Source organism: Panthera pardus, unplaced genomic scaffold (assembly GCF_024362965.1).
Source record: "Panthera pardus isolate Hobbes unplaced genomic scaffold, ASM2436296v1 HiC_scaffold_13, whole genome shotgun sequence".
Classification (NCBI taxonomy): Eukaryota; Metazoa; Chordata; class Mammalia; order Carnivora; family Felidae; genus Panthera; species Panthera pardus.
The window spans coordinates 132,612,176-132,684,264 of NW_026526688.1; the positions used below are offsets into that span (position 1 = coordinate 132,612,176).

The 72,089-nt window shown below is 37.1% G+C and overlaps 2 protein-coding genes across 2 annotated transcripts; both read right to left on the minus strand.

Annotated features, from left to right (window-relative positions):
• Positions 1-23,202: 23,202 nt before the first annotated feature.
• Positions 23,203-35,715, minus strand: MEPE (matrix extracellular phosphoglycoprotein). The gene is made up of 4 exons (XM_019463429.2): positions 35,651-35,715; positions 31,140-31,193; positions 30,080-30,172; positions 23,203-24,928 (listed from the first exon to the last, which is right to left on the minus strand). Exons 1-4 carry the CDS (start codon positions 35,702-35,704, stop codon positions 23,468-23,470), a joined length of 1,662 nt encoding a protein of 553 aa, XP_019318974.2. The 5' UTR covers positions 35,705-35,715; the 3' UTR covers positions 23,203-23,467.
• Positions 35,716-53,310: 17,595 nt separating this feature from the next.
• Positions 53,311-67,251, minus strand: IBSP (integrin binding sialoprotein). The gene is made up of 7 exons (XM_019464921.2): positions 67,170-67,251; positions 64,520-64,587; positions 64,388-64,438; positions 64,215-64,292; positions 60,241-60,306; positions 54,961-55,131; positions 53,311-54,363 (listed from the first exon to the last, which is right to left on the minus strand). Exons 2-7 carry the CDS (start codon positions 64,571-64,573, stop codon positions 53,827-53,829), a joined length of 957 nt encoding a protein of 318 aa, XP_019320466.1. The 5' UTR covers positions 64,574-64,587; positions 67,170-67,251; the 3' UTR covers positions 53,311-53,826.
• Between the last annotated feature and the right edge of the window lie 4,838 nt (positions 67,252-72,089).

Genomic DNA, 72,089 nt, shown 5'->3' on the forward strand with positions numbered 1-72,089 from the left:
AGATTAAAAATACATGAAGTTTTATATCTAAAGGAGGAGGTAAAGACAAAGTCTGTAACTTTTACTTGCATCAGTGGAAGCTGATAGTATCCGAAGAGCAGTGATCTACAGGGCTGGCTGCATGGACTGGTGGGCTCCCTGGGTGAGTGACCTGTGCTGCCACATAGACTCAGAAGGGACCTCACTTGGTTTCATAGTCTGTTGATGCCATCTTTAAATTCATGATTGTCTTTGAACTGGTGTTTTCCAGGAAAGCATGTGCTTGAGCAGCTTTATAATTTAATACCTTTAACAGCATCTTCCCCCTGCTTTCTGGGCAAGAGGCCCTGCATTTTCATTTGTACAAATTATGTAACTGCTTTTGTCTCTTTGGGGTATTCTATGGTCTTTTTATTCTACTAATAACAGCACGCCTTTAGAGAATTTTCTCCTATAAGTAGTTAGGTTCATCTATTAAACTTATAACGTTTTGTTGCAAACCTTCTTGAGACCACACTATAGAGTCAGTTTATGAGAATCATTGATCTAGTCTGTTTGGGCCGCTATAACAAAAGTACCATAGACTGGTGGCTAAACAGCAAATGTTTATTTACCACAGTTCTGGAGGACAGGAAGTCCAACGTCAAGGCACCAACAGATTCAGTGTCTGCTGACAGCCTGCTTCTTGGTTCATAGAGAGCTGTCTTCCTATAACTTCACATGGGGGGAGGGACAAGGTAGTTCTCTAGGCTTTCATTTATAAAGGCACTAAATCTTGATCATGAGGGCTCTGTCTTTATGATCAAATCACCTCTTAAAGGCCCCACCTCCAAAAACCATCTTATTGAGGGTTAGGTTTTAACATATGAATCTGGGGGGTACACATTCAGTTTATGGAAATCATGAAAAGGTGTTAACTGTTATTAGTATCAGTATTAGTAATTCTAAAATCAAGACTACTTAAAAAAATGAAGATGTGCTAGTCAAATGTAGTTGTCATGGATACTGAAGGTATTTCTAAAGATTTTCACAAATGTGGCATGACTTCCTTAGAGAACTACAAGGAAATTTTACTTGGATATGTAAATTCTGATAATTTTTTAAAAATCGGTCTTGTTAATATAATTATTAGTTATAATTGTAAAACAATTATCTGTAGAACTAGAATAAGCTGAAATCTTGCTATCTGATGTTACATCTTAATACAAAGAAAATTTTCTATAGACTTGTTTTGGGTAAATGATCTAGTTTAAGAATGTGAAACCCCTGGCAACTAACATTATCAACTCAGGATAACCTCAACTACAGAGAAAAAGGTCCATATTTAGCTAATTCAAAATTGCACATATATATTACCTCTGATTACAAGGACACAATATGCTTAAGTAGCAGGATGAGCTTTCGAGAAGTCAATTATAAATGCTCACCTATAATGTTGTGAACTTACTGAGAGAGAGTAAAAGCTTATCTGTGCCATGCTACCTACACCACAAACCTTCTTCCCACCCCCACTCCCCAAAAAAGAGAAAGTAGGAGTTTCTAAGACTCGAATTTCTTGAGCTTTATTATGCGTAAGGAATATCTGATAAGCCTTCAAAAATGCAAACTTCCTGTGTGGACCAACAGAGATCCCGGTTCTTTTGATCTGCAGTGAGACCCAGGAATTAGTAATATTAATTCCTAGAAATATTTTCTTTATTTGCCTAAGTTTCTTCTGACTTCCCTGGCTGCTTCTTGTTGGCATTTTTTGCTGGTTCCTCCTCAGTTCTCCTACATCTAAAGTTTAGTGTGACCAAAAGTTCCAACCTGTTCTTACACTGCTTTTCTTTCTATTTTACTCACTCTCTTAATGATCTTATCCAGTCTTATGACTTCCAAACTGTCCATATGCTGATGACTCCCAAATTTATATCCCTAGACTGATATTTCATAAATCTCAGAGATTGAGTGTCCATCTACTGCCATGACATTGCCTTTTGGGTGTCTAATAGGTATTGTCCTTATTTCAGCTGTACCAGAAGGGATTTGAATACTAACAGATTTTTTGGTGTTGCATTTTTGTTGTTATGTTTTATTTTAGAGAGGTGAGATAAAGGTAAAGAAATGGGGAAGTGAGACAAAGAAATGAAGAAATCTAATAAAGGATTCATTATCAAACCAACTACCCTCTGGGCAAGTGGAGTGCTGGGAGAATTCTGGGGACCAGTATAAAACACAAACATCATTTATTCCAGCCAAGGGGTGAGGGAGCTCAGGTATTTATATCCCGAATCCTGTCAGTTACTGGTTGACACCTGCTCTGGAGAATATTAATTTCCTAGCATGTCCAGCCACTTTTTGTGGTAATTTCTTCCCTAAGGAAAGAAAGAAAAAACCAAAAAACCTCAAGGCAACCTGGCTATATGTGTACGTGACAATATCCCTCACGACCTTGTAACATGAGACCACTTAATCAGACTACATGTTTGTGTGTGACCATATATGGAAGATAAAAAAAATAAAAATTGCAGAAAAAACTAGCCATGTGGCATTCAGGGCTCAGTTCTTCAGGTACGAACCCAACTGAGCAGTAGTACCAGCTCAAATAAAGTTGCTTCCTGGAAAGAAAAGCCTCAGTGTCATGACTCTCTGTGCAAGACTTCTGCTACAGTAAAGCAGATTCCTGTGGCAAAGGAATGTTGTGTTCAGGAAAAGATGTAAAGTTCTGGAATTGAAAGTTGGGCAGGCATGCAGTGGAGTGGACAAGAGGACATAAACTACTTCTGCCACAGATACTTCAAACTCAATTCATCATCTGATATTCACTATTCCAAACCTGCTCTTCCAACAGAATTCCCCATCTCAGAAGTGCAGCTCCATTTTTCGGTTGCTTGGGCTAAAGACCTTAGAGTCATTGTTGAGTCTTTTCTGTCTTTCATCTTCCAGATCCCATCAACTAGCAAATTCTGTCCTCTCTACTTTCAGAATACACACTGAATCCAAATACTTCACTCACTACTGCTCCAAGCCATTATCACCTCTTGTCTAGATTGTCCCAATAGCCTCCTAACCTGTCTCACTGCTTCTGCCTTTTCACCAGTCTCTACCCAACAGCCAAGCAATCGTTTTAAAACGTAGGTCCCAGTGATGGTGCTTTGCTGCTCACTCTGATGGCTTTCCATTCCACTCAGAGTGGAAGCCAAAGTACTTTCTATGAGCTATACAATGTTATATTTTGGCACTTTCCTGCTCCAACTTCATTATCTCTCTGACCTCATCTCTTACTCTGACTACTGTCTTTTCACCAGCCGTATAAGTCATATTTGATGTTCCTCAAACATGCTAGGCAAGCACAATCCTGCTTTGTAGGATTTGTAGCACAAATCCTTTGTATTTGCTGTTCCCTCTGCCAGCAGTGTTCATCTCAGCTTACTTCCTGACTTCCTTCATTTTTTTAGTCAAAAGTTACTTTTTCATCAAGAATTTTCCTTACTACTCTAATGTAAAATGTTACTTTTCCCACATATTCCTAACCTTCCTTCCTGATTTAGTTTTTCTCTTAGTATTTATCACTATAGAGCATACTATACATTTTTATCTATTTAACTTATTTATGTCCTGTATCTACCCTAGATCTTAGGCTCCTAAAGGCAGGATTTTTCGCTTACCATCAATGTCTGGTATCTTTTTGGCTCTCGATAAATATTTGTTGAATAAATGAATGAAATTCATACTGCTATACTTTTTTACATTAAAAAATTGTTAATTGAAATATAACTAACATACAGTTCTTTGTTAGTTTCAAGTGTACAAGCAAGGATTCTTTCAACATTTCTGTACATGATTCAGTGCTCAACACAGTAAGTGTAGTCTTAATCCTCTTTATGTATTTTACCTATCCCCGCACCCACTTCCCCTCTGGTAACCACTAGTTTGTTCTCTGTATATAAAAGTCCTTTCTAATTTGTTTACCTTCTTTTTCTTTGTTCATTTGTTTCATTTCTAAAATTCCACGTAAGAGTGATATTATATGGTATTTGTCTTTCTTTGTCTGAGTTATTTAACTAAGCATAATACCCTTTATGCCCATTATGTTGTCACATGATGAGTAATATTCCATTGTATGTACATATCACATCCTCTTTATCCATTCATCTATCAGTGAATGCTTAGGTTGCTTCCATATCTTGGCTATTATATATAATGCCACAGCAAACACAGGGGTATATATATCCTTTCAAATTAGTGTTTCCATTTCTTTGGGTAAATATCCAGTAGTGGAATTACTGGATCATGTGGTAATTCTATTTTTAATTTTGTGAGAAAATTCTATACTGCTTTCCACGCTGGTTGTACCAATTGCATTCCCACCAACAGTGCTTGAGAGTTCTTTTTTCTCCACATCCTCATCAACACTTGTTATTTCTTGTCTTTTGATTTAGCCATTTTCTTGTCTGTTTGATTTTAGTAAAGTGATTTGATTTGCATTTCTCTGATGGTTAGTGATGTTGAGCATCTTTTCATTTGTCTGTTGGCCATCTGTATGTCTTTCTTGAAAAACTGTCTACTCAATTCCTCTACCCAGTTTTAATTGGATTATCTGGGTGGAATTTTGTTTTTGTTTTTGTTTTTTGGTTTTGTTTTTGGTGTTGAGTTATATGAGTTCTTTATATATTTTGGATATTAACCCAGATATATTAATCAGATACATCACTTGCAAATATCTTCTCCCATTCAGTAGGTTATCTTTTTGTCTTGTTGATGGTTTCCTTTGCTATGCAAAAGCTTTTTATTTTGGTGTCATCCCAACAGTTTATTTTTGCTTTTGTTTCCCCTGCCTTAGAAAACATATCTAGAAAAATGTCACAAAGCTTGATGTCAAAGAGATTACTGCCTGTATTCTCTTCTAGGAGTTTTATGGTTTCAGGTCTCACATTTAAGAATTTAATCCATTTTGAGTTTATTTTTGTGTATGGTGTAAGGAAATGGACCAGGTTCATTCTTTTATATGTAGTTGTCCAGTTTTCCCAGAACCATTTGTTGAAGACATTGTCTTTTCCTCATTGTATATTCTTGCCTCTTTTGTCATAAATTAATTGACCATGTAAGTGTGGATTTATTTCTGGACTCTATTCAGTCCCATTGATCTGTGTGTGTATTTTTGTGCTGGTACCATACTGTTTTGATTACTATAGCTTTGTAGTGTGTCTTGAAATCTGAGATGGTGATACCTCCGACTTTGTTCTTTCTCAAGATTGCTTTGTGGTTCCATACAAATTTTAGTATTCCTTGTTTTAGTTCTGTGAAAAATGCTATTGGTATTTTAATAAAGATGCATTAAATCTGTAGATATCTTTGGGTAGAATGGACATTTTAACAATTTGGTTCTTCAAATCCATGAGCATGGAATATCTTTCCATTGGTTTGTGTCATCTTCAATTTCTCTCATCAATGTTTTATAGTTTTCAGAGTACAGTTCTTTCACCTCCTTGGTTAGGTTTATTCCTAAGGATTTTGTTCTTTTTGGTACAAGTGCAAGTGAGATTGTTTTCTTCATTTCTTTTTCTGCTATTTCATTATTAGTGCATGGAAATGCAACAGGTTTCTGTATATCAATTTTGTATCCTGTAACCTGATTTCATTAGTCAGTTCTAGTAGTCTTTTGGTGGCATCTTTAGGGTTTTCTATATATGGTATCATGTCATCTGCAGATAGTAAAAGTTTTACTTGTTTCTTACCAATTTTGATGCCCTTTATTTCTTTTACTTATCTGATTGCTGTGGCTAGAACTTCCAGTACAATGCTGAATAAAAGTAGTGAGAGTAGACATCCTTGTCTTATTCCTGATCTTAGAAGAATTCTCGGTTTTCACCTTTTAATATGACATTAGCTGTGGGTTTTTCACATATGGCGTGTATTATGTTGAGGTATATTCTCTCTAGTCCTACTTTGTTTAGAGTTTTTTAATTGTGAGTAGATTTTGTACTTTGCCAAATGCTTTTTCTGTATCCAGTGAGATTATCATATGGTTTTTGTCCTTTTATTCAAGTCTGAATCATAAAGCCTTTCAAAATTAATTTATACATAGTATTGGACTATAGGAAGAGAAAGCCATTTCTCCATGGCAAAAAAATTATTTACTAAGACAGTAGACAGAGGTTGGCATAGCTTGGTATAATATTCATGGTGGCACAAGTTGGCACACTCTTTTCGAGGCTGATGAAAAATGGCTACAATATTTCCCCCTTTTTAACCACAACATCAGTTAGTTCGGTAGTTGTTACTTGAGAAGTTGTGTGTCTCAGGGCTTGACTTTGTGATTTGCTTTTGCCAATGAGTCATTAGCAACCATGAGGCAAGCAGGGCATTGGAAAGGGCTTACATGTAAGATTATCAGGAGAATGAGGCAGAGGTAGCCTGCTGGAGGATATAGGGCCATGAGAAAGAGAACTGAGCAATATTGCCTGCCAAATACCAGACACATGAATGAGTCTGTGCTAGATTATCCAACCCTAAGCCACAAGCCAGCTTACCACAGTGACATGAGAGAACCCAGAAGAAAGCAGTTGAGCAGTCCAGTCTAAAAGAGGCACCTAGCCAAACCAAAGGTCTATGAGCTAAATAAAATGGTTGTTGTTTTGAGCCCATAAGTTTTAAGGTGGTTGATGATATCTATTGATATATTTTCTTGATGAATCAAATCTACATGTTTTTTCACAGTTTTCAGTTTTCATTTGGTTCCTATCATTTATTTATTTCACATTCCTAGAGGGGTCTCTACTCAAGAGTATATGTTCCTAATTCCTTTCCAAATATTTAAGAATTAAGCCCTACTCTTAGTATTTGATGTATACATCCTATCCCTTCCCCATCTAAATCACATGATATGACTTATTTAAGCATTTGCTGACAGCAATAAATTGTAATTAAATAAAGAAGATTAGCTTAATATATTCCATGTATATAACCTATAAAAATAGTCAAGTTATTTAGGCTGCTTCCTATAATAAGTATGCTTGGTACCATATAGTGAATGACCTACGTCAATTCAGTTAGTTATAATTTTCAAGTTTTTCTAAGTACTGATAGTCTCCAATAGCTAGGAGTGGCTGGGAGTTACAGGACTCCTTCTCCAGAAACTTGTTACCATAGTACTATATTACAGGGAAAACAATCTAAGATAGAATTCGCCACATATTTAAGCATTTATTAGCAACCAGACAAAAACAACCAAGGTATAAGAACACCTCATTGTATGTCCTTTTAGGCTTTCCAAAAAGTACCTCACATGAAAATTGACTCCTAGGCAAATGCAATGACATTTTCATGACAGGTTCAGCCTACTTTCTAGTTAGATCAGGAAAAAAAATCCTCCATTAACTGGGAAGTTTACTCTAGACCTTAAGAAGAATAAGGCTATTTGGGTGTATCACATTCTTTCACTCTGTTCACTTGGAAAAGAGGTACTTGTATGATCTTTCTAGCTTGCTTTATGTTTTTGTGGTTTATCCTGTTGGGAGTTCACTCAGCTTTACGAATCTGTAGGTTTGTCTTTTGCTAAATTTGAAAAGTTTTTAACCATTATTTCTTCATGTACTTTTCCAGCCCTGCCCTCTTTTTCCTCTCCTTCTTGGACTTCCATGACACAAATGTCAGATCTTTTAATATAGTCCCACTGGTCCCTGAGACTCTGTTTTTGTCTTGTTTTGTTTTGCTTTTTTAGCCTATTTTCTCTTTGTATTGAGATTGGGTAATTTCTATTTAATTCACTGGTTCTTAATTCAGTGAATTAAGTAATTAATTCACTGGTTCACTGATTCTTTTCTTTGTCCCTTCCAAACTTGTATTGAACTCATCCACTGAGTTTTTTTCAGTTATTATATTTTTCAGTTCTAAAATTTCCATTTGTTTCTTTATATTTCTGTTTCTTTTCTGAGACTTTCTTTCATTTGTTTGGAAAATGTTTATAAATTGCTCATTGAAGAATTTTATGATGGTTGCTATTTAAGATTATTTGTTAGGTAATGATAACATCTTTGTCATCTGTATGTTGGCATCTACTGATTGTCTTCTTTCATTCAATTCGAGATCTTCCTGTTTCTTTGTATGATGAGTGATTTTCAGTTGAGTCCTGGATAGTAAATTTTATAATAAATTATGAGACTCTGGATCTCATTTAACTTCTGTTTTAGGTGACTTTCAATGACTCCACTCCAACAGAGGAGGGGTATGCTCTGACTCATCAGGGCCAGGTGAAGGTAGAAGCCCGGGTTTCCTACATGGGTTCTGTTAACATCTAGTGTGTGTGTGTGTGTGTGTGTGTGTGTGTGCGCGCCCGCGCACTGCGCGTGCGCGCTCACGCATGTGTGTGTCTCCACATTACTCCAGGCAATGAGATTTATGGTTTCCTATGTGTTCCCCACTGGCACCATAGGTAGGTGGCATCATTACCACTAGGTAGTGGAGAAAGTCCTAACTCTCCACTAGATGTTCTCAGACAACACTTCATTAGAGAGATGCTGGATCCATTCTTCCCACATGGTCTCCAGTGATACCAAAGGGGAAGCTCCTCACAGGCTGGCTGAAGTGAAAGTCTCAGTTTCCTTCTTAGCTTTCTCTGACACCATGCCAGTAGTGAGGGTGGGGGGCATGGGGCACCTTGTTATAGACTCTCCAGGGGGGACTTGGCTCCCCACTCAGCCTTGGCTTGCATCGGTGGGAATGGGGCCACAGGTTTTTCTGTGGTGTTTGGCGAAGTAGAGTAATTATTATATAAAATGTTTAGTCTCACTAGATTGCCCCATTCCTGTTTCTTTGACTAGAGAGTGCAGGCTTTTGTTAGGGTTTATTTTTTATTTTTTGTCTACTATGGTTGGCATTTTTGGGTTGCCAATATCTCCAGCTCCAAGTCTGAGATACAGGAGGCAAAAAATATATAACCCAAGGAACTTAAAACCTGTCATTCCTTGGATTCCATGGTTCCTGGCCAGTCTACCTAATTCTCTCCACTCTTCAGAGTTTTGTTTGGTTTGTTTTACATATATATCCAGGGATTTTAAGTTGTACTAAATGGGAGGAATAGGGGAAAGTACCTGTACTCCATCTTCTCAGAAGTGAAAATCATCTATTATTACTTTTAATAGTTTTAGTAGTTTTACTAAACTACTAGTTTAGTAGTTTACTAAAACTTTTAGTAGTTTTAGGCTCACAGCACAATTGAGAGGAAGGTGCATTGCCTCCTCCATTATCTCCCAGTATCAAAATGGCACATTTGTTACCAAGAATGAATTTACATTGACACATCATAATCACTCAAAGTCCATAGTTTACCTTTGGGTTCACCCTTGGTGTTGTACATTTCAGTGGGTGTTGACAAATGCATGATGACATATATCCATAATTATAACATCATATAGAGTATTTTCACTGCCCTAAAAATCCTGTTTGTTCTGCATATCCATCCCTCTCCTCCGTTGATCTTTTTATTGTTTCCATAGTTTTGCCTTTTCTACAATGTCATATAACTGGGATCATATAATATGTAGCCATTTCAGATTGGCTTCTTTCACTTAGTAATATGAACTTAAGTTTCCTGCATATCTTTTCATGGCTTGATAGCTCATTTCTTTTTAGTGATAAATAATATTATATTGTCTGGGTGTAATACCACTTATTTATTCATTCACCTACTGAAGGACATTTTGGTTGTTTCCGAGTTTTGGCAATTATGAATAAAGCTGCTATCAACATCCCTGGCTTTTGTGTTTGGGCAAACACCAAAGAGAGTGATTGCTGGCTGATATAATGAGTACATTTAATTTCATAAGATACTGCCAAATTGTCTTCCAAAGTGGCTGTACCATTTTGCATTTCTGTCAGCAGTATATATGAGAATTCCTGTAGCTCCACATCCTGGCCAGCATTTGGTATTGTCAGTGTTCCAAATGTTGGCCATTTGGCCATTCTATTTGGTGTGTGGTGGTATTTCATTGTTTTAATTCTCATTTCTTAATGCCTTATGGTATGGAACATCTTTTCATATGCTTATTTTCCACTTTTATATCTTCCTTGGTGAAGACTCTATTAAGATCTTTGTCACTATTCTGATTTTGCTATTCTATTTTTTTTTTTTTTTTTTTTTTTTTTTTTTGCCAATCTAATCTTAATAGCATTACTGGTTTTATGGATTTAGAAAATGCTGAAGAGCTCACGGGAGCCAATATTAACATGCAACAAGGGCACTATCCTAGCCTCTGCCTTGTTCAAAATTCCTACAAATAGCTGAGATGAATGTTAAAAGGTAATAATATATTTGTGTAAAGACCAAGGGCAAGTGGCCCCATAGATGGGCCATGAAGATTATTTTTAGTTAAAATATAATCAAGACCCAGCAGAATCAGGAAAAAGTCTTTACTTCCCCCTCAACTGCCTAAAAAGAATTTAGATAGAGGACCTGTTTCAGGAAGAGAGCTATCACCATAGATAACTACAATATGTTATGAACTAGGTATGGTAGATAGGGAGTAACCTAGGTATGCCTGTTTGATCAAAGTCCTTCTTGTCCCATTGTTTCTCAATGATCCAGCAAACATTTGTTTACCAAACATTTACTCTTTTTCATCTTCATGTGAATTGCATTCCTTCCCTTTGAAGTCCCAGATCCCTACCCCCATACCTCAGGTTGCCTGACTGTCTTTGGAATTTCCATGTCTGTGTGGATTCCTCATGCATATGAAATTAAATTTGACTTTCTGCTGTCAATGTGATCTTAGTCCAGCTAGAAGGACCTTTGAAGGGGACAGGAAATTCTTGCTCCTGAACATTTGCATCTAAAAGAACTGTCAGTCATAGTTAATCATAAAAATAAGATTCAAAAAATGTTGATAAAATAGTTATCATAAATACTACACAATGCATTTTGATTCAGAAAATAAATTACATAATATAGTATAAAGGGCAATACTGGTCTAATATTGGTTCTTATGGAAAAAGCAAACAACAAACAGGAGGGTAGTACATGATTAGAAATTAAATAAGAAGCAAAAGAAACCAGTATGAAATCAGCTTGTATTCTGGGACAAGCACTGACATAGGCATCTTGTATATGCTACAGAATCTATATTAACAGGAGTGGCCAGAATAAAGGAGGTCATTGTCACATTGTATGCTGAGATGTGTGGATGCCATGTGGGCATTGTGCCCAACTAATTGGAGATGACAAACATGGTGACAGGTCACATGAAAGGTAATTGAAAAAATGTTTAAGTAATTGAGGAAAAAGGGTAGAGAACATGAAAGATGCCTTGTAGAAAAAAGAATGAATCATGTTGCCTAAAACTAGAAGTGCAAGGTGGTGAGTTCTTTGTTAGTTTAATTATTTAAACAATGGCAAAATGACCAACTATCAGAGATAAAAGAAAGTAATCCTGCTTTTGGTAAGCACTAGGATAGATGACCTCTCAGGTCATTCCTTCCAGGGAATTCTAGGCCCAGTTGGAAAGAGAATGGCAAAGTGTTAGGAACTTGAGCCTCACAAAACAGAGCACAGCTGGTCTTTGACTTTAATGAGATCCAGACATTAGTAAGAAACAAAAGAGATATTTTTGTTAAGATAAATTCCAGCTATTATCTTAGGAAGCAAGAATTTCAGGGTTTTATAGGAGAGATGTGTGCAAATGAAAGCTAGATTAAAAGTTTCCAGGGGGATTATTATTCATACAAAAGAGCCCTTGTTTTTTGATTATGATATTCAAAGGCAATGGGATATGAGCATTATTAAAGAGAGGCACCTCCTTGTGTATTTTAAAAAATAACTTACTGTGGGGAGATGTCTGCAAATTTAAACATGAATGAGAAGATAAAAGACTCTTTCTCTCAAGGGTTCTGCTTAATTTTATAATCAAAGTGCTTAAAAAAAGGTGAATGAGGTTGCCATCTAGTGACTGCTTTCTGGTTTTCAAATTTAGAGGCTCTTGATTCTCAAACCTGGCTGTCTGTTAATTAGTATCACCTAGGAGTTTTCTTCAACTATGGATTGATTCCTGACATCCACCTGAGACTGGAATCAGACTCTTTGGAGATGGGCCTCCAGAGATTCTGCTTTATCTTAAAGATCTTCAGATGATTACTTTGGACCTAGTCTACCACCAGGGTTTGGCATTAACTGACCTGGGGGCATATTGTGTATGGAATGAAGTGTTGCACAGGCAAATTTATGTGAAGTGAAGTATTTACCTACCTGCTCTAAACACCTGGTTTTAGGCATATGCAACTTGATATTGCATCTTTGTATCTGTGCTACTAAAATAGGTTTGCCACTGCTAGAATTTACCTTCCTGTTAATGCCCCAAGATATATATTCAAAGATGTTTACTCTAATACTGGTTTTAATAATGATTAAACTAAGAACTATGTACATGTTCATCAATAGGGTTTGGTTAAAAAAATGACAGTAAATACAAGCACTGAAATTATATGCAACTACATAAAAAGAATAAGGTAGTTCTATATATGCTGAAACCCCAAATGTAGTATGTGAAAAAAAGCAGCTGTAGTTTCAGCAAAGAGGTGATTCTGAGTCAATAGTCTGGAGTCAATCTTAGAAACACTGCATTAGTGACTAGTATTTGTGATATAAGGCCATGGATGGGACCTGAGGATTTTCAATTCAAATTTTTTTTAATGTTTATTTATTTTTGAGAGAGAGAGAACATGAGCAAGGGAGGGACAGAGAGAGAGAGAGAGAGAGAAAGAGAGAGATTGAGAAAGAGGGAGACACAGAATCTGAAACAGATTTCAGGCTCTGAGCTGTCAACACAGCTCAACACAGAGCCCTATGTGAGGCTCAAACTCAGGAACAGTGAGATCATGACATGAGCTGAAGTCAGAGGATTAACCGATTGAGCTGCCCAGGTGCCCCAGAATTTTCATTTTTAAAAACATATTCCTCAAGTGATCCTAATACAACCAAAGTTTGGAATCACCACCATGAGCATCTTACCAGTGACCCTCAAATCAGCTTCCTGGGTCTCCTCCAGGTCTGTGGCCAGTCCAGATCTTCCTCTATATATATATATATTTTTTAAATGTTTTTATTTTTATAAAATAAAACAAATGTTTTTATTTTTATATATTTTAAATATATTTTATTTATTTTTGAGACACAGAGAGACAGAGCATGAGCAGGGGAGTGGCAGAGAGAGAGGGAGACACAGAATCCAAAGCAGGCTCCAGGCTCTGAGCTGTCAGCACAGAGCCCGATGCAGGGCTCAAACTCATGAAGTGTGAGATCATGACCTGAGCTGAAGTCGGACGCTTAACCGACTGAGCCACCCAGGTGCCCCAATCTTCCTCTATATTAATATGGCATTGTGGGAATGGTTTCAGTCTATACTGATGAGATAGCATGTCTTGTGGATTATCTCTATCAACAAATAATGAAAATAAGATTTAAAGTCAACTTACAGGGGCACCTAGGTGGCTCAGTAGGTTGAGCATCCAACTTCAGCTCAGGTCACAGTCTTGCAGTTCATGGCTTCAAGCCCCACATCGGGCTGGCTGCTCTCAGCGCAGAGCCCACTTTAGATCCTCTGCCCCTTTCTCTCTACCCCTCCCTGGCTTGTGCTCTCTCAAAAATAAATAAAAATATTAAAAAAAATTGTTTTCTTTAAGTCGACTGACAAAACACTCTTCAAACATGGATCCTTAAACAAGCTCTTGTGAAACAGAACTTGTTCCCAGTGTGTAGCTGTGGCTTCCTTAGTTAACCACCATGTGGAAAGTAATATGGTGGCTGTAGAACTATGGAAAGTCATCAGGTCACATAGAAATCAGTCTCTGTAAAAGGCAGAACAGAAAGTGTAACAAGGAAATGAAGAAGGAACCAAAGAAGCAAAAGATGAAAGTGCAAAAGGAGCAGAAGGTCACAATGGGCTGATTTGAGATGTGTTTGCTGCCTTATGTTTCCCAAAGGTTTGGGTTCCAGGAGATTATCCCCCTGTTAATAGGATTTTCAGTTAGCAGACTTTGTAAACAATAATCCATGAGTCTGTAGTGTTCTACAGAGTTGGCTTTTGGGACCCGTTTAGTGTTGAGTTCTCTCTTTACAGAGACCCAGACTGTTGAAAAAAATGAGCCTCTTCCAGAGAAAGCCCCTCAGTTGAACAAACGTTTTATAACAAGAGGTGCGAGAGTGAGAGATCATTGAAGATGGAGAATACAGGTGCAAAAGTCCCCCTCTGAACTCCCCAGCCTCCCTGTGGCCAATGGAAATGAGTCTCCACTCTGACTCTCCAATGTATGGTCCTACAGGGATGATGTAGTTTTGAGTAGATGATGAGAATTTAGTATTTCAGTTTACTCTATCTTGTTCAACTATCCCTTACTAAAAACACGTGAGAGTAAGTCTTAAATCAGTTTGCATGTATTTCTTTGTCAAAATAATGTTTATAGTTTTTCTGATCATAAAAGAAAAATTTAATATATAAACTTATGAAGAATGTAGAAAAACATAAAGGAAAAATCACACAGGCATCAACATAGTTTCCCTTCTAGTCCTTTTTGCATGTATACATTTACATACATTTCAAGAAAACTGGTATCATAGTTAATATTCTGTTTGGTATCCTATTCTGTTAACTCATTGTGTCCTTTCACCACAGGACGAAATATTTTTTTTTAATTTTTTTTTTTAACGTTTATTTATTTTTGAGACAGAGAGAGACAGAGCATGAACGGGGGAGGGGCAGAGAGAGAGGGAGACACAGAATCTGAAACAGGCTCCAGGCTCTGAGCTGTCAGCACAGAGCCCGACGCGGGGCTCGAACCCACAGACCGCGAGATCGTGACCTGAGCCGAAGTCAGCCGCTTAACCGACTGAGCCACCCAGGCGCCCCCGAAATATTTTAAAACCATTAAAAAAATTTCATTGTGTATCCCTACCACAATTTTTTCAATTTACTAATGAAGGATATTTAATATTTTCTGGATTTTCTCCATTATAAACTCTTTTTGGTTTTTCTTTTTTTTTTAAGTGTATTTATTTTGAGAGACAGAGAGAGCGAATGGGGGAGGGACAGAGAGAGAGGGAGAGAGAGAGAATCCCAAGCAGGCTCCATGCTGCAAGCCTGGAGCTCAACATGGGGCTCAAACTCATGAACTGTGAGATCATGACCTGACCCCAAACCAACTGAGCCACCCAGGTGCTCCAATAAACTCTTTTTTGGTTTTTAAAATTAAATTTGAATGCCACTGGTATTTCACCATTATTCATAAAATTAGTTGTTTTTAAGATATACATTCTTTATCCTATTTAGGAGTATATTACTTTCTGGTATTCCTTGTTTACTAATAATTTGAAAATCAGAAATTGGTGTTGAGTATTTTAGAGTGGCATTTTGCATTTTACCAGTTTCTCAGTCCAAAAATTTAAAGTCACTTGTGCCCTTTTTCTTTCTTTTAAAACCTCATATCCAGTAATCAGTAAATTTTGTCTATTTCAGCACACACATAGAATCTGACCACTTCTCACCACCTCCTTCATCTGGATTATTAGAACAGCCTTCAGACCTTACCCTGCTTCTACCTTTACCAGACTACATTCTGTTCTCTAACACAGTAACCAGAGTCATCCTTTTAAGATAGTCTGGCCATCCACTTTTTGCTTACAATCTTTAGATGGATTTCCATTTTATTCCTTAGTCTACAAGGCTCTGTCTTTTATCCTTCCATTGCTTTGACTTGATCTTCTGCCACTGCCCATTTGCACATCCACCCAAATCATGTTTGTTTTTCTTAGTACATCAAATGAGATGCTGGCTCAGGGCCTTTCTACTTGCTATTAATTCTACCTGGAATGCTTCTTTCCTTCATATCTACATAGCGAGCTTCTTCCTCTTCCTCTGGATTCTGTTTAAATGTCACCTCCGTGCAGCCTTCTCAGACCACCCAATTTAAAATTATAATTCCTATCATCCTTTCCTGCTTTACTTTTTCTATGTTTATCACAATCTAACATATTTTATCTCTTCTTTTTATCTGTATACTGCTTGTCTTTCTTCCATTGGAATGTAAGTTCTGTGAGGGCATCCTATGACGCCTGTGACAGTATATGGCACATAGTAGACAGTCAACAGATATGAACTGAGCTCAACCCAACTCAAATATTTGTTGAATAAATGACAATGTCATTGTTTTTTTATGGGAGTGGAGTTACTGATGTGATGTATAATTAAATTTTATTGTATTAATTATTAATATTTTAATATTAAATATTTATTCGGGCACCTAGGTGGCTCATTCTGTTAAGCAACCAATTCTTGGTTTCAGTTCAGGTCATGATCTCTCATTTCCTGAGTTCAAGCCCCATGTCGGGCTCCACACTGACAACATGGAGCCTGCTTGGGATTCTCTCTTTCTCCCTCTTTCTCCCCTTCCCCCACTCACTCTTTCTGTCTCTCAAAATAAATAAATAAGTTAAAAAATTAAAAGAAAATGAAAATACACCTCTATGTTTATTGAAGTATTATAATAATAGCCACGGCATAGAAGCAACCTAAGTGTTCATCAATAGACACACGGATAAGGAAAATGTGGTATATCTATCTGTATATATATATATAGGTACACACACAGAGTTAAATATTACACAGCCTTAAAAAAGGATGAGATCATACCAGTTGAGACAACAAGACTGGACCTAGAGGGTATTACACTAAGTTAAGTAAGTTAGACTGAAAAAGACAAATACCATATAATTCCACCTCCAAGTGGAATGTAAAAAGAAAAAAATACAAATGAATAAACAAACAAAAAGCAGAATCAGACCTATGAATACCGAAACAAACTGATGGTTGCCAGAGGCAAGGAGGGTGAGGGGTTGGTCAAAATAAGTGAGGGAGAGTGGGAGATAACAGGCTTCCAGTTGTGGAATGAATAAGTCATGGGAATAAAAGGCACAGCATATAAGGAATACAGTCAAGGATATTGTAATAGCAATGTAACAGGACAGATGGTAACTGCTCTTGTGGTGAACAAAACATAACATATAAACTTCTCAAATCACTGAGTTGTATACCTCAGACTAATGTAACATTGTGTGTTAACTATACTCAAACTAAAAAAGGTGAAACAAATTTTTAAAGTACTTTTGCTGTGTTCGTAAGTCACGTTTGCCTTACAGTTTTCTTATTTTGTTCATTTTTTTAAAGAGTTTGATGTCAAAGTCATTTTGGCTTTATAAAATGAAGTGGACGGTTTACCATCTTTTCCAATACTTCCCAAACAGTGCGTGTGCATGCATCATGACAATCATCTATTCGTTGAAAATATGAGAGGATATACTAGCAAAACCATTTGGCAATGAGGATTTTTTGAGAGCTAATTCTTTGATAACATTTTCCAATTTCTTTCACGGTTAGTAATAGTTTCAGGTTTTAAGATTTTTCAGGATTTATATGTTTCCAGAAGGAACTACTTCAGAGAAATGTTCTAATTTATATTTATATAATTGTTTTTGTTATCATCTTACATTTTAAATATCTCTCTACCCAGTGCTATATTCTTATTTTCATTAGCAGTTTTCTTTACTTATTTCATCTTTTCTTTGTCTCTCTAAGATCTTTCAGAGGCTTCTCTATCTTATTGTTTTAAATAAAAATTGTAAAACAAAAATTGTTTAAATTCTATTACTGATCTATTAATCTAACAAAAGTAAAAATCTACTTAAAATTCAATATAAGTAGGGACTGTACATGCTATTCTAAACTGTCCCCATAAATTAATAAAGTATTGTCCATTTAATACAATAGTCCATTTGACTATTATCTAAAGTCAAAACCACATAATTTCATGTAGATTTTCTTACAGATATTGTGTTAACTCACTCATCATTTTTAGTTTTTCCTCATCTGGGTTTCTAGCCTTGAGATTACAAGGAGTTCTCCTTCCTTTCCAGATTTCCTCAGTAAGTTTTTTCTGAACGTTTATTCCCTATTTCCCGTTCTGTTTTCAATTCCCCTTTCCATGACTTTTATCCAGACCCATCTGTTTCTTCTCCTTTTCCTTTGGACTGTCTAATAACACCCATGATTCCAAGTGTTAATATCTTGACTAGCAGAGTTTACCTTATCGGAAGTTGTTTTTGAAACATGGGCTTCTGTGAAAGCATCGTAGTGTCTTTGAAACTGTTGCCATCTTGAGTACCTACTTAGCTCAAAGCAGGTACTAAACACTGAGTGAGGAGACGATGTTATGTTTCTTCTGAATTATAGCAATAACCCTTGGGTATTCTTTTTTTTTAATTTTTTAATGTTTATTTTTGACAGAGAGAGTGAGTAAGCAGGGGAGGGGCAGAGAGAGGGAAGCAGAGAATCCCAAGCAGGCTCCACAGTGTCAGCATAGAGCCTGACACAGGGCTTGAACTCACAAACCATGAGATCATGGCCTGAGCTGAAATCAAGAGTCAGACACTCTCAACCAACTGAGCCACCCAGGTGCCCCTAACCCTTGAATATTCTTACTGCTAGTCTTCTACCTTCCAATTCTCCCTATGCCTCTCACCCCCCTGCCACTCCCCATCCTCTAGCTGCAGTGATCTTTCTTAAGCTCTAAAATACATGTAGTACATTTAGGTCACTGACTGTCAGGCCCTCATTTGCCGGTTGGAACTATCTGCAGCTCCTCTGAATGTGTAATACCTTAAGGAAAATGGATTTTACTATGTTTTTGCTCTACCTTCAGCTCGAGTTCATCTTTTCCCTCAGAACTCCTATAATCTCGGTATTTATATTTTTATTACTGAATGTACCACAGTCACCTTGTATCTTTTGAATGCCTTTCTCCTTGACTAAATGATAGCCTTACTAAGGGCCAGGAGCATCTCATCTCTTCTTCCTTTTGATTCCCATGGAATTTTGTGAAATGTAGTCATTCAGCAAGTGTTTTATCACGGAGCTGAATGTTTTGCCAAACAATCAGACATATTGCTCTGACTAGACAGATTGCCAAGAACAGATTAACTCTGGCTGTGAAATCAAGGTAGATATTGATAAGCAGAGAGATCTAGGAGGGTGAGGTTGGAAAGAGGAGCCAGCGTTGACATAAATGCCAGAGCCTGGAGCGATGTTTTCCTTTTGGGCACAAGGTGGCAGAATATACCCATTTGAATCATTGCATAAAAGGCAGCTTTGTGAGGCTGAAATTTTCTGCCCTATTTTGGAAATCTATGTTTGTTTAAAAAAAAAAAAAAGCGAAGCAGTGCAGCTTGTTGGCTGAAACCTGTATTTGGATATAGCGCAAACCACAGTCTGACTGCAGGCTGTGGTCCTGGATCTCTGGTCCTTTAGTTTTGGGCTAAGCCCTCTATGTCAGGATCCCATAGCACTGCATCGAGGATGTTGAAACATTCTGAGTTTCCCTTAAATGGATGAAGAAAATCTGAACATTGTCAGTGTTTGAAATGAATATGCATATATACTGAAGCTTGGTGAGAGAAAGCAAAATTCATCCAGAGAATTGAAACATACAATTTCTCCACTAGATAGCAGACTGACGAACTTTGGAAACTCCTGCCTCTAATAACCCACCCAAAGAAAACCTTTATTTTCTCTATCAGTTCATTTTTTTTCTTTACAATGCCAACTGTTTTTCATGTGATCAGACCATTTGCATGTAAAAGTCTGATATAATTTGGGATATAATTAAAAAGTTGATTTTGGGGCACCTGGGTGGCTCAATAGGTTAAGTGTATGATTTTGGCTCAGGTCATGATCTCACCGTTTGTGGGTTTGAGCCCCATGTCAGGCTCTGTGCTGACAGCTCAGAGCCTGGAGCCTGCTTCAAATTCTGTGTGTGTCTCTCTCTCCCTCTCCCCCTCCTCCCTCTCTGCCCTTCCCCCTCTCAAAAATAAATAAACATTAAAAAAGTATATTTCAATTCATTTATCTGCAAATTAAATTCTGATATAGTTTTCTTCATTCATTAATTGCTTCCAGTTTGTGTGTGTGTGTGTGTGTGTGTGTGTGTGTGTGCATGCACCAAAATTGTCTTTTATGTAAAAAAAAAAAAAAAGCAAAGTGCTAGATATAGTTTATTCTGGAATTCTGATGTGACTAATTTATTAGATGGTATATTAACTCTTTCCATTGATATTGATTTATGTTATACCTAGAATTCTGATGGAGAATAAATGACAGAAAATATATAATCATTGTTTTCAGGTTCTACTTTCAGGTTCTCTTGCTGTGTGTGTGTGTGTGTGTGTGTGTGTGTGTGTGTGTGTGTGTTGTGTGTGCATGCATGTGTATATATATGGGTGTGTATATATCCACACACATACACATATTTGTATATGTGCATGAATATATACACATACTCTCTCCATTTGTGTCTATATATGCATACATTCATATATTATATGTATCTATTGTTGTGATATATGGCAGTACAGTGAATATTTAAGAATAAAGAGTCTAGAGCCTGGCTGTCAGTATACAAATCCTAGTTTACTAGTTGGAACACCTACTAACAGTTCTATGCCCCCAGTTTCCTCATCTGTAAAATGGGGATAGTAATGGTACCCATTACAATAGAATGATTGTGCAGATTAAAAGATTTAACAGAGCATGGCACATGCTATTATTATTTGTATGTGGAGAATCTGATTTATTCCATAGCTTATATTGCAACTTTTATTTAGTAAGAAACTGCCTTCTATCAACCGAATATGCAGTTTAGATTTTCTGAAGGCACCATAATGATCTATTGACATTGATGTTTTTCATTTGTGTTATATAGAGAATGTATAGTCATGGTTTCTGCTGTGGGGGAACTTACATCTTCAAGAGACAAGAGAAGTAATAGGCACCTTTTTCTTTCTTCTACCTCTTCTCACTGAGAAGAATGTCAGAATGCAGGGGTATATCAACTAGGAATTCTGTCACAGACTCTGAGTCTGGAGTTCTCTTTTGACCAGCAAGAGAACAGATGCAGAATTGAATATAAAATCTGTCCAGAGAATTGAAACATACAATTTCTCCACTAGATAGCAGACTAGGACTGATGAACTTTGGAATGTCTGAGAGGAGACAAGAGCCCCCAAACACGAGTTTCATCTCCATATTTATTGAGCTCACAAGATATTACCCATGTGGTGAACGTGGAAGAAAAAAAGATTTTACACATGTGGACGTGAGAAAAACAATCAGACAGTAATCATTAACTTGTGTGTGTAAGAAGGAAAGGGTCTGGGAGGCTAGTGGAGTTTGTGATCAAAGTACAATAGTATATTGGCATCAGATGGACCGTAATTTCCTGCAGGTGATATAACAAGTTACTCATGATCTCCTTACAATCTCCCGCTAGCTAACCTTGGTTGCTTTTGCCCCGTGGTGGCGGCTTTCCGCCCTAAGCTTTTTTCTAACCTATTTATGTAAGTAGAACCTATTTCCCCACAGAATTCAATTCAGCTATCAATAACCAAAGAAGAAGGAGGAGAAGAGGAAGAAGAGTTGCTTAAGAAGAGAATTGTTTTATTCACAGAACAAGCACTCTGGAGGTAGGAAGCTGATGGAGCTGGTATCTCTGTGATTATTTTGTCCTTTTGTGTTAGAAAACCTACACTTCTGTATGTCTGTTTTACTGTCACATTTCTACCACACTCACGATTCTTTTCGCATGAAATATGTGGGTTTCCCCCCACAATAAGTACTTCTGTGACACCAGCTATGTGTCCTACAATTGATCTCAATTCTGACACTATCTACTCAGAGATCCATCAGATCCCACAGGTTCCATAACACTCTCCCCCTCCCCAATTCAGATGCTGATTTTCAAGTCCATGTTATTACCCATGCTTCTCACCTATTGATTATAAATCAGAGTTTTTCCTACAAACCCCTCACTGGGTTTGGTTAATTTGCTAGTTCAGCTCACAGCATTCAAGAAAACAGTTTACTTGCTGTTGACCAGTTTATTATAAAAGAACATGATAAAGGACATCGATGAACATCCAGATAGAAGAGAGGTGAAGAACTAAGTTTGTGGGGATGGACACAGACCTTCCATGTCTTCTCCAGGTAGGCTGTCTCCTGTCATCTCCATGTGTTCACCAACCTGAGAGCTCTGTGAACACCATACTTTTGAGGTGTTTATAGATAGAGGCTTCATCATATAGGCATAACTATTAACTCCATTTCCTGCCTCTTTTCCTTCTCTGGAGAATGAGTAGGGGGTAGTGGGGGGAGGACTGAAAATTTCAAGCTTTTAGTCTAGTCTTTCTGGTGACCAGCTCCTATCCAGGAGCCCACCGAGAGTCACTTCATTAAAACAAAGGCTGAGGAAATTGCAAGGAATTTAGAACTCTGTGTCAGGAACCAGGGTCAAAGACCAAATATTAGAACAAAACTATCTCCTAGTGCTTTTAGGAAATTTCAAGGGTTTTAGGAATTCCATGCCAGGAACTGGGGGCAGAGACCAATATGTATATTTTCTGCTATCTCATGCCTTTTCTTCAAGGTCACAAAATGGCCTTTGCACCTCCAAACATCATGTTAATGTCAAGCAAAGGAAACTAGGGTAAGAAAGGAGGAAGCATGGTACTAGCTGTATAAGCTTTTCTTATCAGGAAGAGCAAAAGCCTTCCAGAATTCCACATCCCTCCCTTACCAGGTGGCTTGGGGCTAATTTCCAGAACAATGTCATAAGGCCATTAGCTGGGAAAGCATCTATATGAAAGATTGGGAAAGCAAAACAGGCTGGAAATGATTTATGCATCTGCCAAAGTAAGTTTTTGTCTAGGCTTTGCATTTGTCCTCTCCTCAGATTCTCCCTGTTCCTCTCTGCACCCCATCCCCTTCTTTGTTTGGAAGGAGGTAGAACTAATAAAAGTGATAACATGGAAATTTGTTTCAGGAACTAAAATTTGCCTTATAAGAAGTTATAAATGTACGACAGAGGAAGGGAGTGTAGAGAGACGTGAAGCAGGGTATCTTCGCTGGAGCAGAGGGGGGTCAGAAGAAGAAGGAAATGCTGGCATAAACACAGTGGGATTCGGGGAAAATGGTTGAGATTTACTCAAGGGATTAACTTCATAACACTGCCTTTGCCAGAAACAGAACTAATCTTGTTGCCTCTGAAATGAAGCACCACAGACAGCAGACTTTCTTATAGATTATTTAATTACAGATTATCATAGGAGAGAGATTGTTGATTTTCATATCTACAGAGCAAACAACAAAGGAAGGCTTTTGTGGCATTCACAAACTATTTTTAAATGACTCCTATTCCACAAATCCTTAATTTTTCTTCTTTAAAAAAAGCGTCATAACTTTGAATTTCTTACTGTGACCATTATGATCACAATAAATCTTGTGAGGAGGCCAGGTTTCTTGGCTTACTCAATTGTCCGCTCTGCCCTTCCTCATCTGGTCTGCTCTCAGGTGACTCTCCTTTTTCGTCCCATCATAGACGACTAGGTATTTGAACTTTCATCCTGCTGGAAACTTCTAGTGGGCTAGTCACCATCACTCTCACTGGAACTGCCACTATCAGATGAGTCACTACTGTCATTCTTTCTAGGAGGGCTAAACCTTCTACTGGAATGGGGTTTTCTATAACCCCAGGAGCCTTTTCTTTGTGGCACACCCTTATTCCGTGTAGAATTTTGCCTGTGGGGAACATAATGATTTCTTCTGCTGTGTGTTATTATAGTCCCCTCATTATTGAGGCCATTATGGGAACCTATTTCATTTTCAATTTCATTATCTAGATCTTGAGAAGGAACAAGCCGGCCCTGACTTTTGCCCTTACTGGGAAATCTTTGTTTTTCATTGGGGATTGCTTGATTCCTATTAGAATGCTCTGTGCCTTTTCTACTAGTACCTTTGCCATTTTTTGGAATTTCATTATAATCAGTACTTTCAGCTATATCACTACTGCCTTCCTTTTTTTTCTCTTTTGAGGGTGGATGAGGGTAATGAAACTCTACTTTTCCTTGGTGAGCATTTTGGCTGCTGGCATCTACTCTGTTTCCTTCTTTTCCAGGGAGTTCCTTAAAGTTGGTGCTACCTATGATGTCATTGCTGCCCTCCACTACTAGGCTTACATCAGCTGTGTTTGCTTCTTTCCTTGTTTCATCCCTGGTTCCAATGGTATTTCTGCCATTTTCTTCTTTTTCTGGGATCTCATTGTAACCTGGTCCTCTTGCATCGGCTTCACTTGGGCCAGAAAACTCTGTTTGAATATCTGCACCTTTTAGGTCGGGACCAATAGGTTCCTCTTTACCAGAAATGTCCTTAAAAGGTTGACCATCTCCACTGAAAGGAGAGATATCATTGTCCCCCCTCCCTTGAAGATCTGGGTAACCACTGCCTTCAAAATCACTGGGGATTTTTTTGAGTTTTGGGAGCTGTTTTGAATGGTCAGTATTGTATTGAGTAAGGCGTGTGCTTTTGTTTTTAACTGGAATGTTCTGAGCTTGGGGATCTCTTTGATAATTCTTCCTATCTTTTGAGGGGACTTTAACATAGTTCACACTTGCTGGGATTTTGCTTAGAACATTTCTGTGTTGGTTCTCTTTGTTTTCTTCTGCCAAGAGTTCAGTCACAGTCCCTGGCTCCATTATATGTTGCATACTATTTCTAAAAAGAGCTGTACCATATTCTTCTTGGTCACGTAGTTTGCTGATAGCATTGTCTCCATCATCAACCCCATTATTCCCAGTGGATTCAGGATAAATGTATCTCTTTTGGTCACTGTGGGCATTTTCTTTGTTATCAATAGTATCGTCTTCATTTGTTGCCTGTCTGTTTTCAAAAGGAGTTTGGGTTTTGCTACTTTGATTATTTTCATTGGCTCCAACAATGGACAAGCTTTTCTCTCTTTCCTGGACAATGTTTTCTTTAGGTGCTGGTTCTTGATTTCTTCTTTTACCAGAATTTTGATGAGCAATACTGTCTTTCTTCTTTTCTTCCTGCTAAAGTGTAATTTTCAACATAAAGTATTATTTTATGTTAAATTTTAAAAATTTAATAATTCTTAGGCAATTTAAAAAGAATTACCCACCAGATACTTAAAAGAAAAACTATTAACTCAATAGAGGTTTGTTGGTAGAGATAATTCTGGAATGGCCAAAGTAAGTTTCATGGACAAAGAATGAGCAAGGCTGGAAGGCTGGGTAGGATCCAGATATATGGTAGGAAAGCAGGGAGAATATTTTAAGAATAAGTGGCACATTTAAATGTTTGGAAATAGGAAACATCTGAAAGAAAATACGAATAAAACTGTGGTTTGAATGTAGAAATTCTAAAGAAACGAATAAGAAATAAATTTGGAAATGTAGATTAGGTCCTGATTTTGAAGGAGGACCTGAATTTAAGGAGCATATGCTTCAAGAGTGGTCCTCCTCAAACATAGAGACATAATTGATAAAATAAAAGAAATTGAAGCCATAGTTAAAATTTCAGTGACAACATTGTTGTTGAGACAAAGACAGATATTTAGACTAAAAGTGAAAAGTTCACTATTAAAATTTTTATGAGTACTGCACCAAATAGTAAGATGTTTAAATGCAAATTGGTTATAGTAATATTTTTAGCCAAAAAAAAAAAGTCCCCATCTTGTGACTAGTAAGTCATTGCAAGTGAAATGTAGTTCATATTTTAAAAAGTAATTATTCTTTCTCTCTGCTCTTGCCCTGGTCTTCAGAGGTATTCATCTGCCTAAAGGAAGATTTTCTTTTCATTTCTTTTTTTTTTCTTCTTGTATTCAGAAAATAGACAAATAGATGAATCTAGGTGATACTAAGTTTTTGACATTCAAAGAATTTTCAGTGTTCCAAACCCAGTCATTGTCAGAAAAAAGGATTCATTAATTTTCTTTTCTTCCCTGCTTGTCATGCAATAAGCCAAATTGGATAGTCTAGATCAATAGTTCTCAAATTTAACATTTATCAGAACCATTTGGAAGTCTTACTAAAACAAATATTGTTGAAACCAATGGCCAGAGTTTCCTAGAGTGGGGCTCTAGAATTTGCATTTAATAACATTGTCCAGCTGATGTTGATAGCTGCTGGTCTGTAGGCCACATTTGAGAACTACAGTTCTAGATCATAAAGTTTAAGTAATGGAGATCTGGACAAGGAATGTCCCTGAATGATAACAGAATGAAAGGAGAAAGTGGAGAAGGAAAATAAAGTGTTTATCCATATATCTCAGTTTATCCTTCTTTTGGGCAAGTCTGCAAAGATGCTGCTTCACAGGCTGTATTTTACCAACCTGGGGTACAGCCCAGTTGCAATAAGCTTGACAGAACAATGTGGTCAAAAAGAGGGGCTGAGATCAACTTTGCCCATGCCACTCAACAGTTTCCCTGTGGCACAGGCTAGATATGGAAGTATCTGCAAGTCTGTTCAGGAGCTTTCCAGAAGGTGTCACTGTGGAGGGAATGAGGTGACTCTAAAAGGAGCAATGTAGATGGAGCATACACGTTATGGACTAAAGTGAGTCATACTCAGACATAGAGGGGTCTAAGCCAAGAGAGGCTGAAACACTACTGGGCCCCAAATAAGACTGTACTATACTGATCCTAAGCGATGGTAGCCAGAGACTTCATCTTAGGATACAAGCAGGGTAGGAAGCACACAAGTGGTCAAGCAGCATTGCCCACGCATATCTGAGGATTCCACGTCTTTCCCTCCACTATGGTGTTACCCATGTATGTTCATATGGTATATGGTATGTAGGGGGTATGTATGTAAGCCATATCCTACTGTCTCATATGCCTGTATGCCACCTTAGAAAAGGAGGGAGAGTGAGGATCTGAATGTTTTTATCCAAAAGAAACTAAAATACTTAAAGAACTATTACAGTGATTTAATAACCTTAAGTTTAAGCAGGTTGAATTGAAATTAATTTCTGCATGCTCCCTCCTCCCTTCCATTAACCCATGGGTAGGAGCTCTTGAACAACAGAGCAGTGATAGATAAAACAAATAACATACTTTCTCTTCACCTCAAAATCGTAGCGTAAGATAAAATTGACAACACCATGACATAGGCCTTTGAACTGGTAAGTAATACAAAATGAAGAGTAAGAGATATTTATTGAGGGGCTGGAACATGTAAGAAATTGGCTGAGTGCCACATGTTCTAAGCAATACCTGATGACTTATGGAATGGCAGAGACAATAGTCCTGCAGGGGCATAGAGGGTGGAGGAGTGGGGGAGGGACCTCATTTCCAACTGGGGCTCTCACAGACTTACAAAGTGCTGGAGATCTGTAGAGCCTGAGACTCTAGGGCAAAGAATTTGGATTTATTTTGCAGAGAATGAAGAGCTAGTGAAGATTTATGAGCAAGGGACTAACAATAAAAATCAGCGTTTAGGAGGAACAGCAGTAAGAAAGAACAGTTAGGAGGATGCTGCAATGTCCACACCTGAGATACGATCACTTGGATTAGGGTAATGCCGGATGAAAACATTACAAAGAAAAAACCTTCTGTTGGTGCCCAAATAGAAGAAAAGTTAATAACGATAATGGGCTGAAGTATTGATCTGTAAAAATGAAGACAAGAGAAAAAGATACTGGCTTTACTTTTAGACATATTGGTGTTGTGAGAATGTAGAACCTGAGCTTGAAAAAGCAATATTCAGTTGGAGATAGTCAGGTATCACAGCCTTTCAGGGTAACCTAGTGCCAGTCCTTCCTGGCTTCATGACCTAGGGTCAGCTTTTCCCTCCTTGAACACTTTTTGGGCTAACTGCTTGTTATGTTTTATGTGAGATCTTTTCATTTATATTCTAATTTTCATTATATTCTATTTTTTCAAGTTTTTTTAACCTGCAACTAGTAACTAGTATTTCTTTTTTTCCTAAAGCAATAATGATTAATTTATTTCCTCTTTCATGTGCAAACTTTCTAATGTTTTGAAAAGTTAAGATTTCCTCCAAACTCACTGCTTTCTCTTCTCCAAGTTGACACTTGCAGTTGTCAATTATTAGGTCACTATGTTCAGTCCTGTCATCTTACCGTGGATCTCTTTTAGCCTGTGGGGTCCCAAACAACCCCAGACTCTGATATAGCCTGAGCAGCCCAGAGCACACAGCATCTAGTAGCTTCCTTGCCCTGGCAGCAGCCCTGTTTTTACTAATGCAGCTTAATTTTGTCTCTCCCGCCCCCTTTTTTTGGCCACCACTTCAGTCTGTTGGCTCTTGTTGAGCATGTGGACATTTTCTTGGATGTATTAACTAAATATGTGAAAATACATGAGAACTCCCAGATGGAGGAAAACAGTGTAGTCAGCTGGAAGCTTGCCCTCACAGAGCAAGTGTGTAGGGAAGATAAAGGACATCGAAAGCCCACATTCAGGGAAACCAGGATAATGGGGAATCACATTTAGTGAAACAGGAGGCAAGAGGTGCCAAATGGTCTTTCTTGATCCCTCAGCCAAGCACTCATTGCGAGTAGGTACACTATGCAAAGAGCACGGGTATTTAAGATTTTTCTATGAGGAAAAAACACAATAGAAACAAACTTTATAGTGGATTATTTCTGGATAAAAAGTACTTTAAACATTTGACTTATTTTAAATCATTGAGTCTTAGTTTTACGTGGACATTTATATTTTCCTTTGCAATCAAGTTCATTCGCTCATTGTGAATATAGCTATTTGAGTTAAACATGTGCATTAGCAAATCAACAAATTATAATAATCTCTTCTTATTTTTTTTCTCTCCCTACTGTGCATGGGAAGTTTTGTTTTCTTTTTGGTGCTAGCAAGCTTTAAAAACAGTAGCAGGTATGCTAATTGTGTGCATTTCACAAAAGACTGAATAGAGTTCTTTTATAAATGAAACTGTGAAACAACTTTTAAACTGTGAAATGTGATGGTCAATCATTTTTACATTTGTTATGTTAAATGACTTCTGGTTGCATCACTGACCACATGATGGTTCTTGTATCAGTGGGCTGGAGATTTTCTATGCTCTGCTTTTCTCTCTCCATTCCCTGGTTCATAGTATTCTTTTTGTGGAGTTTTGTGGAGTGTCCTATATCACCTACTTGTTTGCTCAAATTCTACTCATCCTCCAAGGCCCAGCTCCATTATGTCCATTACGTAGCTTTCCTTAAACACCAGGCTAGGAACTGATCTTTTTCTACTCCAAGTCCCTAGAAGCATGGTTTTGGGGGTACTATTCCCACAGCACTTTGCATATTCTGTCTTGAGTTATAATGACTTTTATGAGCGCCTTTTTTTTTTTTTTTTTTTGCTTGTTTAACTCTAAGTTCCTGGAGAGAAAGAGTTAACTTTTCTCAATTATTTTATCTCACATAGTATCTTGCACAACAGGAAGAGCTCAACATATATTGATTACCACAAATAAGTTTCAATTTACTCCATATAACAAATGTAACAGGCAGTTAGTCTTAGAGATGCCATCTAAAGAATAACGAGCAGAACAAAATAACATTCTGAATAGAAACTACTACTTTCATGAGAAACGAAACCAGATTTGGAAACAGTAAATAGTCCTTTTGCTGATGGCATTTTAAGCTGTTTCCAGCTCTTTGGCCAATGAATCTGCAAGAAGGGACTGAATGAAAAGAATTATTGTCCCACTCCAGGGACAAGGCCCTTATTCTTTCTTTTCCAAGCATCCTGACCCAGATGGACTTGTCAGTGGAATGAATTTAAGGGGAACTAAAGCATGTCACTCTTTAGTCTAAAATGATTTCTCTAATAGCCATCTAACCTTACCATTGGAGCATATGATAGAATATGCTCAGAAACTTTCCTTATAAAAGACCAGGTGTTACTCAGAAGCAATAAGAAAAAGGCACAGGCATTGGGGGTCCACAGTACCACATCTGCAGGGGTAGGTCCCAAAGCAGGGCAGGATTTGGGCCAGGGCAGGAGTGAACCATCTGTGTCAGGAAAGCTCTGGAACACAGAGTTCTATAGCAGAGATGCTTAAGGAGCCAGGGACTGTGGGAAAAGGACGAAGGCACCAGCCATAGACAGAAACCCAGAGTAATCAAAAGTAAACTTGTCTCCTCTATGGTTTTCCCCTAGGGTTTGTCCAGAGTTTGGCACATGATAAGGAACTTCACTCAGAGATTGAGCTTACCTTTATGTCAGTGTGATTTTTCCTCCCAGAAGATGTGTAAACATACTTAAACATGTAATACCCATGTTTCTCATGGTGGCCTTTATACGTTATCTACAAAGACATAACATTATATTAAGATGTGTTTATATCATATTAAGTTTTCTGGTTCTCTTTTTGGTTGTACAAGACATTCTTTAACTTAGGTGAAGTCAAATTCTGCCTCTGACAAATGGTAGTGCTTCTTATAACCATAGGAGAGCATGTATCAGCCAGCTTCTAAGGATAAAACTTGTCCCTTTCTTTTCTACATGCCTGTAAATCTGTTTTCCCTAAGGATGACTATCAGCTGCGCGCGCGCGCTCTCTCTCTCTCTCTCTCTCTCTCTCTCTCTCGCAGGGTGTATTAATTTTATTGCCAAATTTCAATGGAAATGGAGTCTTTGGAAATATTTTCAGGTGGAGGGCCTTGTAAGGATTAGGTGAAATGCAGGTTTTACAGTATTCATGTCTGATGTCTAACTGGAAAAACTCACAGCATGAACATTCAGGCTCTCTTATGTTTGCAGCATTTGCCTTTGTAATTTTCAGCTGAGATAAAGGACAGAAGATTGTTAGGTCCTAGAACAGAATTTTCTGAGACTGCTGTGAGAAACCATGGTAGGCTGCAATTTGGTGACATGAAATGCTGAGGGTACTTGTTTAATTCTCTGGATGCATATGGACAACTAACCCCACATAAACATAAGATTTGTTAACTCCCCGCCCTTTGCTTTCTCCCTCATTTGTTGTTTTGTTCTCATGTACGTGTGTGGGGAAAATAGTTTGCTAATAATACACCAGAAGTCTTACTCACTTCTCCCTCTGAAGAAAGAAATCACAGTGAAGAGAAACAAATCCCAATTCAGAATGTTTCTCTCTTCTATCACACATTGTGTGAATTAAGTGCCAAAATTACGTTGTATAATTTTGCATCTCCATTCTAAGTGCACAAGAATATTTTGACAGTTAAAAATTTCCTCTCATGATTTTTTCTTTACAGAGTTGAAATAGGTTTATTTGAGAAGAATAATTCTGTTTACCCTCTGTTCTTCCACACAGTCTTCCTTAGTTTTCTCAGTCTGTGGTTGAAATGTCTGGAAGGGAACAAAAAATAAAACTTCACCAAACATTCATTCTTTCATCCACTTGTGCACACAATAATTGTCTCATTTATTTTTCTCTGACTGGGTTGTACTATTCAGTGTGGAAAATCATTCCAACCAAAGAAGATGCATACATTACAGTCATATTTATGTTAGTCCTTGCAGAAGAGGGAGCCCGTATTCCTCCTCCAGAGGGAGACAAGGCCATCTCCATTATACAACCATATTCAGGCACAGGAGCATTGCCAGGCTGGGGGAGGGGTGCCACTTCCATGTGGAAGCATGGATGTCTCCGATATCAACTGAAAAAGAAGTTTTCACTGGCACATGGAGAGTTGTTCAGTATCAGTGAACCGAAATCAGAATCTGATAATGTGGATTGTATGTGTGTATTGATTGTATAAGTTTAGTAATTGCTGTATGAACAAAGAACTGATGTTGCTAATGGTCCAGCAAGAGTAAAACCATAGCACTGTATGTAAGGGTTAGGATCACACCCAGGAATGGGACTTTGTTGTTGCCAGTCACCTGAGCAGAGATTTCTTTCAGGGAAAGGAAAATGCAGTGGCCTACGTATCGGGACAAATACTCTCTCTTGATCTGATATGAAAGTGTTCAAAGATCTTGAGAGTACCTGGGGTGAGAGGCAGCTATTGAAGTGCAGAAATGCCAGGAACTAGAAAGGAATAGCTCCAGGCAGCTTGTTCCAGGCTTTGGGGCTAAAATTTAGGTGTCACAGGAGAGCATTCAGAAGAGGACCTGAGAATTTTGGAGCAAGCCTGCTGTGGAAGAACAGACATAATTCTTTTAGTCCCAGTATTTTTATTTTCTTATTTATTTTTGAAATTCCTAGGTTATCTCGGATTTGAGAAGAGGAACCAATGGGTGGGATTAGTTTGTGTTTAAATGCATGTGCTAAAGTGGAAGCAGGCATCATGGTGGTGTCAGTCATAGAAGAGAGAGAAACCCTCAAGAGAAAGATGAAATAAAAAGGTCCTATCTACCTAGAAAGTATTCTTCCTGAATAAACTTTAATGTTCTATATTTTTCTGCAATAAGATCTAGGCAATTATCCTTTCGGATATTGCACTTCTGCTCTCTCTGGGATGACCTCTACAAACTACATTTCCCAAGCTCCTTTGCCATCTGGGTTCGGTCTGGGTTTGGATGATGGGAGGCCTAGCTTGAGCTTGAAGGGTAGAAGGAGAGCGACCAAGGCTCTCTCTGGGGTTGCATCTCTGGGATGGACATACCTCTTTTGTGGTCCTATATTTGTTGCCCCCCCCCCCCCCCCACTTAGGGCACAGAGAACAGCACCTCCTTCCTTGTTTCTTCAGCCCAAGGGGTGCTAGTAGCTTCAATTTTGGGTTGCCTCACCACCCTTGATTTGCTCTTTCTCTTTGTCCTATTACGTTATAATTATCCTCCAAATAAAATCCCTCTATTGAACACCCACCCTGTTGTGGGTTTTATTTTCCTGATGGGACGCTGACTGATAAAATTATCTTAGAAATAAATTCAATACTTTACTAACAGTGTGCTATTGGCTTGGCTCCAAGGCAGATCTGCCTAACATTCCATTACATGCTAGAAACAAAAATAGCTTGTCAATAATACCAATATTTACATAGCACTTTACAGTTTGTAAGCTATAAAATTTATATCTATATAGGCAGTAGAAGAAACAAAGTTGCCTATGCTTAAAGTGGTGGTAGTTGTCGAAGTGAAGAAGATATTTTAACTGAAACCTCAGTCTCAAAGTTCCAGGGTTAAAATAATAAATTTTTAAGTGGCCTGCTATATGCAAAAAAATAATAATAAGAGGAAATGTTCCTGAATTTTACATGAAGTACCTTCAAGGCATATTTTATAATTCAATCCATTATTGACATTTTTTCTTATGTTGGTTCTTCTATTAGCCTGTGCATGTAAATTTACATCATTGTATCATTTCTCAAAAGTATCAACACTGTGAAAATAATTCTGAATATGAGGCTACAGAAAAGAGAAACCTAAAAATGAGATGGGTAGATATTAAACAAGAGAAAAAAAAAAAACCAACAGGTTGGGGTATTCGGCATCTTCTTATAGAACACACATACGCATGAATTAAAAACTATACTCGGTAAGATAGAATACTTTAATATAGTTCATGATAATCAAGAACTTACAACAAAGTAACTTAGAGTCTTTGTAGTCTACTGCATGTTGATGAATATTAATTGAATTGCATGGCCCAATAACCATCTTTTCTCCCATTTTCAAGTTTTATTTTTGAAGGAAACCAAAATGTCACCCCCAAAATATGCTTCTTTGACATAAAAATTATTTTGAACTGGGGGTACCTGGGTGGCTCAGTTGGTTAAGCATCTGACCCTTGACTGGCTCAGGTCATGTTCTCACGGTTCATGAGTTTGAGCCCCACGTTGGGCTCTGTGCTGATAGTGCAAGATCCTGTCCCCCTCTTCCTCTGCCCCTCCTCTGTGCTCGCTCTCTCTCAAAATAAATAAATAAACAAAAAAAAAAAATTATTTTGAACTGAAGGCAATTAAGAAGTAGAAAATGCAGAATAAGTTCCCCTTTTCAGCCTCAAGGCAGGAAACCAATTCTCCTGTTACTGGAGATAGACTCTTATCAGTTCAGAGATGGCATCAGAAGAATCCACAGGAAATTTTGTTAAACTAACTTAATCCTCCTCATTAAGGAAGATAAGGACTACCTAGCCCTTGTTGGACTACTAACCCAAACCCCTTTGTCTTACCAAATTTTCACAAATTGTTTGTCTAAAAGGTATAAAGGCTTCCTGCTTTGGTCACCTCTTTGGGTCTTCTCTTGTGAAGGCTTCCATGTGCATGTAGAAATTTAATAACATTTGTGTTCTTTTGTCCTGTTAATCTGTTTCTGTCAGTTTAATTTGCTGACTGAGCCACAGACCCAAAGAGGGTTGAAGAAAACTTTTTTCCCCCTACAGTTTGAATCTGGATTGTAATTCCAAAACAGATGTGAGTGACTCAGTATATTCTAATTTCTGATACCACAATCTATTATTAAACAATTGAGGTAATTGCTCAAATGAGATCTATATATCTGGGAGAAAACATTACATTTAGCCATTCATAATTACAAATTTTGTCTCTATGTCCTTGCTGTGAGCCTCTTTCATCTGAAAGACGCATCCCTCCCTTCTTCCCCCACATTCACTTTGCAATTCTCCCACGCTTGAATGTGGCCTTGTAATGGAGAAGGCATTGTGTCTCCCTCTGGGAAGGGTGCTGGCTCCCTCTCTTGACCAGTGGTAACTGGATTGATATTGACATAACATTTACTGGAAAACGGTCACAGGGTGCCATTCCATCTGTTCCTGGGAATATGTTGCTCGAAATAGATTTGTCCTCAGCTGGCGGGATTGAGCTGGGTCAGCAAGACCCACTCAACCCCCGTCATGCCTAAGCACATGCCTCTGTGGTGATGATTGAGCTGAGTTGTGTGGATTGGGGCTGGCAGATGTCTATTTTAAGCAGTATAGCCCACCACAGGACTGTGAAAGGATATGTGCTAAGAGGGGCCATGCTTTCCTCAACTTCTGCTGTCCTCACTAGATGGTATGGTTCATGCTCATCACTGGATTACCTAACTGGTCACTCACTTACTCAAGACCTATATTTAAGTACTTCCAGCAACAGGATGACTACTTATTTCCATGCTCTCCAACTGGAATGGTTGCTCTGAAAAGCTAGGATGCTTTTCATACATTATCTAATTAGCACTGTGTCTACACTATAGAAAATATTGGTAGCACTCAGCATTTTCACAAGATAATTTAGTCACATCCTGAGTACCCATCTGGGTGAATCAGAGGGAAGAAAAGATACAAAAGGAAATTGCAGCTCAATTTATGTTAAACCTAGGGGTCCTTTTTCCCATTTTTAGCCTTGCTGATGAAGTGAAAATCATTAGCAGCATTTCACAGTGTTGGGGTGTTGCAAGAATTACAGGAAAGGTCTGGTTTTTTTCCATTACCATGTATATACAAAATTTAGTTGGTCAGCCTTAATCAGGTCGGGGTTTTTTTTGTTTTTTTTTTTTTTTTTGTTTTTTTCAGTTTTTAGTAAAATATTGAGAAGTTCTTTAGCTATAATTTGGGTCCCTGCTCATTTACTGATTAAAATTAGCTGATTTGAAACACTGTGGCTGGCTATTAATTTTCTCAAAAACAACTCTTTTTGGCATTTCTTAAAAGGCAACATGTTGACATTTTGTAATTCAGCACATGTTCATTGAGGTCCTCCTTGGTGTTAGACATTCGTGTCAAGTGCTGTCTGCTTTCTGTTTGCTTGGTACTTTATTACAACTAAACTAAGTAGGGGTTACTAATTTAAACAACATGCTTTAAAAAAAATAGAGCAAGAGATACTATGATGCATATAACTGAATTGGTAAATGCTTACTGGTGCTGCCCAGGTCACGCTGAAAAGAAGGAGTCCCAAACAAACAATTTGCATCTTCGAGACTCTCTGCAAAAAGACAATAATATTTTACCCTAAAGCAATGCCAATTATGAGCTGCAGTCCTAATAATAAATAAAACACAAAAGTATACACAAACATCCAATTGTCCATTTTCGTATTTAAAAAAAAAAAGTACAATTTATATCCAAGTGTAGGTACTTTGAGAGCTTTCACATGTCTAATTATTATAATGTCAAAATGAAAACTGTCCAATGCTATTAAAACAAGTCAGTTGATAGAAATGAAATGTATATATGTGTGTGTGTGTATGTGTATATATATATATATATACACATACACACACAGCAAGTAAATATATATATATTTATTTATATATATTTATATTTATATTTATATATTGTTCTATTGTCAGCCCAAACTTTTCCCTTTTGTTTTTAGAGAGAGATCATTTAATTTGATTATTTGTTTAATTCATAATAATATTAAGTTAGTGTAACAACTCAGATTCCTCACATGAGGGCCAGCATAGCAGGCTCCACTGTGAGGAATAAACTCTTCTCTGCTGCCAGGATGGTCCCCCCAATATAGGTCCTTATATTCATCAGCAGTATATCTGAGCAAGTAGCCATCTGTGGGCTCCAGAGTGAAGCAATTTACGTAATCCTTATATTAGTAGCTAAAATGCATTAAACTCTAAAACGAGCCACCACTGTCCTAAAATTCTCTATATATTCAATTAATTGAGCCTCAAAACAACCCTATGAGTTAGATGGCATTACTATTCTTGTTTTAGATTAGGAAATAGACCCAGAAAGTCAAATAAATTTGCCCCTGAATTCCCAGGGGGCAGAACTGGGATTAGTACCTAGGCAATGTAATCATAGAGACAGTGTTCTTAATAAAGAGTCTATGCCATCTTGAGTAAGTTTTTATTCTTTCATCTTATTACAGAAAAATCTACATGTAGTTGATTTAAAGGCAAACAATAATTTATATTGAGCTCAAAAAATTATGTTTGAACATTACCATTTAGCTAGGGATAAAGGTACATGTTTACACTTTGGTGAATATAGTCAGAGGATCTAGTGGGCCCATTTAACTCAAGTAGCCATTATTGAAAAAAAAAGTCAGTATAACTGTGGATTACTAATCTGTTGATTTTTAATGAATATTAAGTATTTTTCTGACTACCACACAGAAATATAGCAACCAATATGAGAAATAAAAAAATTTACACCAGTCTTTGAGATTATTTGGGAAAACACTTTTAATGGGAAAAATAATCTAAACACTGTGCAATCTTTAAACATCTCAAGGTAAAAATTTTCATTTGGAGAAATAATGTAACTATTAAATATATTCTAAAATTCTAGGCTATTCTTTTCTAAATTAATACAATTTTCAGGATCTTAATTCTAGCTATAATTTAGCCATCCAAGCATTTTAGAAATCAGCACAAGTCATTTATCAAATGACTTAATGCTGATCAGTAAAATATCTGCACAGATGAGGTTTAAAACTATGCATATGATCGCATTATCCTTATTCTGGTTTGTAAGTGAAGGTATAGAGTAAAAGCAGAGTCTTTGAGTTATTGTGCGTCTCGATAATGCTAACACTTAAACCAAAGAGGAAGTTGTACCAAGCCATCAATTTTAGTTGATAATATCCAGAACTTGGTAACACATTTTATATTTTATAAGCCAAAGCACTAAATATTACACAGTTATGCTGAGTAGGGAATACTTTCAGTATACATTTATTTTCAAAAGCAATGTCCCTACCTGGATGGCATTGATCTTGAAAATGTAAACTACATTATAAAGCTATTTGCTATCAAGAATATCAAGAGAGCCAAATTACCTGGTATCTTTTACCTTCAGAATACCTGGCTTCTTCCACAGGATTAGTAGTCTCTGGGCAAATTTTGCTGAAATTTAAAGTTTGTTAGAATTCCCAATGGCCAATCAGCATAGACTCACTTAGCACTAACAAACAATTTGTTACCAGTGCCCACAGATAACCATAGGGGGCAAAGTAATTTTAATCTAAAAATGTTTTTGTGGTGAAAAGCTGCTATCAAATGTTCCAGAAAGTAGGATAAACAGAAAATATAAATACCCCAGTTTGGTGTATGATGTTGTCAAGATAATTAAAATTGATTTCAGAACTATTGAATAGGACTCTCTGAATAACTAACAAGTGCATAAGTGGAAAACATCTTAGCTATCCTTTTGTGTAGAAAGTTTATAATTTCAATTCTGTCTGAATTAAATTTAGCAACATTCAACAAAAATGTATTGAGTGCCTATTTATGTGACAGACACTGGGGAAACAGCAGTAAGTGAAGGAGCAGAAAAAATCCTGTATTCTTGGAGCTTATAATCTGGTGGGGAGGCTGACAATGAACAAGACAAATAAGTAAAAAATATAGATAGGTCAGAGAAGAGATGACAAACACTGGGGGTGGGGACATGGGGACACTAGATTGAAATACTAGATAGGGAGTTCCTGGGAAGGCCTTACTGAGAAGGTGACTTTTGAGTAAAGACCTATAAACATCTAACATCTAGGGGGAGAAGAAGAACATCTAGGGAGAAAAAAGAGAAGAGAACCCAAGAGACAAGAGCCTGCTGACTTCTTCCAGACACAGAAAAGATGGCAGTTTGGCTGGAAAGACTGAATGAAGTCAATAGTGGGAAATGAGGTCAAAAAGGTAGTTGATGGCAGATGACATAGGGCCTATAGATCATTGCAAGGCTCTTGACTTTACCCTCAGTGAGAAGGAACCCTTGGAGGTTTGGGGCAGAGCAGTAACTGAAGTAAGGAAAGGCAGAGATGGGCTAGGAAGCTCTTGAGGAAATCCAGGAAAATGATGATTAGGACTTGAATCAGAGTGATGACAGAAAGGATTGGGGGAACTGGTCAAGTTCTGGATATATTTTGAAATTAAAGCCAATAGGACTTGCTGACATACCAGATGTGGACTATGACAGAAAATCAATAATCAAGGATGACTCCGAAGGTTTTTGTTTTGAGCAACTGGAAGAAGGAAGTTGCCTTTATAGGGGAAACGGCAGAAGTGGTTTTGGGAGAAACGTTGAGAGTTTGGGTTTGGATATGAATGTTATAGAATGGTCTACTTAGGACATTGACTTTCTCCAAGAAACAAGTAGCACACCCATATTAGAATAAACCTTTCTGGGGAAATTGCCTGCTCACCTCTTTTGCCCCATCTGTCTGCCAAAATAATGATTGCAATAATTCAGGCTAAAAATATTATAGTACCTGGAAGGATAATTTACATTCGAACTACATGTGAAGCATCAATGAATGATAATGTAAGAATTGTTTAATTCAAACCAAATGATAAGAATTATCTTTGGCTAAACACAATTTTAACAAACTATAAATTATATATAATGAGATTTAAATAAACTCCCAATTTCTCCTAACTTCCCAAGCAGACAAAAACCAAAATAAAACAAACAAAACAGCCCTTGGATAGCTTTAGCTGAGAGAATGGTGTCTTTTCTAGTTTAGGCTGAATCCCTATTTTTGTTTTGTCCAAATTCTGCAGATCCTTTTTGAGTGTCTGGAGCTGGTTTTTGAAACACTTGCTAGGACTAGAATTTAGGCTGTTGGGCTGGAGCCACTGTTGATTCACTACCATTCAACCATGGATTTTAGAATATTTGAGTATTGTCACTGACAATGGGGACATTTAACACTAGTAGCTTTGGAGTCAAACAGACCTGAGTTTAAATACTGACTCCGCCACTTGTTTGTTATGGTCAGTGGCAACTAAATTGAACTCTTTGAGCCTCAGATTCTTTGTCTGAAAATGAGTATAGTAACAAGCTAAATTTTAATTGAATGATTACTATGATCCAAGCATTATTCTGAATATGGTCCGTTAACTCATGTGACGTTTGCAGCAACTCTATGATGTAAGTGCTGTTATTATCATCCTGACTTTAGCAATGAGTCATAGAGCAGTTAAGTGACTTGCTTAGGTTCACATATGTAGCAAGTATAAAAAGCCTGAAAGGGAGGTTTGAAAATCACTGCACTATACTATTTCATAAGGTCATCATAAACATTAAATTAACAAATGTCTTCAAGATGTGTAGCCAGGTACCTAATTCGATATTAAATGATAAATGATGGCTACCCATTTAACCCATTCTTCCTATCATTAAATAATCTGGTACTCAAATGACATTTTTCTGTATCTCCTTTCTGTCTTCTGTTTATTTCCTTACCATGTCTCCTTGTATGAATTGATGAGAGGAACAAAAGCAATGAAACATTAAAAGAAATATTAAAGTTGAAGCTTAAGAGGATCTGGTGGGCTACTTCTCTAATCATAAGTTATAATGACCAGAATTTCAGCAAAGTGCAAATGATTTGGGTGATATAGAAGGAAGCTAACAAGGAAATAGAAGTAAAGAAAAGGAAATGACAAGCAAAAATGTACAGTCAACCTCAAGACTGATATTAAGCTGTATAAACAGTAGACAGATGTGAATACCACTAAAATGCTCATTTTAAGGGCACCTGGGTGGCTCAGTCAGTTAGCATCCAACTTTCTTCTGCTCAGGTCATGATCTTGCAATTCACGGGTTTGAGCCCTGCGTGGGGCTCTGTACTGACAGCTCCGTGCCTGGAGCCTGCTTCAGATTCTGTGTCTCCCTCTTACTCTGCCCCTTCCCTGCTCTACCTCTCAAAAATAAACATTTTTTAAAATGCTTATTTTAGGGGCGCCTGGGTGGCTCGGTCTGTTGAGCGTCCCACTTCAGCTCAGGTCATGATCACGCGGTCGGTGAGTTCGAGCCCCGCTTCCGGCTCTGGGCTGATGGCTCAGAGCCTGGAGCCTGCTTCGGATTCTGTGTCTCCCTCTCTCTCTGCCCCTCCTCTGTTCATGCTCTGTCTCTCTCTGTCTCAAAAATAAAAATAAACGTTGAAAAAAAAATTTTTTAAGTGCTTATTTTAATATTCTATTAAAGGAATGAATTATTCAGGATTTCTGTAATAATTAGCAAGTTTGCAGTGTTTACAGGTTTTACATTCTTCTATAATATTAACTTTATACTTTTTTTTAAAGTTTATTTATTTATTTTGAGAGAGAGAGTGTGTGTGAGTTGGGGGTGGGGAAGACTGGCAGAAAGAGAGGGAGACAGAGAATTCCAAGCAGGCACTGTGGTGTCAGTGCAATCCTGACTTGGAGCTCTAACCCATAAATCCTGCAATCATGACCTGAGCGGAAGGGAAGAGTCAGTCGCTTAACCAACTGAGCCACCCAGGTGCCATGTATTAACTTTATACTTTTGAATGATGCAGATAAAAGAGTAAGCACCTGGTACATGCCTCATGTATGGTGCAGCCTTAGAGAATGTTTGTTGGCTTTTCACTGATAATATTTTAAGCTTTCAGATATTTCTTAAATGTGCTTTTTTCATTGACAGTTTGGTTTAATTGGTTTGATTTCTCCATCTGACACAGTACTCCCATTTTTATATGTTTAAACCTTAGCCCTCATAATGGTTTATACAACGATGCAGAGTTTTGAACCCACATTTCCCACAGAACTTAGGGACGTCTACCAGAGGACATGTGACAATATGCATCCTAGTATTTGGAAACTGATACTTCTCTCTCTCTCTTTTTTAATGTTTATTTTTGAGAGAGAGACAGATAGACAGAGACAGGGACAGAGCGTGAGCAGAGGAGGGGCAGAGAAAGACGGAGACAGAATCAGAAGCAGGCTCCAGACTCCAAGCTGTTGGCACAGAGCCTGGGAAAGGGGTGGGGGGGGGGGGGGAGGAGGCTTGAACTCAGGAGCCTTGAGATCATGACCTGAGATGAAATCAGGAGTCAGATGTTTAACCAACTGAGCCACCCAGGTGCTCCTGGAAGCTGATACTTCTCTTAATGAAGGAAGAAATTTTAGTGAAAAAAGAAAAAGTGTAATGCCCAATAGATGAATCGTCAAGCAAAAAAATATGTATAACACCATAAACGAAGGACGTCGATGACAAAGGCTTAGGTATAATCTACAAATAAAGTTAGTTCTGCAATCAGTTATTTCTGCAATAATGCCTTGAATCTACACTGTATATTTTGAATATATTCAAATAGTTTGTATTTCGCAACAAGTGTTTTTAATTCTGTTGTTGATTTTTCATGTTTCATTATGCCCCCTTTAAGAAATGCCTCTTGTTTTTCGTGATTGTATCTTTTACGGCAAAGTTGCTTTACGGTCAATTAATTATGCGGCGAAATGCCTGCGGCAGAAATGCTTGCAGTAGAGAAGCAGGAGGTGAAACTCCCTAGAACCTGTAAGGTATTTCTCCTTAATTTCCCTGGTGGGAAAATGTTTAATTCTATCTAAATGTATGTTTTCAGTGAGAGAAAATTCATTGAATTTAAGAGAAAATTTAAGAGAAAAAATTTGCTTAGCTTGCGGGGCCTATTGAGTAAACTGACAATAGCTAAATATATATCCTCCCAAGTTAAAATGAATTCAAAGCCTCAAAAAAAAAAAAAAAAATCAACTTGGGCCTTAAATTTAGAACCTGCAATTGACAAAAGAAGGGGGGGGAAAGAGCCTATTCTGGTTGTAAGGTTGCAGAGAACAAACTGTGGCGGAAAAAACGAGAATGATCATTTGCTAAAGTTCTGTGAAGTAGAAATGTTAATTCTACCCCCTTGACTTGCCCCTGAGTTAAGCTTGAACTACAAAACTAATGTAAGTTTACTAAATGTTTTTGTGTCGTAAACAGTTTTGCCATGACGTTTGGTAGGAACGAATAACCAAAGATAGAGAACAGCATTCTGTTTTTTTTAAAAAAAAGAAAAAGAAAAAAAGGTTGTCCTCACACCATCTGTATTTAACTGGAAAACAAAACCAAACTTGGAAGCAATAGAGAAGGGCAAAAAATCTTCACTTGGATTTTCTTCTGGTTTTTGGCTGAGGGCTCAAGAATGGACACTTCCACAGATGATGCACGTAGCCTGGCTTTCCTGGGTCACGCTGACCCAGAGTTGCTCCTTAAAGAGATTTTAAGATGAAAGTAGTCCGTGGGACGTGTTTCATTTTGTGGTGGCTTCTTCATTTCTTACACATCAGTTGAATGAGAGCAATCATATAAAATGTTCACTAACTAGGCACCTATGCTGTCAGTTCCAGCTATGGGACCCTTACCCAGGAGTAAGGTTTTAATTGTTTTGTTTGTTGTTTTGTCCTCCCATGTATTCTGGAATGTTACACCTATCTTCCCTGTATTTGTGCTCTAGGCTCAATTGTCTTCATTTATAGATATATAAATATATATATATATATATATATATATATATATAAATATATATAAATATATATATATATAATTAATATTATAGGAAATGGTTTTACCTTCTGGGATCTTGGTCCCCAACTTATTTTTAACACTATTCTGCAACACATTTCTCTGTATCATAGGCAGTTAGAAGTCTATATATTATATATATATTATATATATATATATGATCTGTATTATATTCATATATATCATAGAGACAGAGGAATGTACATATAGTAATTCTTTATTTCCTAACTTATGTACACAGCAAATATACATTACACCTCCAGAACAGTGGGGGAGTCATTACAGTGTTGTGATTAGAAAAGAGGGGCTCTTGTTGAGTAATTTCCTTTTTAGCATATAGCTAGAACCTTAAAGATTTGTTAAGGCTTTAAGCTTTTCATAGAAGTATTTAATCCCCCTTGATCTTCAGAATAGAGTTCACAATGGGTGTGCTGGGAGTCTTACCCTGTGTTTAGCAGAAGAAAATGTTTCTGTTTTAAATATGTTCATTCATGTGTATATCAATATTCATCCTAAGTTTAAAAAAAGGTCACTTTTTCTAAAACATCACTTACAACCAACTTTCTCATCTACCCTAAAATTATTTTTATTTTTAGCTTTTATTTTTTCTCTCTCAGTATTTGAGAATTTCAACAGAAGTACATAAAAATTTCAGCCAGATATGGAACCACAGAGGGTCACAGGACAGCGTGAAGCTGTGTTCATTTCTCTAGGGTTTGTTTACTCATTCAGCTATTACTAGCAAAGAGAAGACATGTCAATATAATTTACTTTTATTTTTATATTAGAAAGATGTCTTATTACACCTTAAAATGTAACTCAGAGGATGTAGTTAAAATGTAATTATAATGATACCAGCCTTTTCCTTCAGGACATGGTGACATTGCTGGAAGTGGCTGTAAAACTTTGTTGTGTTACCTCAAGGGGGGGGAAATATCTCTCATTCTGAAAATAATGTTTTTCAGAGGTTGCCATTCTGTTTTTCCAGACTAAGAATCTTCTTAAGAGACAGAACATGGCAACATTTGCCAGCTAGTTACTCATTTCATTGGACACGTACTAATTTTTTTTTTTTTTTTTTTTACCAAATTGAAGCATATCTAGTCTTCTCAGTTTTTAGTTTTAAACTTTGTGTTTATTTGCATGTGTTATTTTAGCTCTTCTCTCGTGGCTTTCTTGACTCTCATGAACCCAGATTTTCTCTGTGTTTGTCAGCTCCTGTTCCAGTTATCTATTACTATGAAAAAAAGCACCTCAAAATGTAATGGCTTATTAAATTTTTTTTTAACGTTTATTTTTTTTGAGACAGAGAGAGACAGAGCATGAATGGGGGAGGGTCAGAGAGAGGGAGACACAGAATCTGAAACAGGCCCCAGGCTCTGAGGTGTCAGCACAGAGCCCTACGCGGGGCTCGAACTCACGGACCGCGAGATCACTCTGAGCTGAAGTCGGCTGCTTAACTGACTGAGCCACCCAGGCGCCCCAAAATGTAATGGTTTAAAACACCACTATATTATTTTCATTCAAGGTTCTGTATGGTGATTTGGCTTAGCTATGAGGTCCTCACTTGGAATTTCTCATTTGGAACGTTCAGAGAGGGGAAAGTGTTGCAAGATTTTTTTTTTTTTACCTCAATACTTGGGGTTCCTTGTCTCGCTGCTTCAAAGAATGAAGAGGTGGACACAAAATAAGCAGCAGGCAAAAGTTTATTAGAGTATAAGATCAGAAAGTAAGAATAGTACAAAAGTTCTCTTTACAGAGAGGGGGCATTCAAAAATGAATGCCTGGGGGCGCCTGGGTGGCTCAGTCGGTTGAGCGCCGACTTCGGCTCAGGTCACGATCTCGCGGTCCGTGAGGTCGGGCCCCTGTGCTGACAGCTCAGAGCCCGGAGCCTGTTTCAGATTCTGTGTCTCCCTCTCTCTGACCCTCCCCCGTTCATGCTCTGTCCCTCTCTGTCTCAAAAATAAAAAAAAAAAAAAAAAAAAAAAAATGAATGCCTGTGGCAGTAGGCAAGAGTCGTTGTTTTATAAGGTTCTGGTCAGCCCTCCCTTCCTTCCCACCCCTTGTTCTTTCTCAGGTCCTACCCTTATTGGCTTGATAGCTCTGGGTGCTGGGTTGTCAATTCCTGATTGGCCCGATTCCATTGTACCAGGGATGGCCTATGGCCATATCATTCCTTGTGGGTCATATGTTTTATGGTCTACTAATATTTTTAGTTAGGTCTTTTGTCAAATTCCTGAGGGAAAGCTGAGAGGGAGTAAGTGGTGTCTATTATATTCTTAAGAGGAATATTCCTCCTGAGGAGGTTTGCTTTGGTCAGACACTCCCATTATTGTTCCAAAATAAGTGTTTTTCCCCACCCAGGGACCTCAGGTCCTAAGGTCTTTCCCTCTTTCCCTCTTTCCCTCTCTGCCTACTGAATTGAATCTTTTCCTATCATAACAGTGTAACATCTTATCCAAAGTATCCAGAGACTTGACTAAGCTGCCCATCCAAGATGGTGCCTTAATGTTTCTCCATATGACCTCTTTCTGGTAGAATAAGCTAGACTTCTTACATGGTGGCTCAGTACTTTAAAATACTCAGTGGGCTAAAAACTCATTAACTGATTTTGTTGACCCAAGAATAAAAATTGCCATGCAGTTTACATTCTCTTACATTCTGTTCTCTCTCAGGAGGCCTCCTCTTTCTTATATTTCATGAGTTCCAGGGTCTCAAGAGCAGAAAGCAGAAGTTGTTAGGCTAGTTTTGTGAGCTAATACTAGAATTGTTTTGGAGTCATTGTCATTATATTGATCAAAGCCATGAGATCCAAGGGAGTACAGAAGTAGTTTCTGTGCCTTGATGTAGAGAAGTGACAATGTCACACTGCAGATGAGCTTGTAGAATGAGTGATAGTATTAGAACCATTTTTGGAGAATACAATGTGCCTGCATCAGTCTCTGATAACAATGTAGGTACTGAGCATTCAAAATGCATTCATTTCATCTGAAGCCCTGCAAACTAGGGGAGCAGATAGCAGGAGAAGGCAGATATCCCAATTCAAGAAGCCAGGTAAGACACAAAGGCTGCAAATTTCTTCTTCCTCTGCGTTTTGTTCTATTCTGGCCCTCAGTGGGTTGGATAATGCCTACCCATTGAAGAAGACAATCTACTTTACTGCATCCACCTCCGTAAATCTCATTTTAGGTTAGCTGATGATAATCTCATCAGCAAATACCCTCACAGACACACCTAGAAATAAAGTTTCATTTGGGCACCCCTGTTGACTCAGAATTAACCATCGCTGTATTAGAATTGATGATAACCCATTCTATACAGCATAAGTCATGGTTTACATTGTGCTGTTGATTTTTCATTACTGTCCTACAGCTAGAATCAAAATCCAGCTTTCCTTCAGCTAAGGGGTGAGACATAGCTGATAATCTGCCACAAACTTTCAAAAAATAGTATAGTGAAAAAAAATTATCTTTAAATATTTTTTTATCAAAGATAATACTTCTTGATGTGTTTAGATTCAGGAACTGTCAGAAGCATTTTGTTTAGTAGCTGCACAAAGGAGACAACTCACAGATTGCTGGATCAAGCACCAGAAAGTTTACTGAATTTTTAAAATAGAGTTTGAAATAAAAGACCAAACCTCAAGTTAAAAAAAAAAAAAAATAGTGAATTCACTAAGTTTGTTTGTAGCCTAAGTGATTAACAGTAGCTAAATTTTAAAATTAAGCAGTTCTTCATGGTTATGACTTTATATAATCATGTAAAATAGGAGTCAGCAATCTATGGGCTGTGAGCCAAATCTGTTCCATCACCACAAATAAGGTTTTATTGGAACACAGCCATGTCTGTTTGTTCACATACATCTCTGGCTGCTATTGCTGCAATGGCAGATTTGAGTGGTTGTGACAGAAACCATAGAGACTACAAAAATACTATCTGGTCCTTTACAGAAAAGGCTTACTGACTTCTGTTTACAGAAAAGTTTATTGACCCCTGACTAAAATAGTGAAGGTTGAATTTTTATTTTATTTTATTTATTTTTTTTTTGAATTTATATTTTAAAAAGAGATAAGACAAGTTCTGTATACACTGATGGGGGTCTTACGTTTTTGACTCTCGGAGTCATAAAATTCAAGGGGAGAAACCTGAGAAAAAACAGAGTAATTTGCCTGGCAGCTTTTATTCTTAGACCAACAAAAACAGTTAATGAGTTTTTAACCCACTGAATAGTTTAAAGATAGAAGGACAGAAAATTTTTACAAATATTTGCACGTGGATAAACAAAAGGTCTGAATGATTGCTTCATGGTTTCCCTTTAACTAGTATTGATTCCTTTTTTAAAGTGAGACTCCTATTTCCTGACATTAGATTATCCTTTTCAAAAAAGTGTGTTTACCTTTTTCTGCTTTTCTCCCACTTTAGTTATTTATTCTCTTGGTCATTCAGAGAGATTCACTTTGCCCAGGTATAGACTTGGTTTATTTTTATTTATTTGCTTTTATGTTGTTTTTTTGTTTTTGTTTTTGTTTTTTATGAAAGGAATCCAAATGGAAAGAAAGTCAAAGTTTTTTTTTTTTTTCATTTTAGGAATAGTTTCTTGAATGAATGAATGAAAGAGAAAGAAAGAAAAAAGAGAGAGTGGCTCTTGAAGCTTCTAGAAACAATTATTTTGAAAGCAAAGCTTTAGTTCTGTAAGGTGAGAATTTTGTGAAGAGAAGAAAACGTAGTAGAAAATCAACAGGGTCAGCCATGAAAGAAACAGGGTGTAGAATAAGTCACAATAATAAATTGAAAACGGGGCATGGGTGATATTCAGTGCTCCCACAGATTAAATATGGATTACCTGACTGCCAGCTGGGGAGGATATTGACTGAGGCATCATGATGAAGGAAATGAGGAGGACTTGAAATGAGGGAATGAGACCTAGAATGACCACAGGGAGAGGGACAGAGTCATCTCGAAGAAGCAGCTGCCCTCTGGCCACACGAGTAACCATAGACCATCCACCCCCAAAGTGTGGCCTATGCTGAGAACACTTTCAGCATACCATTGCCTGGTGAGGGCCCACATGTCTGCCAGGCATCATCTTGCAGAAGTAATCTTCTTCATGCCCTTTGTAAGCTTATCCAAATTCCCCTGTGTGGCCGGCCTTTTTAAAATGGTCCAAGAAACTCATAAGCCTCCCTAACCTTGGGTTCTAGAAGAGGTGTGTAGGGGAAGAGCTCTGTGGCCACTTGCTGACAACCTGGCATGTCTCCATATGGACCACGTGGGCAAGGGTTGACTGCAGTCTACCTGAATGTTGGCCTGGTGCCCTGTGATTCCTCCTAGAGCAAGGAGCAATGAGCAGCCTGGTGCAGAAATGCTGGAAGCAGTTCCTCTCCCACCTTTCCAACTAGTGGGAGTTGGTCAGAAGGCCATTTCTCATCCATCTCCATAGTTTCAGTTGAGCATAGGACTTTCAGCCTCTCACCCTTTGGGGCTCAACTGCAGATTTCTTTGTAAGTCTCTCTGCTTGGCCATAGGTGAGAGTGGCTCCTCAACAGCAGAATGACCTACTACTGATGTTGTTTGTCATCTGACCATGCTGGTTCAGTGTCATCCTATGGGACGAGAAATACAGAGATCTGATACTTTGATGATCCTGCTTTTGCTCTCTGTAAAAGTAATAAACTGTTTGACTCTATTTGAAGTCATTATCTTCCTTCTGGCTGAGTCCATGGAACTGTGACATGCAAACCTAGTAGCTGTAGCTGAGATCCTCATGGCCCTGTTACGATTCACACTGCCTTTGGAGGGAGTGCCTGACAGCATGACAAGGGACAAAGTGTTGTCCTATTTTCACAACAGCATGAAAGGATATTTTCCTTATTTATGAACAGTCTCTGTTCTCAGAGAAATCCTTCTTTGATCACCTGAGCATGATGTGAAACCTGTAAAATTACATGTTCTTATTAACCCCAAAAGACAAAGGAGTAAAAACATCATTAGGTTTGTTATATGTACTCTTATCTAAAACTTAGTCTTCTGATTCCCAGTTAAATTCACTTAACAGGGTGACCTTGGAAGCTGTGAGAGATATATGGGATGTGGACCTTGGAGCAGTTTCTTTTCCTCCACTTACCAGCTGCATCATCTCAGGCAAGTTACCAAATGTCTCTGTAACTCCATTTCCTTACCTGTAAAATGTAGTAGATTTTTAGTAATTGTGAGAATTAAGTGAGGTAATATATGTAAAATGCTTAGAATAGAACTTGCACACAATAAGTGTATAATAAGCATTAGCTACTATATTAATCAAAATAGTGGTCCTCAAACTTTGAGGTGTATAAGAATCACCTGTCCACTCCCAGAACTTTTCATTGAGTTGGTCTTGGGTGGTGCTGCAGAATTTGCATTTCTGATGCTGAGGCGCTGATCTGATGACTATACTTTGAGAACTACTGAGTTAGGATGTAATTTGCATGTAAATAACAGAGATCCATAATCATAGAGGCTAAAAGAAAACAGTTTATTTGTAGAGGTAGATGTCCAGGGTTGGTATGGTGTAGACTTTTCTATCTCGTTACCTTGCCATCCGTGGATTATTGCTTCATGCACACTGTCATAGATGACTCACCATCATTGTTGAATTTCGCCAGTAGAAGAGAGAATTTGGAGAAAGGGGAAGAGAATAATACTTCTCTTTAGGGAGACAACCAAGAAATTGTACACATCCAAGGTATACATGGCCAGAACTTGAATAACCACATGTAGCTCCAATGAGAGTGAAAGAAATTGGAATTTACTCTGTAGCCACAGGTCCAGCTTAAAAACCTGGGTTCTCTTACTCAGAGAAAGGAGAACAGATATTATGGTCATCTATGAGCTTTGCAACTGCTACAGACTGGTTTCTACATTTTAACAGCAGCAAAAGAATTTTTTGTGGATAGGAGATTATAAATATACAACTTGATTTTTCCCTCAAATACAAGCATAACTTATTTAACTTTATATCTTTTCTCTATTTAGAGGGGTCATTTGACTGTTTCTCAGGGGAAGGATGGTCTTTCCCTGGGAGGAATAAAAATGTTCCCCCTTTTTCCTAATAATTTGGATTTTCATCATCTGCCAGATGGATCACCAAATAGGTACTATCAGGGAATACAGAAAATAGAGCTATTGGTGGGAAGGTGAAGGGAATTTGAAGCAAGAGGCCAGGGAGGCTAGCTAGTTAGGATGGCAGAAGGAGGTGGGAACTCTACTGTGATCCTAAGCAGGAAACATTGAAGAGGGGACCTTCCATGAAGAAAATTTTGCATGATATTACTGAGAGAACTACTGTAAAGGGGCATTGTTGGGATGCCTAGGAGCCATGGTAAATCACAGCTGTCATCAACCTACCCTCTGGTCTTCATCCAGGAACACCATATTGCCTTCATCTAGGCCCTGGGTACTTAGTTGTCTGTAGGCCTCACCATATGAATACACACTCATGTTGGTGTCTGGGCTAGGCTGTGAATCTTTCCTCTGCTGCCTTCTCTGAGTGAAAAATCCCCTACTAGTCTAAAGGAAACTCTTTGATGTTTGGGGCAGTGGTGGCATTAAAGTGGGCTAGCTCAAATCCCTGAGGTAGAAGAGGATGGAGCAGACACCCCCATTACATATGTCAGAAGCAAAGTGAGAAACCATAAAAGAAAAGATTAACCAATTTTGCTATAAAAAATGAATAACTTTGACATATTGGTAAATAATTCACAGATTTCAAAGATCCTTTCCAACTCTAAGAGTTGATGATTCTATTGATATATTGAGGTAGTTTGTGACAGTAAGTCACAAATAAATAGTAAAAATTACCTATATTGTCTAGTAAGTATTGATTACACTGTTCCCACTGTTCCCAAGGAGTCACTCTTATCAAAAGCTTTTGCTTTCAGGGGCACCTGGGTGGCTCAGTCGGTTGAGCGACCGACTTCAGCTCAGGTCATGATCACGGTTTGTGAGTTTGAGCCCCGCGTCGGACTCTGTGCTGACAGCCTGGAGCCTGCTTCTGATTTTGTGTCTCCCTCTCTCTCTGCCACTCCCCCACTAATGCTCTGTGTCTGTCTCAGAAATAAATGAACGTTAAAAAAAAAAAAAAAAAGCTTTTGCTTACAAAGATGCATTAGGGTAAGAAAAAAAATGTTCTAAAAGACCAGGTAAGTCTATAACAGTCAGATGTACCTAAGTGTTAAGATGGAGAAAGGATGGGGAGTGGAGAGGAGAGAGATGATGATCCTGAGCACTTCATTAACATGTTGGACTCTGAACAGCAACCTACTGAGTATACTCCATGTGTGGGAGATGAGGTGAGGAAGTCTAGAGAAGGATATTAATTTACTCTCAATAACACCGTTATTCAAGCCCATCTAACTCTAGAGCTCATGCACTTTCCACAATACCAAGCTGTCTGTCTAAAAACATACCAAAAATGTGTGAAGATCCTTGCTTTGAAAACATTCTTTAGGGCTCAAGTCATAAAACATGGCTGGTTCTAAGATAATTGTGATATAGAACAAAGCTCATATTTCAGCAGTGTTCTCATCATTAGAGATTTCCTACTCACTTATAGCTCAACATCCATTACTGATAAATACACACTAAGGAGTGTAACATAATGGTAAAGAGCAAAAATTCTAAAGCAAGTCTGCTTTGTTTTACCCTCAGCTTTGTGACTTGTGACCTTGTGCAAGCTGTGTCTGTGTCTCTCTTTGTGCCTCAGTTCCTTCATCAATAAAATGGGGGAGAACAAACATACCTACCTGATAGAGTTTTGTGAAGATTAACTGAGTTAATAATCAATGATATTATTAGAATAATTGGGAAAATTTGAATATGGTCTGTGTATTACAAAATGCTCTCATAGCAGTGTTTAGTTTCCTGAGAATGAGAATGGTATTGTGGCTGTCTAGGAGAATTTCTTATTTTTATACTAAATGCTGATATATGTAGGAGTGAAGCATCATGATGTTAAACCCTTTAATGGTTTGGCAGAGAAGTTTGTATAATGAAGAAAGGCACACAGAAGTAGAGCTAATGTAAATATAGCAAAATGTTTTAACCATTGATTAACCTAGGTGAAAGTTATAATAAGGCTGTTCATGTATTAGCTTTCCAATTTTTCCAAAGGCTTAGAATTTTTCAAAATAAAGAGTTAGGAGGAGCACCTGGGTGGCTCAGTTGGTTAAGTGTTCATCTTTGCCTCAGGTCATGATCTTGCAGTTCATGAGTTCAAGCCCTGCATTGGGCTCTGTGCTGACAGCTCAGAGCCTGGAGCCTGCTTCAGATTCTGTGTCTGCTTCAGATTCTGTGTCTCCCTCTCTCTCTGCCCCTCCCCTGCTCATGCTCTGTCTCTCTCTCAAAAATAAATAAACATTAAAAAAATTTTTTAAATAAAAAAGAAGAGACAATTAGTTGGTGCATGTAATGCCTTATAACTGTTAGCTGTCAGACTAAAATCACTTTGAGGACTGGATTCTTCATTTCCATATGCCCAATGTCTAAACATTATCTGGTCCAATAACAAGTGTTCAGTGCATCTTGTAAGTGAATAAATAAAAAGATGAATGATGTTTGTATTCTTACTCCTTACCATTATCAACTTTTCTTCAGTATATTTGCTTTCAGGTTTAAAGTATGAATTGTAGTTAAGGCTTTGCATACCAGCCCTCTTTGGTGTGTGTGTGTGTATGTGTTTGTATGTGGATGTGTGCATATGTGTGGATGTGTGTGTGTGTGTGTGTGTGTGTGTGAGAGAGAGAGAGAGAGAGAGAGAGAGTTTTCTACTGCATCCATTCCCTACCCCATTTAAAACCTAAATCAAATAGGAGTAGGGTTGCCAGATATGAAATAGGATATTCCATTGAATTTGAATTTTAGATAAATAATGATTTATTTAGTATAAATATGTCCCAAATAGTTCACAGAGGTCAAATTGTGCACGGAGCATACTTACTTCTACTAAGGAGTTTTTCATTGTTTATCTGAAATTCAAATTTAACCAGGTACCCTATATTTTTGTTAAATCTGGCAACTCTAATAAAAGCCATTTCTTCTCCTGATGTGTATGGTTGACCATGCCCGCAAGCATGTCAAAATATTAGTTATGTTGATTTATCCATGATAGAATACTTCTAGTTCTTCTGAGTTTTAAAGCATAGTAGAAATAAGCTTTTATCCTTTAGCTCAGTTATTCCCCACTGGTCTCATATTTTTCAGTTCTGAATCTCTCATTTTTTCCTTAATTATAAGATATGGAAGATTGCATTTTTTATTTATGATAAAACCCATAGGTAGAATATACATAAAGGTCACATAAACATACATGAAGATGATAATTAAACACAATATACAGAGTTGGATAGGCAGTGTGATTAAAGAACTACATATTTCGTTTATAGTGTCATTAATGCCAATACACAGAAGCACTTCTTGCATGAAAAGTATGTTTTAGCAATTAATAGTGCAAATACGTTAAAAAAATATTTATAGAACTACAACCTCCAAACATTTAATTGAACTCAATCTCATGGATTGGTTTACCACTTGATAAATGGCCCTGATTTATAATAACCCTTCAATAACATACCAGGGAAAAGCAACAAGAAGCCCATTACTCGCAGAAGCAATTACAGAAAATTACTTTGGAACAGTAGCACCATTCCACATTATAATATGCACATTTGTTGTATTGCACCTTCCTGAGTTGAACTTTGAAAATGGTAGCCACACAAAATGCCAGAATGAATGAATTCATCCAAGGCTGGACTTTCACTGGTGGTAGTAGTAATCTTGACCATCATAGCTGTCATAGCTGCGCCCTTTATAGTAGCTGTACTCATCCTCATAGGCTCGGTAATTATCGCCACGAGGTTCTCCATTCTCGTTTTCATAGACTTCATATCCATTGTCATATTCATTGGTGCCTGTTTGTTCATACTCTTCCTCATATCCAGTGGTGGTGGCTTCCCTAGATGGTCGGATGGTGGTCCCATAGAGCTCTGGTGGTGGGGTTGTAGGTTGAAATCCACCATTTGGAGAGGTTGTAGTCGTGGAGCCACCATTGTCCTGCCTTCCAGCCATTGTGGTTCCTTCTGCATTGACTTCAGTGACACTTTCTTCTTCACCTTCTCCATTGTTTCCATCACTGCTGCCATTGCCATTTTCTACCTCTGTGCTGTTGGTGCTGGTGCTGTTTATGCCTTGTTCATTTTCATCCACTTCTGATTCATTTTCTTCATTTTCTTCATCTTCCTCTTCTTCTTCATCACTTTCCTCCTCTTTTGTAGCCTTTTTTGTATCCCCAGCCTGTAAGGAAAAGTTTAAAAGGATCCAGATTTGGTGTGAAAATGTAAAAACTTAAGACCATTATTTCATCCAACACAGGCTGTACCTACAGCCTTGTTTCAGATGTATTTTTGAATTGAAGCCAGTTTAACTTACAAAAGAATTGGTGAGTGTTTTAAAAATTCAGAACTAGTACCTTTGATGGGTGTTTTAGAAATTCAGAATTAGTCCTTTCGTCATTGGGTTTTGATAGAGAAAATGTACTTGATAAATAAGCTTTCCTTGTGGGAGATGCTTCCCATAGCTTTGCTATTCACTTTGTCTGTCTTGGAATCCTCTTCCCTGAAATGCAGTGGTATCTTTCAGGACCTTTTATCCATTGCCAAGATGCTTGTCCTTAGTCTTCTGTTATAATGTGGAAAGTCAGTGTAATAACATGGGAAGAGAATTTGCCTGGGAAAAGATATTTCCTTACTTGTAAACAGGGAAATTGAACCTGCTCTTGCTTTTTCAATGAGTTAATGAAGGTAATGTAGAACACCTGTGTATAGTGTCAAGCTAACCTTAGATTTCAGTAAAGAAATGAAATCAGATTTAACATTTTTGAGGAATTATTACCTTTTTGGGAAGTTGGATTGCAGCTAAACCTATGTTCCCTGTTCCAGGTGTGGTCTCTTCTCCATAGCCAGGTGTAGCAGAAAGGGTGGTGTTCTCAGCCTCAGATTCTTCATCTTCATTTTCATCAGAATTTGCATTCTCTTCATTGTTTTCTTCTTCATTTGAAGCTTCCTGGTAAAGATATCCAGAGCAAGAAAAGTTAGTTTATTTGGAAGAAAACTCAAAATTTATTGGAGTCATGAGCCATTACTGAGAAAAACGTATTCCTCAGCCAACTCATCACCTAATGTTAACAATTCTGCTTCCTCTTATGACATTTGCACTTCTCACTTCTTAGAACTCAACTCAGAGTTATTTCATTCTACTCACGTCACTATAGTCTGTTTTAGATATTTCTGTATTCTATTTTATCAATTCAAAAATGTTTGTGTAATAATTTCAGCATATCTGACTACATGGTATTTTATTCTACAGGCTTTAGGCTCTTAAAGTCTTACCAATACTATTATAACATGGTAGTAAATAAATGCTTACATTTGCTGACAAATAAGCTGAGAACTTATACCTGTTACTCCTTATAGCAGCCTTGTAAGGTAGGATTATTGTTCTCTTTAGAAAGGGAAAGTGAGGGACGCCTGGGTGGCTCAGTCAGTTAAGCGTCCGACTTTGGCTCAGGTCATGATCTCACAGTTTGTGAGTTTGAGCCCCGCGTCGGGCTCTGTGCTGACAGCTCAGAGTCTGGAGCCTGCTTCAGATTCTGTGTCTCCCTCTCTCTGTGGCCCTCCCCTGCTCACGTTCTGTCTCTCTCTGTCTCTCAATAATAAACAAACATTAAAAAAAAAATTGGAAAGGGAAAGTGAGCTCAGAAAAGCTAAATAACTTGCTTAAGGTCTTATGCATGATGAAGCTGTATCTTTCTAATAAAAAAACAAAAAAACCCAGCCCTTTCTAATGCACTATGATGTTTTTGTTGAGGAAGAGGATTTATGTGAATTGTTCACACTACACCTAGGATATTTTTTCAGAAAGGAATTTTTATGGAAATCCCCCTCTTCAAACAAATTGATTGCATTTCTTATTTACTACCAAAAAGAAGTGAATATATTTCATTTGCTTTCAAGTGTATTTAGAGAAAAGAACCATATTTAATTCAAAATTTATCTGGCAGTATATAAGCCAATTTTGTGTTGTATGCAGTATTCAGAAGATTTTAGACATTTGACACACAATCAATTTTTCTGTGCAGTGAAGAAGCTAAACACTCCAAGAAATTTTTAGTGGTTATATTATGTTATTGCATGATTTTTTAAAAAAATTAACACTCCTCAAGTGAATGTTTATTATAATCTTACTAATCTTACTATATAACCTTATTGAACATTTTATTCTTTGCCTTTATGTTGTCAGGCAGTTATTTGTTAATTGAGTTAATCTCCCGATGTGATTCATAGCTAATATTAAAAGTCAGGGATTCAGGGGAGCCTGGGTGGCTCAGTCAGTTAAGCATCCAACTTCAGCTCAGGTCATGATCTCACAGTTCGTGGGTTTGAGCCGCACACAGGCTCTGTGCTGACAGCTCAGAGCCTGGAGCCTACTTCGGATATTCTTTTTCTCTCTTTCTCTCTCTCTCTCTCTCTCTCTCTCTCTCTCAAAAATAAATAAACATTTAAAAAAGTCAGGAATTCATACAGAGAGTTTATTTACTTTAAGTACTGGAAAATTGAATTCATTTCAGTGTATCTAATCTCTTTAGATGATGACATTAAGATAAGTTTTAAGACTTTAAAACATGGATAAAGAAGATGTGATGTGTATGTGTGTGTGCGCACACACACACACACACACACACAGCTATGAAAAAGAATCAAATCTTGCCATTTGCAATAATATGAATGGAGCTAGAGAGTATTATGCCAACTGAAATAAGTCAGTCAAAGACAAATATCATATGATTTCACTCATATGTTGAATTTCAGAAACAAACCAGCACAGGGGGAAAAAAAGAGAGAGAGAGGCAACCCAAGAAACAGACTCTTAACCATAGAGAAGAAACTGATGATTACCAGAGGAGAGATTGGTGAGGGGATGGGTTATATAGGTGACTGAGATTAAGGAGTGCACTTGTAATGAGCATCAGGTGTTGTATGGAAGTATTGAATCAGTTTATTATATACCTGAAACTGATATTACTCTGTATATTAACTAATTGGAATTTAAATAAACACTTAAAAAAAGATAATGCACAGATTTCAAAACAAAGTGGTAGAAGAAAAAAATGTTTATATAAAGAAAAAAAATAAACACAACCCAGGTTTAGCTTGCCTTATTACTAAAATAGAGTGGCTAAAGAAGAATATGTTTGTTTCATCAAATTTGTAAATTCCGATGTTTCAATAAACTCTTGGGGCTACTAGAGTCCACCCCTAAACAGTCTTTAAGCCAATTGTGTCAAATATCCCACAAACACCATACTGTTTATTTATTCATGTTTATGCTTTATTCCAACAGACTAAATCTTTCAGGGCAGGAGGAGGAAAGATTCTTAGAGTAGAACATATAATTTGGGTCCTGTACCATCTTTTTACACGTGAAAAACCTGAGGTCCAATGAGATAAATGGCTCACATGAGGTCAAATAGATGGTGGTTCACTAGTGGCAAGGTCATGAGTAAAGATCCAGACTCTCAAATCATGAAGTTCTACATTTTCTCCTACAATGCCCTTTCTTTTCTAGATACTTTCTTTTTTTTTAAAAATATAATTTATTGTCAAATTGGCTAATATACAGTGTGTACAGTGTGCTCTTGTGTTTGGGGGTAGATTCCCGTGATAGATACTTTCTTTAAGGATATGATGTTGCAATGAATTAAGAAGGAAAACAGGTCAGTTTGTTGATGGGTATTAACTTCAAATATCTTTTTGAATAGAAAAATTAGTATTAATGTTTTAAAACTGTTATTAACCCACTAGACTGGCTAAAATGGCTGAAAGACACAACTGTTGGTGAGAACGTGGAGTAACTGATATACTAATAGAGGGAGATCACAGTGCATTTGCTTTGGTTACATCTACTTAGGCTGAACATATGCATACCTTTTGGCCTCCAGAAATAAATGCATGTGTTCACCAGAAGGAGTACTAGAATGTTCATAGCAGCTCTCTTTGGTATAGCCCAAACTTGGAAACTTCCCCAAAGGCCCATCAACAAAAGCATAATACATTGTGGTATATTCACTTCATAAGATACTCACAATGAGAATGAATGACTTAGAGCTGTAGAACGATATGGATTAACTTTTGAAGTTGGGAGTAGAAGATGCCACGCAAAAAAAGAGTATATGATACATGATTCTATTTTTATAATATGCAAAAATGGGTGAAAACTGTGAGGATTCAAAATAACAGTTGCTCTTGGTGGGTTTGGTTAATGAGTAAAATGGAACACAGAGCATATGCTGCTTTTTGATATGGGTGCTTTTTGAAACTGTGTGTTCAATTTCTGAAATTTCAACGGTCTGTATACATATGATAATTGTGTTGTATATATTATATTTTTATAAAGTTTTTTTTTAAAGTGAGGCTGAATAGTTTAGAAATGGAAAAAAAACTGTGATCATCATCAGATAGAAAATATGCCTAAGCACCCTCTAATGTGAATACCATTCCTGGAGACTCTATGTATTTAACCTGAATTGCCAATGAAATTTTAGGGAAGAAATGGGGAAAAAGGAAGTTCTAGAATCTCTTCATGATAGAAGCCTTCGGATTTATGTATCCACTTTTCTATGATCACTTTTAATGAATGATGTTTGGAGTATTTATTCCTCCGAAGTTTTCAAAACTAAACCACAAATATTTTTTGGGCACCATATATCGTAGAAGAAACTGTGCTAAGCAGTGTGAGGAGCTATAAGGAGGATACAGTCTGTTTTTCCCCAAACTGGAGATGAAACCTATGGTCTCTTGCCCTCTGGGTCATTAGGAGTTTGCAGGTAAGTTTTGGGAGGATAGTAAATGTTCAGAGATTGTTGACAAAATTTTGAGCATGTGTGATTTCATCATAGTTTTTAAACCTTACTGTCCTCGATCCTCAACCTCCATCATAACAAATGAAGAACTATTGCCAAAAGGTATGCAGTCTAATTGGGAAATCTACCTGGCAAAGCAATTTTGCGATCACTGTACAGCAAAGAGCTGTAGTTAAATAGATTACCCCAGCTTAGTTCTTGTGTAAGATTACTATATGGAACTCCTGGCAAAATTTTGTGGGATTTAGTAGGTGGCATTTTTCCTGGTACTGGCTTGGTATTCTTGTAAGGTCTTCCCTTAAGCTATTAGGGTAAATTATAGTACTGGAAATGATACTTTTATGGTTAAAAAAATAAAATCAAACGAATTATTTGTCACTTTTAAAGTTCCCATACCATTTTGTTTTCAAGATAGCAGATGTTTATCCATGATCCATTTTTGACTGTCATTGCCCCTTCATAAATAGCACTTAAGAATACCTGAATTTAGAAGGTCCCCAAAGCAGTGGATAGCTATAATTGACTATCCAGGAAAATGTACCTAATTAGTATGTTTTCTTGAGCAAGAGTGTCAGTTATAAACAGGTTAGCACAATTTCCAAGGTATACAGATGAATTTTAGCTGTGAACTACACTAATTTGAGGTACTATGGAGGACTATGTATAGAATATGTAGTACTATATGTACTTATACATCTTGAGTATTTGCCTTTATGTAAGACCATAAATTTTATTTTTAGACAAAATGACATATGCAATTCCCATTTAAAAGAATAACCATACTTGGTGGGTCAAGAAAAACAGATGAATCATAATAATATTGTAGAGGATATAAGATTAGCTTTTCATATACTACCCACTTAGTAAGTTGAGCTTAAGTTCAGTCCTTAAAACAAGTATTGCACTGAGTTTAGGTACTTGTCTTTTACCATCCTGCACTATCCACCTAAATATAAATGATCCTCCCTTTTCTTTTTATCAGAATGTACATTTCTTCCAACTTATAACGGAGACATTTTTGTTTTTGTGCACCACTTATAGGTAACTTGAACGCCAAATGCAGTAGCATTTTAAACAGGTCATTTTAGTTTATTCTAATTTAAATAATATTCTCCTTGTCCAAAATAGAAGACTGTGGGTAGTTGGTAAACTGGCAATGGCTTGTTTGCTAAGTCCAGACTACAGTAGACTAGTTTCCTATTTGTTTTCATGCTGCCTGGTTTGTTTTGAAAAATCCTGCAGAAATTCCTTACCTCTTCTTCTTCCTCCTCTTCTGAACTGTCACCGTCTCCGTTTTCTTCAGATGAGTCACTACTGCTCTAAAAAAAAAAAATACATCTATATATATATGAATTCATACATATATGAATATATGGGTACATATATAGGTACACATACATTCAACACAAAAGGAGATTTCCTGCTGATTGAATTAAGATAAAATATTCACAAATATTTACTGAAACTAATTAGTATTGCCATCTTGATTTATTTCTCATGTGAATTTAGTTCTCATGTGAATCTGAGAAAAAGATATGAAGAGATTGGGAATATATAAAATGAGGTTGGAGAGAAACAGGTGCTTTATAATCAAGATATGAAATGAGGTAGGCATTTCAACCCCAAAAGCATAGGAAATATGTTAAAACATTTTGTATATAAAAACTAGAACAATGAATCATGGAATTGCCTATGTCTGCAAGGACAAGATGATTATCTGATTCAATTTATTTTACAGAGAAGGAATCAAGCCCAGAGCTGTTTTGATTTCTCCAACAGTTCGAGGCAAATGAACTAACACACAGATCACATTGTTTTATTTCCTTTATAAAATATAAATGAAATGATGATTAGGGTTGTTATGAAATAAAAGTTGTTACTGAATGGTTCTCTTAAATAATGAGCTCTCCTGATGAATTTAAATTAGAATTTGACTTGAAATTAAATTTGCATATAATTTTTAGTATCTTTCAGTCTAATTAAAGCTAATCCATAAAATAAGCCTCCCTCTATATATAAATGGGATTTTATATATATGAGGTAAAAATTATATAAGAGCAAAATTAATTCACTTCATTTAGGAAAATTACAGAGTGCCGTGCCTCTAAAGTGCTCAATATTGAATGAGAACATTTTAAACCAAGGAGTCTGTATATAAAAATATAATTATAAGTTAATGAGCTTTGCTACTTTTTAAGAGGAAATATAAACCTAAACATCTCTTACCGAGACTTTAAAACAGAGGAGACTTTTTATCTTCCAATGATAAATTGAATTTTCCCTCTTTTTCTGCAACTACCCCTAATGGCACCAGGTAGATAAATGGATACCCAACTTAAGATTCTGTCATTTTTAAAAAAAATTTTTTAATGTATGTTTATTTTTGAGAGAGAGAGCGTGAGCGGGTGAGGGGCAGGAAGAGAGGGAGACACAGAATCCAAAGCAGGCTCCAGGCTCTGACCTGTCAGCACAGAACCCAACGCAGGGCTTGAACCCACGAACTGTGAGACCATGACCTGAGCCGAAATCTGGCACTTAACCAACTGAACCACCCAGGTGCCCCAAGATTCTGTCATTATCTGCCCTGAAAATCTTAGTTTTGATTCTGATGATCCAATTAAGCACTCTGGGTGTTAGAAAACAGAGATGCAGAAGAACCTCAGGATTAGGGATCAGATATGAGGAAGCACTCGTGTGTCAGTCCTGCTCAGGGCTGTCCCTGTATGGCTCATTCTTCACGTGGCCATGCCATCCACCCAAGAAAAGAGAATTATTTGTCCTCTTGAGCCAAGAATAACTAACCTTGGGTGGAAAAGAGAATAATTACATCTGCTCTTCCACTACCATGACCTTAAGGGTTGTGCTTTCCTAGCCCAGAGGGTGAACAAAACATATTACATGTAAACTATTTCTGTTTGTTAGTTAATAGAGAGGGCAGCATATTTCTGCAATGTATTTTGTCTCGGTGGGAGTGTTTGAATCTTTTTATAGGTTTCCTCACCTCTAGCCTTCTTGCTATCCCAACCACTCTTCAGTTAGTGTCTGCAGTGAGGACAATTTTAAAACTTCATGAAATCCCCTGAAACCTTGGCATTTTCTTTTTTCCTTTCTTTCATTTATGCTTTATTTCCAGTTTTTAACGAAGTCATATTCTTCTGGAAGTCAAATATATATATGACACATATATGTATGTATGTATATTTTACCATTACTCCTTTCAGCTTCTATCACTCCCATTTATTCAATCCCCAAATTACATTTCAGACATTGTTTTGAGAATGAGGATAGTAGTAAGAGATGAAGTTGGAAACATAGGCAGTCTCCCTGTGTCAAGCACTGTGATGGCTAAGATAAGTCCAATAAAAGAAATATAAAGTTTCTGCCCTCTAAGAATTCACACACAATTCAAATAATATTTGAATCCTGAAAGAAACAGTTTCCTCAATTAAAAATGCTTAGGGTATTAAGCTTATTTATACTTCCATCTCTATAGCTAAGCGGATAGATAAGCAATGGGTAGATTGTTGACAGCTTTGAAATTAATATGACATATTTCATGGAAGTTGGTATTTTAGAACGATTATATATAAACACATATTTGTTTGATTAAAACATTAATTTCAAAGCCGGTACAGCCAGTGCATTTTGTGATGACAATCTGGGCACCAAATACTTGATAGACTTAAGAGAATAAATAATATAGAGCTATGGAAAATATATAAGTAGACATGTAAGGGAGAAAATTCTGGAAATCAAACTTTGCAAGTAGGAGAATAGATCATAAATACTAGGTCAGACTGATGGATTAGGGCATACATTTTATTGGATACTTTTTAAATACAACTATTTTACAAATTCTACATTATTTGAGATGAATTTATCTGTATATAATTTCTCTAAATTTTTTATATTAAAGATCTACCTAAAGATCTTTGAACTTTGAATTTATCAGGAATGAAAAATATAACCTCTCCTAATATCTTTTCGCTATAGATATTTTAATTGGATCACATTTATATTTCTACAAAAATTGATAGTTGGGAATATCTCTTAAGTACCTGATATTTTAGAAAAATTGAGGAGCTATTCAGAAATTTAAATTTATTACCATTTCCATTGAGTTTAAAAAAGAGAATGAAGCACACATTTAAATGAGCAGTGTTTATTTGTGGGCCTGAGGTATACCAAAGAATGGAAGACAGTTCTGAAAACCCACAACTCTTGTATCATCTATGCTCATATTTCTGTGGCCACACACATTCCATAATTATTGTGGTGCTATAAATACTTTAAGATTATCATTTCCTATCATTGTATGATTTGGAAATGGGTTAGCCCAACATATGGTAGGATGCTCTGCCAAGCCACTGTGCTGAGGCATCATTTTCAGCATCTTGACTGCTCTTAGTGTCCCAGGAATCCTGGGTCAGATGTGCATAATTGGTGCCCTGAACCCAAACCGTATAGTAATAAAAATAGCACAATTCTGGTTTGTCAAATATTTTAAATCAATACCACACCCTCCAGTTTTCAAAGGCCTTCTTCGCCGGTAACCCATAAAAAGAGAAATTCTTATTTTTAGTATTTGTTATTTTCTTTTTTGTTTACAAGTTTTAAGGATGTTTTTCTCACAAGCTTTTAGTTCACTTCATGAATTTTTTCTCTTTCCTCTGCAGTTTTTGAACCATGCTTCCATTATAGCTAAGCTTCAATACTTGGCATACTGCTCTAGTGACCAACACAGGTCAGAGGTTCAGAAAATCCTCAGCAATCACGAATGTTATTTTAAATTGTCTCTGCTGTTTATGAAATCAATTTTTTCCTTACCAATTAAAGGACTCTAAATTATTAGGTCTAAAACAGCTGTATGACAGTATTGACTCAACTATAGTATGACAGTTAGTGGCCTTATCACTGTCTTAATTGTCAACAACTGGTAAAGTTGTCCATTTTGTCAGTGTTAGCCAAAATACCTGAACTCTATGTACCAAGGTATTTGCTTTTATTATATCATTCTAGACTGGGCCCAAATGGTTTTATTCTCTGTGTGTATATCTCTGCTTTAAAAGAGAACTTAGGAATAAGTTGTTTTGTATTAAAAACAAACTTTTTGTAGTAAGTCTTTCTGGCTGAATTTTAGTGAGAGTTGAATTTTGGCATTTTGTAGTTAAATTTGATTACCTTTAAATTATAATGGGTGAGAAAGAAAATTAATTTTTATACTTACCTGAACTGGAAATCGTTTTAGAGGAGGATAAAAGTAGGCATTCTTGTAAAGGTAATATCGTGGCCTGTACTTAAAGACCTGCATAAACAGAGTAAATAATATATTCATGTTTAATATGCAATAAATCTAGAGTAAGTATAGTCAGACCAAGAAAGTATGCTAAAATTAATTACCCCATTTTCTTCAGAATCCTCTAATTTGGCTCTTCGATGCAAATTTTTCATCTGTTTAAAAGAACATTTAATCATTACATACATGAAAAGACAAAAATGGAAATAACTATAGATTTTTAATACAGAACTTACTGAGAAAGCACAGGCCATTCCCAAAATGCTGAGCAAAATTAAAGCAGTCTTCATTTTGGTGAATGTTTCTGGAATTAATGAAGTGGTAAAGTTAATATATATTAAAACTAAGAGTATAACTTTTTTTTACTCATACTAGAAGAACTATTTAATTGGTTTTTGTGTCTGTCCAGTTACAGTTTTGACTAAGACCAAATTTCTGGCTTTTATTTCAAAATTGTTCCTCTTTGTTTTTAAGTGGTAGAAAACTGACTTTGTTTAAATAATCTTGAATTCCATATTTGGTTTTATCTATCTATCTACCTATCTATTTATTTTAAATTTTATTTCTTTTGAGAGAGAGAGAAGGAGTAGGGGAGGGGCAGAGAGAGAGGGTGAGAGAGAATGCCCAGCTCATGGGACATGGGGGCTCAGTCTCATGACTGTGAGATCATGACCTGAACTGATATCAAGAGTCAGATTCTTTCTTAACTGACAGAGGCACCTAGGAGCACTCCATATTTGATTTTAACCTATCTGCTGTGATTTGTCAGTGGCAGACCATTTCATTACTGTAAGGGGCTTGAATGCTTAGTGTACTTCACGTTGAGCAAAGAGGCTTCCTAATATCATTGACATAGGAATGTCAGCTAAGGAATTGAATTGTTAGTATATGATCTGTTTTGTTTATAATTAAAAACTAAGTAAAAATTGAATACATTTATATGATTGCTTTTACATCAGTGATTGTACAACGGGTTTTGAACTATGAGTTTTTTTTTTAACATGAGAAATAGGAACTGTTTTCCTGTGGTTACCTTAGAGAAAAAAACTTTCTTTTTTTTTCAGTGTATGAAATCCATAATATGTGAAATACTCTTCTCATAGCATGTAGCACCAAACAGCCATGTCTAAGAGTGATTCTATGGGAAGAGCTCATCAGACTTTTACCTTGGGATATCAGGGGAAAATTTCCTCAAATTAGGTTGTTCTCCAGCTCCATTTAAGCTTTCCATCACTAGTGCGGGAGACTATCACAGGATGGATCAAGGGCTCTTCAGGGTCAGGGCAATAGGCATCATGGAGACGTCAATGCTATGGAAGGATTGATTCTGAAATGCAACTCTCAGAATGGGAGTAGTTCCCACACAGTCCTGGGGTTTGCAGTCATACAGAGATCTCACTTCTACATAGATTCCTCATAAGTAAAAAGAGAGGGATAGTGAAATCATATTCTACTTTAGTTTTATTCTATTTGATAAAATCCTACTTTAATAGAGGTTGAATAAACTTAGCTGAAAGTCTACTAATACCCATCCACTTGCACTGACATATACATTTAACTGAGAGTGCTTAACTGAGAGTGACAGCTTTGGCAACATTTTAGAAGCAATATGTAATGGTGGTGGCAATTTCCCCATAAACACATTTGGAAAAGTAATATTTAAAATGTATGAAATCCATGTATTCTGTATTCTGAAGTTTGATTTTGCATTTTGTCATTAGCCAGAATTTATGGCATCCTTACTGAGTATCTGACACTAAAACATTACACAGAATAAGACTTAACTTGAAGAAGGTGTCTTGGGTCCTAAGTCACACTCGATTTGTGGCAGACTGGGTCTTCTGATTTTGATGCCTATATACTTCCTCATAGTTCTGTCTAATTTTAGTAAAATTCTTAGTGACCACACCACGATAAAGAGGCTTTGCCCCAAAGGGGGCCTATCTGTATAAGATGTTTTTATTGCTATTGGGGTGCTTAAGTAATACTTCGAACTTTTGTCACCCATGGTCAGACTCACCAGCAAGTGGGAAGATTATTACTCTGTAGCTTTATGAAAAGAGTTGGAATATTTATAATGTCTTAACTTAAAACTTAAGTATATATAACTGTATACAGGGTTTTGATTACATAAATTTCTCATAACAAAGCATAAAAACAACTAGATGAAAACATAGTACGAATAGTATAAAAAGAACCAAGTGATTCATGTAGGCAGCAATTGGCTGCCTACATAAATTTCATTTTATTTACTTTATGATTCATAAAAAACAAAGACGTCTATAGTGACCACTACTAACCCAGACAACAATTCAAACATTCTTAAAGGATAGTTTTGAAAATCTAATTATAAGTTTTCATTGGGAAGAGTATGATAAACTACCAGCATTATTTATTTCTCTAGTGTTGGTGTATTTTTCCATACTGATTTTAGAGATACGGGATATTAACACTTGGAAACCAGATATATAACATATTGAAAAGATATTGTATGTAATTGAAGTATAGGCATAATTTATGGAGAAGTCTGCCTACATTGAGGCAGATTTAGAAGTGAAAAATAGTATTTCAGTCAGCTTATCTTGAATACATCAGAATGAGGAAACAGTTATTTGTGAGATGGAGAGATAGAAAGTAGTTTTATAGTTTACGTGCACAATATTAAAAACTTATTTACATGCATAGGTTAATAAATTTAACCTTTTGGAAAGAATCTAAAATCTGAGGTACTAGTTTAATGAGAAGCCAGTGTTAAATTACATACAAATTACCTTCTATACAATGCAGTAGATCAGCATTTAAATAAAAAATTCAAAGCCACGTCCAGAGATCTAAAATGTGGAGTGTTCGATTTTAAGAAAATGAAGTCGTCATATTAAATCTTACCCTTTTGCAGTTCTGGAGTGAGGAGACAGGCTAACAGGAGTGAGTGACACAGATTGAATATTTCCTCTGCTCTCTCACTCACTCATTTGCTTACTGTGACTGGCTATAAACTCTTCCTTGCCTTCTAACAGCCAATCACTGTCAGGGGCAAGTGATGTCAGAATGTGGATTCTCACCAGAAAACCCCCAAACTTCAACACTTTTTCAAGACACGGGCTCAGTTAAATAAACATGAAATGTGGTTCTAGTGCCAAGAGGTTTGCATTGTGGAATTTAATTGAAGGTTAAGATGAAGATGAATAGTTTGAGTTCTGAATATATATAATAATACACTAGATATGAATTAAAATAAATAGCAAAAGATTTAACCATTTAAAAATTTTATAATCATACAAGTTTTCAGTATGTTGAAAGGAAAGGAAACTTATTGTCATCAGATACAATCCTGTATTATTAATTTAGTAAAAAAATCAAATAATAAAGTGAAGGAGCTGATGAACAGTTAATATTTTAATATCAATATATTTTTTCTAAAATATGTTTCAGTGACTCATAAATTAAAATTGCTGTAATTAAAAACAACCCCATAAATTTTGTTCAGTTTACCAAACCTTGAATTATTGAGCTTTCCACTGAACCAGGACAGTGGAGAGCCAGTGTTCTAGGACATGAAGAGCCAAATATAAAAAAGATCTGGTCCCTGTCTAAAATTTACACAGTTTCATAGAGAGACAGACTTATAGCTGTAAAACACAACAATGAAAATATCTACAAGATTTAGAGATCAGAATAGGAATTTGCTAGGTTATCAATAAGGGAGAGGTTATCAATAAAGAAAAGGAAAGCATTCTTAGGAATAGATTTAAAGGATACAGAAATGAATGAACATAATTAGACCAAAACTGTCTAATATTTACTGAGTGCTCTCATGCTATTTCTGTGCTATTTCAGTCATCCCTCACACATACAGAAAATAATTCAGTTAGATTATCCCATTCTGCAAGTGAGGTAAGTGAGGCACAGAGATGGTATGTCCTGGGTTGCATGGCTAGAAAATGGGGGAATATAGAGATCAAAGTCAAGTCTATTTCTAGAGTCTACTTTTAATCACTATAGATCCTTGTTGGCACATTCAGAGGGCTTCAGTGATTCAATAAACTGGAATATAGTGAGTAGAAGTCATGAAGATGAGGGTGGTTGAATAGACAAAGACCAGATGATGGAGGGGACTCTAGGTTGCACTAAGGAGTATGGATTCCACTGTGGAAAAGAAAATATCAAAGGGTTAACGCAGAGAAATAATATATTTAGATTTGTAACTTAGAAAAATCTTTTGTTGACAAGGCAGATCTGGGTTGAGGAAAGCAAGATAGTTAGGGAGGAGTGGGGCTCCAAGAAACTTTTCTAGTGATTCAGGAAGTCAGTGTGACAAAGGTCTGAACTAAAGCAGGGGCCATGGGGGTGGAAAGGATGGAACAAATGAGAGAGATGTCAAATAGATAAAATGATAGGACCTAGTGAAAGTAAGAGAAGTGGAGAAGCCTAAGATGATTTCTGAACTTATGCCTTGGGTAATTTTGTGAGTGGCGGGACCATATCTCATATCATACCTAGCAGAGTAATTGGTATATTATAATCATTCAGTGAGATGTTAACAGCTTATGATATAATGAAAGGAGTAGAGAACTGCGAATGAAAAGACTGGGGGTTTGTTCTTGATTTTACCACTGTGTGAAATACTTGACTACAATGAGGCTTCAATTTAATCCATTTTTTAAAAATAGGGCAATTTCGGGGCGCCTGGGTGGCTCAGTCGGTTAAGCGTCCGACTTCAGCTCAGGTCACGATCTCGCGGTCCGTGAGTTCGAGCCCCGCGTCAGGCTCTGGGCTGATGGCTCAGAGCCTGGAGCCTGCTTCCGATTCTGTGTCTTCTTCTCTCTCTGTCCCTCCCCTGTTCATGCTCTGTCTCTCTCTGTCCCAAAAATAAATAAACGTTAAAAAAATTTTTAAAAAAAATAGGGCAATTTTCAACCAAAAATGAACCAGTCACTGTGTGCCTCTATCACCTGTGAAGCATTCTTGCCAAATAAATGGACTTGAATCTGATGAAGCCTCTCTATGTACCAGGTGAGAGAATATACTAGGCACAAAAGAATATGTAAAATGACACCACTAGGGTGTATTTAGCAAAATCCAGAATGTGGGAAACGTTATAGGACATATTACCTGGTTTATATTTTATTAGCAAGGAAAATTTTAAAAGAAGAAAGGGAAAACTATAGATAAAAAAGACTTCAGAGTCATATCTAGAGAAATTATGAAACAATTGGAGAAATGTTGAATGCTCACCATTTTATGGTATTATAAAATTATTGTTAATTTGGGGGGAATAGTATTGTTCTTTTTTTAGAAAAAAAGTCTAATTTCTATTGAACTCATATATTTAAAAAGAATTTAATGTTTGTTTATTTTTGAGAGAGAGCATGAGTAGGGGAGGGGCAGAGAGAGAGAGGGACACACAGAATCTGAAACAGGCTCCAGGCTCTGAGCTGTCAGCACAGAACCCCACGCGGGACTTGAACTCACAAACTGTGAGATCATGACCTGAGCTGGAAGTCGGACACTTAACTGACTGAGCTACCCAGGTGCCCCAAACTCATATTTTTTAATTGAAGTATAGTGACACACAATATTACATTTGTGTACATTTGTACAACATAGTGATTCAACAACTCTACCTTATTCTCTGCTCACTACAAGTGTAGCTACCACCTGTAAGCATACAATGCTATTACATTCCCATTGACTGTATTTCCTAGGCTGTACCTTCCATCCCTGTGATTTACAAATTCCATAACTGGAAGCCTGTATCTCCCACTCCTCTTCACCCATTTTGTTAATCCCTCCATCCTCCTCCCCTCTGGCAACCATCAGTTTGTTCTCTGTATTTATGGGTCTGTTTGTTAGTTGTTTTGTTAGTTTTCACATATAAGTGATATCATGTGACATATATCTTTCTCTGTTGGACTTATTTCACTTAGTATAATATCTTCTAGGTCCATCCGTGTTGTCACAAATGGCAAGATCTCATTCTGTTTTATGGCTGAGTAATACTCCATTGTGTGCATATACCATATCTTCTTTATCCATTTATCAATGGACACTTACCCTGTTTCCATATCTTGGCTATTGTAAATAATGTTGTGATGAACATAAGAATGCATATGTCTTTTCAAATTAGTGTTTGTTTTTCTTTGGGTAAATATCCAGTAGTGGAATTGCTGGATCATATGGTATTTCTATTTTGAATTTTTTGAGGACCCTCCATACTGTTTTCCATAGCAGTTATACCAATTTACATTCCTACCAACAGTGCTGTAGGGTTCCTTTTTCTTCACATTCTTGCCAACACTTGTTATTTCTTGTCTTTTTGATACTAGCCATTCTGACAGGTGTAAGGTGAGGTCTCATTGTGGATTTGATTTTCATTTCCCTGATAATTAGTAATGTTGAGATCTTTTTATGTGTCTATTGACTATTTGTATGTGTTCTTTGGAAAAATGTCTATTCAGTTCCTCTTGCCCATTTTTAATTGGATTATTTGGGTTTTTTTGGTGTTGAGTTGTATAAGTTCTTGATGTATTTTAGAAATTAACCCCTAATTGGATATATCATTTGTTAGTATCTTCTGATATTATTATGTGTTAAAAAGAATTGTTATATTTTAGAAATTCATGGTAAAATATTTATGGATAAAACAGTTATCTGTGGGTGTGGATGAAGATGAAACAAGATTGACTATAAATTGATAATCATTGAATTGGTGATAGGTTACCCTAGGGATTCATTATACGGTTCTCTTCACTTTGTGTATGTTTGAAATGGTCTATAAAGTTTTTTTTAATGTAAATAATTGAGTCAAATCTCTAATCCAGTCAGACTCTACCTATTAGTTGACTAGATATATTCATGCATGGTCATTGGAGCATTTTTTCTAAGGAGTCGTGCTAGAGAAAAAATAAATCACAAATCCTTATGAATTCTACTTTTGATATAATCAGGGTTGTCTCAACACTTAAAAAATTTTTTTTCTAATGTTTTTATCTTTGAAGGAGAGAGAGACAGCATGAGCGGGTGGAGGGTGGTGGCAGAGAGAGAGAGGGGGACAGAGAATCTGAAGCAGGCTCCAGGCTCCAAGCTGTCAGCACACAGCCCAATGCAGGGCTCGAACTCATGAACCGTGAGATCATAACCTGAACCCAAGTCGGATGCTTCACTGACTAAGCCACCCAGGTGCCCCTCATCATCACTTTTTGTTGCAATCTCATTGTTTTGATAATCTTTACTTAAACTGGTTGTTATGAGTTGATTCTCTTAGATGACATATGAACACACATTCATCTCATTGGCATGCCACAACCAAATTGCACTGTGTGGTGAGTCATTTCTGGGGAAACCCCACATTCATTGTGATGTATCCCTCTTTTTTACATGCCATATATACTCGCTTGCCAAATCCTGTTAACACAACCTCCACAGTTCTTTAGAATCCAGACTTCTCTCTCCTTTCTTGTCCCTGTGTTTGTTCAAGTCCTCATTACTTCTTGCCAGGTTATAGTCAGAATATTCTAATTGTGGACATGTTACCTATTTCCCCTTCCAAAATATTCTGTGATTCAGGATTTAGAATCAAGGATTGAGGTAGAGTCCTGGTGCTGTCTCTTACTAGCTTTTGACCTTGGTTAAAACTCTCTCAACCTAAAAAGTCTGACCCCGACTTTCTTTTTTATTGTTTATTTGTTTTTGAGAGGAGCAACCAAGTGGTGGAGGTACAGAGAGAGGAGGACAGAGGATTTGAAGCAGGTTCTGCACTGACAGCAGAGAGCTCATGTGGGGCTTGAACCCATGAACCGTACGTAG

Coding starts and splice junctions, on each gene's coding strand:
- MEPE (XM_019463429.2), bottom strand. CDS start 35,704: ATGCAAATTGTTTGTTTGGGACTCCTTCTTTTCAGCGTGACCTGGGCA. Junction 31,194..35,650: donor GCGTGACCTGGGCAGCACCA/GTAAGCATTTAC, acceptor GTTCCCTTCCAG/ACATTTCAACCACAGACTGA. Junction 24,929..30,079: donor AAAATCACACTGACATAAAG/GTAAGCTCAATC, acceptor ATTACACTTTAG/CAGGAAGAAAAGAAGAAAGA.
- IBSP (XM_019464921.2), bottom strand. CDS start 64,573: ATGAAGACTGCTTTAATTTTGCTCAGCATTTTGGGAATGGCCTGTGCT. Junction 64,439..64,519: donor GAATGGCCTGTGCTTTCTCA/GTAAGTTCTGTA, acceptor TCTTTTAAACAG/ATGAAAAATTTGCATCGAAG. Junction 54,364..54,960: donor CAATCCAACTTCCCAAAAAG/GTAATAATTCCT, acceptor TTTTCCTTACAG/GCTGGGGATACAAAAAAGGC.